This window comes from Eumetopias jubatus, unplaced genomic scaffold (genome assembly GCF_037043125.1).
Source record: "Eumetopias jubatus isolate StellerSeaLion01/CBP00866 unplaced genomic scaffold, mEumJub1_p1.0 scaffold_1, whole genome shotgun sequence".
Lineage (NCBI taxonomy): Eukaryota > Metazoa > Chordata > Mammalia > Carnivora > Otariidae > Eumetopias > Eumetopias jubatus.
In genome coordinates, this window is record NW_028274807.1 from 87,110,523 (window position 1) to 87,182,611 (window position 72,089).

The window sequence follows — 72,089 nt, forward strand, 5'->3', positions numbered from 1 at the left end:
ACATTGGGCTCCTTGCTCTGCCGGTAGCCTGCTTCTCCCTCTCCTTCTGCCTGCCACTCCCCCTGCTCTTTCTCTCTGTCAAATAAATAAAATCTTTGAAAAAAAATTCAATGTTATCATTGTATTTAGAAGTGATCTGGCTCAGGGGAACCAACTCTCACTAATCAAACCATTAAAAGCCAGAAAGTGAATTATCAATCTACAAAGAGAAAAATGTCTACCAAGGAGACAGGAAAGTTTACAACAGTTAGTCAGACATTCTTCTCCTGTAAGACAATACTCAGGGGAAGCTGATTTATAATCAGTAACTCGCTTCAGGTAGATGATCTCGATGTGTGTCATTAAACTATGAAGGCCAGATGCGTTTCTCCACGCTCTAGAATTTGCCTGCCAAATCTGCAGGAATTTGTCAGGGGAATCTGCAGCACTAGCAAGAACACTCTTTCCCTCTAGGGAAATGTATGGAGCTATTCTGACAAATCTTACTTCTTGACACTTCTTTTTAATTATTCCAGGTTAACCATCTCTCTTCTTTCAATACTGTCTTTCAATAAAAATGTATCAAAAAACTGGTTAGATTCAGATTACTCTATCACCATCATATTCTAGTTCTGATTCTCTAATAAGTCTCCTTGATTGGAGTTTTAGGTGCTATCAAGTATTTCCAGTCCTACATTTACAGATGTCTCTTGGTTTAGTTATAGAGAGTGCTAATCAAATATGTTATGTATGGATTTGATCAAGCTAATGCATTGAAGGTGATATGATGCTATTTCCACCTTTTCAGTGGACACCTTACTGCTGCATTCTGTACTGATTGCATAAGGCTCCACATACTCTCTTTAGTGATAGAAGTATTGAGCCCCTTTCTAAATAATTTAGGATATGTCTAAACATGTTTTCCATGGGGAATTTTGACCTACATGACTCAGTCGCTTCCAAGAATACCATACCATCTTCTAAAAATTCCAGATCTAGACAACTGGAAAACCTTTGGAAGGGCAAATGCTTCTCTATTTTAATTCCTTCCCAGCCTCCCAAGGCAAATGGGTCTCTTACACTATTTTCTCAAGCCAAGTAAACATTATTAAGTGGGCCTTTGGCAAAGCTTGGATTCATTAAGTGATGTTTCCATTTGAAATCACAAATATAAAGCAATCCTTATGTTCCATTTGCCTCCACCCTGAGGATAGATCTGTTCACTTCAAATTTTAGTGTAGACTCTGGATTGTGTCTACATTATGCTATAGAGACATCCTGGCTAAGATGCCTATGTAATTTCTATGGGCAGTTTAGAACAAATTTCTCTAAAACCAAGTCACTACACAATATTAAGAGTGTTCAATTCTTTCTTTAACTATGGTTTTAAGGAAGAGTACATATTATAATTTTTATAAACATTCCATTTCTTAGATCCCTGAGGATCTCTCTCACATCTAACAGGTGCTATCTTTTTCCCCTCACAGTCCATAATTTACAATCAGTACAGTTTTTATAGTACATTACAATTTTAATAAAAGAAAATAATATACAAAAATCCTAACTAAGCTGGAGGCAAAAGAAGAAGAAAAGTACTGCTTCTTCATACTACCAACCTCCTGATTTGGGGAATCTCTTTTCATTTGCTCATGATGGCTGAATTTCCAAGGAAGATTCCAGAACTGAACCTACCACCTCCCATCTTCCATCAAGTTATAAACCAAAAGCAAGTGATGTCCAGAGGCAGGTGTGGTGGTAGAAGTGAGGCTGTGGGAGTTTGTGATAGGTCAGCACAGGGACTCTCCTTGCCTTTGAACTTTCTAGAAGTCCAAAGTAAGTTGTAGTTGGAAACATGAGAAAAATTTCAAAAGCACATGAAATCAGCTGCATATATACATTGTGAAACATTATCCCTATTAGTCTTGAGTAATTATTTTAAAACACACAAGTTTTTTTATTGACATAGAAAAAGAAACAACAAAAACTACGAGCATATTGGCACAAGGCATCTGATTCTGTCCCCTTACCACCACCACAAATGTGACTGTTTATATTCATACATTCCTATCTTTGCATCACTTGCAGAACACATCTCATAATTTTCATCATAATCTTGGGTAATTGGTTGGAAAAATTTCACCTTTATAACTCTGATTTTTGGAAAATGATGTCAAAACCAACATATTAAACAACAACAACATATTTTTCTCCTGCTCCAACAGTCTCGATCCATTGTTCATTTCTCTCCTATGCATATCTGCCGTTCCAGCTCTCACGCTTCTGCACCTTCCCTCGGCAAGCTCAGAATTTCTACAAGAGGCTGGCAAAGATTAGCTACGTCCAGTGTAAGAAACAACCCCACCGTGATGAGGGACAGATCCAGGCTATGGCGAGTGATAAATTTACTTGCTGCAGCCCCACCCAATTTAATGGATGATCCTGTGATCTCTGTGTGACTTTTTATGCCCTAGTACATGACCCCTATTAGTGATGCTCTCTGACTTAGTCCTCAACTTGGCAACATGCCTCTGTGAAGGCACTGCAGCCCCGTTACAACAGCTCTGCATCTGGCTCTGTACCACGAGTTACAGCAGTTATGTTAAGCAAACTAGCATGAGCTTTTAAGACCTCAAAAGGTACCCTGGCAGTCCACAAAGTGAAAGAGGGGAGGTATTTTTGACCCCCTAACTAGTATATTAAAACATGGCATTTCACATACTCACACTGCATGCGTGATTTGGCTTTCTTTTTCTCAGCCCCAGCAACAGCTAGGAATACTTTGTTGACAGTTTTTACCTCATAAATTTGGTTCCCTGATTCAATTTTTCTTCACAAGGAAAAAAAAAAAAGGAGGGAGAAAAAAACTTAAAAGATCTTCTCTCAAATGAGATTCTCTTTCCCTCTGGGTTTTCATTGATTTATAATTGCGTCGATATTTCACATTTCTATTAAAACACCATGTTCTAATGCTCAGTCTGGTAGAGGCTTTCCTTTGCATTTGACAGGATGTCCACCAGGTCTTCCTATTATGGAGAGAGCTTGGGGTTCTGGGAAAATCAATATGTATTTAGCTACCAGGGAGCCAGAGAGATGGAGAAATGTAAAAGGGTGGCCACTAGCGACCGACCACAGGGATAGGAATGTATCTAAAGACTGAAATGAGGCCACCAGTCCGCAAGTTGTGGAATTTAAGCAGTTATGTAACCATCTTTTTGGGTTAACCATTCAGTGTGTCTCTTCTTCCCCATATTCCCTTTAGGTGAGCTGCTCCCTGGAGTGAGGCCCTATCACTTGTGAATTGCCGCTTCGTTGACCCTTGTTTTTGTCTGAAAGGGAATGGCCTTTCAGAGAAACCGTTATTTGTTGAAATTTCTAAGTAAGAAGTCCTTGGCCTCTGTGATTCACGTTGCTTTGCCATCGTTCAATTATACACTGAGGCAAAGACAGGTCCTCTTTTTCAGATATGCTCTGTCAAAAGCCTGCCTCCCCACTCTTTGTGGAGGGTGTTCCATTGTAATGATTCTGCTAGCTGCCTTTTCCCTCAACTCTGCCTGAAAATCAAATCATCTGCTCAAAAGTCAATGAAAGGTCCCAAGCTGCTAAGGCAGCTAAACAAATCTGCTAACAATGATAGCCGTACTGAGGAGAAATGTAGAAGAAATTAACTGTATTCCTCAGAAAGCATTCTGGGAAACAGCATGCCACAGCAAAGCCCAGCTCTAAAATGCGATCTATCGTGGGGTTGGACGGGTCATGCTTTGTGACTAGAGTTGAAGGCTCACATGTAAACAGATGGCATTCTCCCCGCCAACACTCCACCCCACAGATCCTGAGAGTGAGATCCTGAAATTAGCTGCTTCAGAGTGGTGGGGACAATTGTCTAACAAGTTTCCATTCATCCGGAAGGCAAGGACCTGAGCTGCACTTGGAAAATGTTGTGACCAAAGCTTTCAAGCAGCACACCTACCATCAAAGAGAAAGAACAGCCTCCTGTGGGAAATAGCCAAACCTAAAATAAAATTGACCAGGCAGAAAGTTATAAATAATATTATTTTAATAGGGTTTTGAGGTACAGCCAAATATTTTGGAATGTTCTCAGTGCAAACAAAGCCAGCATAGTTCTCATTTTTTCGAACCTCATGACTGAGAAAAGGGATAAATGGAAAGGAAAAAAGCCTGCAGTTGAGAAACATAAATTTAAAAGAAAAATCAATCTGGACAGCCATAAAAACCAGGTGGTCGGCAAAAATTGGACTCATTTATGAAGAAATGCACAACATCCTCTAACAGGCAATAATTAAGGTACAGGGAAAAGAGCAAAGAATTTGGAGGCAGAAAGAAGTTCAGATCCTAAGTCCATGACTCACAAAATGTGTGCATCTGGGTAAATTTCTTAGTCACTCTGGGCCTCACAATCATCATCTGGAAAATGGAGACAACAGCACTGATCTCAACAGTTGTTACAAGGACTTAAAAGAGATCAAGAATGAAAGCGCCTGGCCCAGCACTCAACACATACAGAGACCTCAGGCCTCCACAGTCTTCCCCTGCTTCCCAGGTCCCTCCACCTCCCCACACACAGGCAGATCTGAAGATTTGCCTTGGAGAGACATGTATTAAGCAGTTTGGGTTTTGCTTGTTATTAAGAGTGATCATGGCAGGGGTGCCTGGGTGGTTCAGTCAGTTAAACGTCTGCCTTCAGCTCAGGTCATGATCCCAGAGTCCTGGTTTGGAACCCCCCCCAATCGGGTTCCCTGATGCTCAGCGGGAAGCCTGCTTCTTCTCCCACTGCCATTTCCCCAGCTTGTGCTCTCCTCTCTCTCAAATAAATAAATAAATAAATCTTAAAAAAAAAAAAAGAGTGATCATGGCATCCTCAAAATATATAATTGGACTAGAAATCTGGCAAAATGAGTCAGTTACTGATTCTGCAACTAGACAAGAGGTGGCTTCGCCTCTCTGGGCCGCAGGTTCTCGTCTTTAAAGTGAGGCCACTGGAGTACAATAACCTATAGGGAAACTTCCAGTTTGGGCCTCTTCAAGGACTTGCTGTGATCTATGCCTATTCAAACCAAGAGTTCTGCTTTGTTTTTTTTTCCCCCTTTCTTGATATGTTATTTCAAAATGAGTTTTGATATAACTAGTGTTGGGATTTTTCTTTTATATGGGGAGATCAAGAAAGTGGTGAAGGTAAAGAGAGCCTTGTTTTCAGAAGATGTTCAATACATGTTCGTGGAATGAATACATTACACTAATTAAGATGAAATATAATGCTGCCCTTAATATAAAACTTGGATCTGATCCCAAAGCATTGTTCCTCCTCACTCAGAGCTCTCCTGCCCATGACCCCCATTTCTGTGGAAACATCACACAGAGCACTGCCCCTTGCTACTGTCAAATGAAATTAAGTTGCAGGTGCTTAAAAAACTTCTGCTTCTGAACCATATTTATCTGTACTTCTTGAATCCTTTACTATTGTTATGATGCTCAAGAGGTTTGGGGAAAAAATCATCTCTCCCAAATAAATAACAAAACAATTGTAAGCCATCTGTTCCAAATAAATCCCAGAGGGGGGGGAACCTGAAACTTATGGGCTCTGCCTTAAATGCCTTGTGTGAAGCCCACCACAAACTGTAGCAACACCTCTCTTAGACCCAAACAAGCAGCAGCACAGAGAGAAATTCCCTCCCTGCCTCCGGTGCTTGGACATCGGGCATGGAAAACACCACTTTCTGGCCCTGTAAGGCATCTGTCAGGTGTATGTCAGGTCTATAGAACATGAAAATGTCCGGATTCATCAATGAATCAAAGCACTTTTGTGTCAGGTTGGGAATTTTTTACTCGGTGGAAAGGAACATCTAAAATTCATGCTTGCCCATGTAAGAAGAATCCTTCTACTGTCAACTTTTTTTTTTTTTTAATTGGGAGAGATGTTCTCTCCACCTCACCCGGACCTGGACCATTTGTTGGTCAAGGTTGGAATTTAAATAGCTATAAAGAAAAAGCAGCATTGGCTGGAACGTCCTGCCCTCTGGCTGTAAGGTTCCTGCAGGCATGTGTTGTTGCTGGCAGTGGCCTTGCATTTGGCACCTTATAATTTTCCATTTTTGTGGATGTATTTTGAATTTCCTTAGGAGTCAGTTCTTCTATTGAGGGGATGCAGAAAATCCAGAAAGGAGCTTTTGCCAAACCGAAAACATTTTAAAAACCATAGTGTCTTACCATGGGATTTCAGACATGCCTGTTTGGCTTTCAAGCTGACACAAAAATATAACCATTGACTAGACTACATCTGATGAGCTGTCGGTTTTAAATAGATTCTCAGCTTCTTGAATATGTTCCAATCATGATTCTCTGCATTTAATTATTCATTTTCTTTCCTGCTGTCAGAAACTTAAGGAATTTTGTGGATGTGTACAATCTGAGTGAGTACGTAAAAACAACAAAGTTTGCCCCCAAACTCCTCTGCAATATGAAGATGTCATAAGTTTGTAAAAAGAAAGAACATTGCAAAAAAATTGGCTTTCTTTTATGTTTAGAAGTATTTGTTTCCAGTAATATCTGAATTCTCTTAAAAAGCACTGAAAAATTTATTCTGAATTTGCTAGACCACATTAAAAAGAAAAAAAATTCATAATCCTATAAATTCAACTATATTACTTGTCAACCAAATTTCAATAGCTAGGCCACTTGCACTCTAAATTTTACTTAAAGCACTGTCACAGACAAGTATCCATCATATTGATACACAAGGGCTTTCAAGACCCTTCACAATCTACTAGACAATATTCATGGCCTTAGTTCCCACTACTCTCTAACCTACTATCTTATTCCATGTGGTCTGAGTGGTGCACAGGGATTTCCACCTCTACACCTTTATCTACATCTGGAACTTCCTACCCTTTTCTCTTTCTATGTTAGCAAATATCTACTTTTTCAAAATGTAAGTACAAGTCTTATATTTCTTTACATCCTCAATAACTAAACTAGTCCAGGACCTAGAGGATATTCACCAAATGTACATGGCTGGCAGTTAGAACTCTTTCTTTTTACCAGTGTGTGACTATGTGGCAGTCCATTCACATTTTTCTTTCTCTGTTTTTAAAGTTTGAATAGATTATCTCTAGTCTGCCATGCATACTATCCTGGAATATGTACTACCGTTTAAGATTGGGCTCTAAATGTCATGCTGAAAGACTTAGTGAACATTCCAAACTGTCTGATTTCTACCCAGAAGTGGTTAATGTACATAGGATCTGCAATATGATACTGAAGATTTTAAAAACTAAAATTTACAGCACTTTGAAATTCATTGTGCTCTTTCATTACATTCTATCAAAGTACATGAACGTGGGCAAGACACAGACAGAAGACCTGTATTCAATATTTCTGACACCAAATCCAGGAATTTCTTGACTACATCACAGGTGTTGAAGTCCCCATAATGAGATGGACAGACTCTGAATGGGACGAAGAAAAAACTCAAAAGGAATATCAGAAACACCACTCCCAAATAATGAAATTGAACCACTGAGCACCAAGTCACTCAACAATGAGAACTAAGAGAAAAGGAGATGATACATTTAATTTTGGAAAATCATTACACATACCTCAAGCCATCTAGGGCAATGCAACATATTAATATTTTCCATTTAAAAAAGGCAAAGTTAAAGGTTTTATATTCACACCTGAGATGGTATGAACATCCCTTTAATGGTTCACTCTATTGTAGCCATGCTGGGAAATACTTTCCTATAAAGCAATTACTGTCACTTCCCAAATGACACAGGCTTGTTCACCACCACCACTACAATCTCAACAAGAACAAAGGCAACTCTATTTTGAATATTTGTATTGATTTTTTACTATTAAGGGAGTTTAATATTTATCACTTCATTTAATCCTAAAGCACCTGTGAGGGAGAGAGAATTGAAGAAAAAAACTGAAGAGGCCCAAAGGACTGAGGTATCAAGTCCCAAATCATTGACAAGATTGTGTAAAGATAACGTATTTGCGAGAGTTTGATTCCCAAACATGGGCATTGCCCGTCAAGTTTCCTCCTCTAACACATTCTTATGGCTAGGGTTTCTATCTCCCTGATATTCTGAGACCTCCTGGAAAAGGAAATTAGAAAGCAATTTAAAATATTAGTCAATCACTCAATTAAAAGCAAAATAAAGGAAATTAAAAATAAAACATCTTGCCAAAAGCAGGAATTAACTGCCTTGGGCGGGGGGGAACAAGGCAAGGACCTTAGTCTTGCAAGCAAAGAGCCCATGAGTTTTAATAATCCTTATCAATTTCCTCAAGAAAGTAATAAGGACAAAAATCTTATCAAATATTTGGAAGAAATTGGTTAGACATAGTTAAATATCTCTTTATTTCAAGACCTCAATATACCAATCAATAATGTGAATTTGCTAGAAAGAATATAATTTGCAAGAAAGAACATAATTTGCAATTTTTCTCAATTAAATTATTTGACTGTGGAACCCCTTCTCCCACTCTTTTTTTCCCTATGGAGCATCTTAAGAGATGGACACACCTTTTTTTTTTTTTTCCTGGACACAATTTTAAGGGAAAATGCTCTATCCATGCCTCTGCAATTTAGCAATCCACTATATAAAACCTGAGGAATACAATCAAGTGGCTGAATGTTTTCAACTCCATATGTTTGTAGCGTTAGAGAAGTCTAAATTTGTATTACTGCCTTTTCATGTATGTTAATTGCATAACAAATCATGGGAGTATATTTGTGGAAACATTAAGGGCAAGCACAATCCTTAAGCTTAGTGATTTGTAATCATTTCATGTTGTTTTGATTTCTGTTATTTAATTTAACCTGCGGAGTTTGAAGAAGAAAAAAGAATTTCTGTTTGGCCTTGACCATGTGAGAAGTTAAGTTTCTAAATATGATCAGCCCTGTGAACAAGGAAGTCAGAGAGTATTGTATATTGTAGGAAGTGATACCATTACAGGAAGTGATAAGAGCTTATGGAGCACCTGCGTGAAGAAGGTTATATTTTAAGACCCTTCTTAGGTATATGAGTGCATTTAATGCCAACAAAGACCCTAAAAAGTAGATACTATTATTTTCTCCTTTTCAAACAAAGAAATATGGAAAAGTTAAGTAATTTGTCCAAAGTCACCCAACTCATAGATTGGTGCAGCAGAACTTGAGCTTGTGCAGTCATTTCCCAAGTTTGTGCATCTAACCATCACATGTAACTACCTTGCAAGCATTAGCAATAGAAATGCAATCTTTTTGGAATTTCTATTCTTGCTACTTAAAAATAGACATAATAACTCAAGTATGTAAGCCTTTTCCATAACTACAGATTGAAAGAAATGCATTTGTTCTCACCTCGAAAGTAGAAAAATAGTCCAACACTAAAGTTTACATGACTTTTCTCCTTATATCTAAATCAACTTCTTTGACATCCAGCCCTTGTTCAACCAGTGACAAATCACAGAGGAGAAAAGCAGGAGGTACCAATTTGATTTTATAATAGATTTAATAGAAATGAAAACAGTTTAAGGAAAAGATATGTTGCTGGGATTTCTCCCTTTGTTCAGCACTACAGATCTATACTAAAGGAAAGTTTTCACTGAGCATATTAATATGTGGCTTAAAAATCACAGTTCTACAAACTAAAAAGGAAAACAAATCTTTGGGAAAAAAATGACAGTTAACCTGAAAATTACTGGCTTCTAAGATGTATCTTTTAATCATTTCTGAGAGGGTAATTTGAAATGAGGAACATTTATTAGTGAATTATATTTAGCTTTGAACTGATCCCTAATGGCTTTCAGAAAGTCCTGGTTTAACCTTGGGATATATTTCATTATTGTGTCTATGGACAGAGCTCTTTCACAGTGCAGTTTTAAAAAGAGATGTGCTCTATTTAATTAGACCAATCTCGCATATATTTTTAATTTCAAATTTTGGTGACTCTTTATGAAGTCTTAGCAATAAGAATAATACTAAGGGTACATAATCCAAGTTTAATAATACTCCAAACTTACAAGTTCTTTCCCAAATAGATGCAAAGACATTATCTAATATTCTTCTTCTTGACAATATCCTTGAAATCCAGGCAAGTGACAGGTCTTATTCTCCATATTTTATAGGGAAAAGATCTGAGTCAGAACAAAATGCAATGACTTATTTAAGGTCAGGCTGATGGTTTATGTTGATATCCTATATAGCAGGGTTTTTTTCTTTAAACTCTATTTCTTCAAGTGACAAATGAAGAGATAAATGTGAAAGTATTTTGTGTGGTTCTTTTCTTATAATTTAACAATGATTTATTTATGTGTCCACCTACTTGTTTGCTTATGCTCCTCTGCCTTCGATAAAGAAATTGAGGATGTTATTGCAACAATAATGCCTCTTCTGCAGTCACATAATGAGGTTATAAAAATACTAAGTGCTGTCATTTCTCTAAAGGAAATCATTTGCATTACGTTGTTTACTTCAACCATGATGACAAACCCTGATGCTTGTGTATTAGGTCTAAAAAAAATAGCTAGAATCGATCTAAGGAGAATTTCTTTGACATCTTTATTTGTTTTAGAGTGTCCTTAATAATCTGGTGGAACTGTCAGTCACCCCCGTAGTGGAAACCCAAACTATTCCTGGTGTTATAAGCAGGAAGTTATCCAATTCAGGGAGTTAGGTGTTTATAAAATTATTAGAGGGATAGAAGAATAAATTATAGGCTAAGCCTCCAGAACTTACCCCCAGAACAACACAAAACTTACCTACCAGGGGATCTCTGATCCCACCACTACAACTAGTGAGTCAGAGAGCACACTGCAGAATAGTAATTCAGAGACCAAGAAGCTGGAATCAGAAATCCACTGAAGCTTCTCCTGCTGCTTCATAGTTGCCTCTGGCAACCAGGAAGCTGGGAAAAGTCCACTGGAATGTTCTTGCAGAGGAACATGTTGTCCTCAAGACCCTGTTTGCCAGGAAGCACACAAGCAAAGGGAACAAGAAGACACCCTTTGTCTCATTTTTACCTTCCAAGTTTTGTGTGCCCATCTACTTAGCAATACCCAATTCTCAGCCCAAATTCTAGCATATTATATTGAAGCCTGGGCAATTTTTAAATATTTCAGCTTATGCAGTACCGAGAAGCACAGCAAAAGGAGGATGGGATGAGACTGAACCAGATCCTATGTCGTATCTTCCAAATGTGAATTAAAAGTTTTAGCTATGGTTCACTTTAAATTACGTTTCATCCATTCTAAGGCACCACCGGTTGCATGATATACCACTCTTTCAGATAGTTATAAAAAAGAAAAAATACTGTCCATTAGATCATGAAACAGCACTAAGATGCTTGTAATTGTAATATGCAGCCAAGTTCAGAGATATTATCAGGTAAAAGAGATAGGCATGTTAGAATCAATGAAATATGGTCTACACATCATGATAGATTGTAATGGTTAGACCTTGTTATGGTGGTATGCGTGGATATACAGAGTGGATTATTGTGTTTGGAGAAATGTTCAAAGGTTCAAATAAATTAACGTTTCCATTTTAAGTGACATGCTAATGTGTAGAGAGAAAAGAACCAAAGGATAATAGGATGGTAAAAGACTGGAAGAGATCATTTATAACTCACCAATACAGGGACAATTTACCAAATTAAAAGAATGAAAGCTATTTATACCACTTTAGGTCAAAAATGGATTAAATTACAAATTTCTCTATTAAGAAGTTCTGACCTTGTTGAAAAATGGAAAAAGGTACTTTGTGAGTGATGTTAAAATACATTAAATCAAGCCACCCAGAATGACTATATTCTGTCAATCTCAACCAAACACAATTGTTATAGAAAGGGTCATCTTCTTCCTGGGTAGAGCTCCCAGGTGAGGGTAGAGAGCAGTGGAGAGATAGGAATCTGTACAGAACTGTAACTTCTCAGTATGTGAGCCTACTGGAAGCCCTATGAGACAACCAAGATCCTGGGCTAAGTCTCCATCCAGATGGATACAGAAGGGCCTGTACATGGTGTAAGACCCTGAAGGTCAAGGGCAGTTGCAAGGGGAGAGGCAATCAGTCATTAATGCTGAGGAAACAGAAGGTAAATGGTGTAAGATTGGAGCTTGAGCGAGATGTTTGTTGAGTACTTACTATGTGTCAGGCACTGTTCCAGGTGCTGTTAGCAGAAGGAGGGCGGGGATCAGAAGGTATCAACTTGTAAGTAAGTCCTGGGGATGTAATGTACAGCATGGTGATTATAATTAATTATACTGTGTTGCATATTTGCAAGCTGCTGAAAGAGTAGACCGTAAAAGTTCTCATAAGAAAAAAAAATTGTAGGGGCACCTGGGTGGCTCAGTCGTTAAGCATCTGCTTTCGGCTCAGGTCATGATCCCAGGCTCCTGGGATCGAGCCCTGCATTGGGCTTCCTGCTCAGCGGGAAGCCTGCTTCTCCCTCTCCCACTCCTCCTGCTTGTGTTCCCTCTCTCACTGTGTCTCTCTCTGTCAAATAAATAAATAAATAATCTTTGAAAAAAAAAAAGAAAAGAAAAAAAATTGTAACATTTGTAACTGTGTGGTAATGGATGGCAACTTGACTTATTGTGGTGATCATTTTGCAATATATACAAATATCAAATCATTGTGTTGCAATCTGAAACTAATATTATATATCAACTATATCTCAATAAAAATGTTTTTAAAAATTTAAAAAGAAAAGAAAAAAGGAATCAAGGTCACATAAGATAAGCAGTATTCAGGGACTAGAGTTCTCAGCACAAGGTATTTTAGCTGATCCTGACAAAATTATTTCAGTGAAGTCTCCATTATCCCACTTTTGTCTTAAATTGTCAAATGAACGTGCTAACCTGAAGTCAGAACTTAAAGAGCTGTCCCCTGAGCTGCTGAGAGGTCTGGGCATGTTCAGCCATCACCAGCAGCAACCATAGTAACAACCTGTTCCTGGGTACCAGCACCAAAATGTCTAGAAAATAGAAGTTGGCCTGTTATATTTATGGTGCATAATATATTTTGCTGTCAGCTCAAAGACTGCAGATGTCATTTGCCAACAACTTGCTTATTTGATTTATGGAATAATTAATTGTATGTAAGATAAGCCGAGCACTAAAAACTAGCAGCTATAATTAATCGACCCTCGTAGCAAAGAGATCTTTATGCAATTGTGAATTGCAAGTTCAGAGACTACAAAATGAGTGTCTCTCAAATTGCTTTACTCTTTCTCAATATCTCAATCTCTAGGTGTGGGCCAAGGGCTGTATAACCCTTTAGATTCATTTGGTGCTTTGTAATTTACAAAGTGATTTCCGACGGGTGCTGTTTAGGTGGGTCATCACAACACCCTACAACGATCATGGAAAAGGCATTGTTACTTATGCTGAGGGCAGAGAAAACAAACTCCCAAGAGGTGAAGGGACTTGCCCAGTGCCACACAGTACCTGAGGGAAACCCAAGCACGGTGACTCCCAAGTCACTGTGGGTAACACCACCTGGTGTGGGATGTCAAGAAAAGCCCTGGCTTCAAAGTGCATGTATTTGAATCCTGCTTCTGTCATGCATGGCTTGTACAAACCAATCAATCTCCCAGGGACAGTTCCCTCACATATAAAAGGGACGGGACAATTTCCATCGCAAGCTTCTGGTGGAGGATTAAATGAAATGAAATAAAGCACAGGATAGTGCTTCTCTCTTGGTGCCCAGCACGTAGGAGGCACCTACAACTTTAGCTTCTGGCTGCTTCACATACTCCAGTCTCCGTGCCCCGCCCGACCCTCCATTCTTTTCTATTCCCTCAGCTGCCTGACTTAGCCAGGTGTTCAGTTCATCAAAGGCTCCCCATAATTCTGAATGTCAAGGGAAGATCAGACAGCCTTAAAGGATCCTTTTCAATACCTCAGTAAAACCTTTGTGAAATAGATCCACTCCAAAAGAGATTGTGCTTCAAATAAAACAATATTGGAGCCAGGTTCATATTTTTTAAGATAACAAATGTACCAGTCTAGACAAAGCCACTTGCATGGGGCACAGAATTTTGACCAGTGTCAGTGCAGCAGCTATACTTTCATGTTTGCCTTCAAGGAACCTAGAGCCAAAAGGGAAGGGCTTACCAAGAGAGAGGACACATAGCATAAGAAACGTGAATCCTTAGTTATCTTTTTCGTTAACTAAATATGAGAGCGTATCTTCTTCACCCATCAGCCATAACTCACTGCTAAGAATTACAGTTTTATTTCCTTACAAATGAGGCAACTGTTCTAATTATAATGATACCTTGTGTTCAAAATAGCAACAGTGCTTTTCTTATTAATTAGTGGTAGACTCACCCAATCAAACAGCAACAGTTCTTTCCCTGGCATCATTTCTGACTGCAAGTTGCAGAATTTTTGTTAAAATAAAATTTCCATGGGGCACCTGAGTGGCTCAGTCGGTTGAGCGTCTGCCTTCGGCTCAGGTCATGATCCCAGGGTCCTGGAATCAAGTCCCTCATTGGGCTCCCTGCTCCGCGGGGAGCCTGCTTCTCCCTCTGTCTCTTCCCCCTCCCCCTACTCATGCTGTCTCCCTTTCAAATAAAATCTTTAGGAAAAATAAAATAATAAAGTAAAATAAAATCTGTGTTCTGACTGTACGCATCTCTCCTGGCTGGATTATTTCCTACCCAAATCTTGCTGAAGTGTGTGCGTGTGTGTGTGTGTGTGTGTGTGTGTGTGTGTGTGTGTACCCATACATGGGCATATGTGTATCATGGAGAATGAGAAAGATGGTGAACGCATTGAAGAATTTACTGTAGAAACCTAACATGGAGTACAGTTCATGAAATGGGTCAAATAGCCCCTGATTTATTGCTCTCTCTTAGTACATTTTCATCACCATCAATAATACTTCTTGGAGCACCGTCTCCCAAGTATGTGATTTCCTCTCCAGTCTGTGGACTGTGACTGCAGACTCAGCTACAGAACAATTTTCCAAAACATTTTTAAGGTACCTCCAGATCATATACTGAAGAGGTTAGTCTATATTTTGTCAGAGACCCACAAGCACCAATTTTTCTGATCATGCCTCGATGGAGCATGGTCTATGCTGATCGATTTAATCGAAAGTAACACCTAAAATGAATAGATCAGAATGGTTCTGCTACTGAGCTTAGTAATATCCGCCATATAAGAGAAAATGAGAAAAATCACCTAAACAGTGAGTTGTTTGTGGTCTTGTGCCCTGTGTAAACATGCTGAATCTATTCTCCTTGGATGGTATTGTTTACACACCCACACACACTGATTTCTTTTGATTTGGCAGAAAAGGGGTAGTTCAAAAGAGAAATGATACGGGGGGGGGTGTTGTATAAAATATGCAAATATGCGAGTTATTTTTAGGCAATTAGAATGGATCTTATTTTAACAAACACATAATCAGCACCACCCCAGTTAATGGTCTTGCATGAGGGAATGTTGATAGAAAGATTAAAAAGGCATAGTAAATAGCCCTCGGAGAGCTCACTGTCTAGCCAGGGAGGCAGGTACTGTGCTAGACAGTGTGGGGGGGTGAGAGCTGAGGGAGGAACCACAGGAGGCTGTGGACACATGTTGGAGGGCAACGGGGTATCTCTGAAGAGGTGATGGATAGACTGAGACTGAGTAGTTGACTGGGAACAGCGTGGGAGCAAGGGGAGAGGGAAAGAACATTTGGGAGAGGACATAAAAGCCAAAGAGAGCACCACAGGCGAAGGGCACAGCACTCAGTCCTGCAGGACCATGCGCTGATGGTAGGGCAGCAAGAGGGGAAATGGTGAGCACCAAGGCAGTCAGACCCTCACAGGCTTTGTATGGCCTGCTAAGGAGAAAGCTCAGAAGGATTCCAACAGATGACATGATTCAATTTACTTTTGGAGGCATCTGTGGCAGCAGTGTGGAGGGCGAACTAAGGAGGGAGAGCGGGTAGGCGGGGTTGCATCCAGAGGCCTTGGTAGTCATTGTCACCATTCAAGGGCTTGAATCAAGCAATCAGAGGAGTGCTGGTGAGCAGGAGGGAATAGAGTATAAAAGCATATGTAGGCTACTCCACTGGTATTTAAAAAGTGAAATCACCTTATAAATTCAATCATGGTATAGGGAGAATGCTTCATTCTCTCCTGGTCTCATTTGGCAGCTTAAAATGTGGTGTATGCATGAGGAACTTTTAGTTTTTATGGTGACTCAGTACGCCATTTGTTTTGGTTTTTGTCACAAGGAAATCAATAACAAAAAGCTGGAAAGGAGAATCTTTGACTTACTTGGGATAATTTAAAGGAATCCCTCGAGGTCTTTCATTATTTTCTACAGAAGATAGTAGAAATGGCATTTTCAGGTGTTAATCTCACACATCAAAACAACCTAATGTTTATGAGGATGATCATTATAAGTAGCAAAACCAGTAGTGATGATGCTGGCTATCAAGGGGAAGCTTACAGATGAGCCATGCCACCCAACCAGTGGAGTGTTTCTGAATTAAGCACAGGCAGTTACAGCAAGTGTCATTACAGACTAGCCGCCTGCAAAGGAAGAACAAAATACTCTGTCCAACATAAAACACTTATTTGTTATTTTGTGACTAAAAGTTGCTCCTTGGATCCAACTCAAAAATGTGTCACAAAAGACAGATTGTTTTTCCGGCTTACTCTTTTAGTCCAGATGTCACTAAATGTTCAAATGTTCATAGTTTTACTGTGTACAGAACAGAAGCTGTTCAGGCTTTCTCTCTCTCTCTCTCTCTCTCTCTCTCTCTCTCTCTCTCTCAGTATTCCCAGATTACTTTTTATTCCATATTATTTTCTTTAAAGATTTTACTTATTTATTTGAGAGAGATTGAGAGAGAGCATGAACGGGGGAGAGGGAAAGCAGACTCTCCTGCTGAGCAAGGAGCCCAAAGCAGGGCTTGATCCCAGAACCCTGGGATCATGACCTGAGCCAAAGGCAGACGCTTAACCGACTGATCCACCAGGCGCCCTTATTTTATATACTACCAGGTATAGCTGGAATGCATTTTTTTCCTTCTTAAATATATAATCACGTATTTTTAAATTTTCTCTGCACGAAGTTTTGTACCATAGTAAGTGGATTATAACTGTTTGCTATGCAGAAATGTTAATGATTATTTTCTTCCTTACAAAAGACTACTTGCATCTAAATGACGTTAGTTTTTTCGCCCACCTTAGAATAATCATAGTGAATTTAATCCTCCTTATCTTTCATGTAGAGCAAAAGTCCTACCTATACCCATGTGTATATGTGAGTATGTATACGGGTGTGGGAAGGTGATGGCTGGTGCAAGGGAAAAATAAAGAGTTTAGAGGTCAAAATTATAAGGATAAAAGCCCTCTACATGGGTAGGTAATTCCTGTCCTCCCCCATCAGGCCTCTTTTTTGATACTGCAGATACAAGAGAAAGCATGTCATTCCTCTCATCCCTAAATCTTCACTGCACTTTCATGAAACGTGTCCCAAATACGTGTGATACACCTACAGTGTTCAGTTTACGGTGCTAGAGGAATCAGTCAGGAGACAGTGTAGGATGGCTATAGATACTTAGTTTTTTTTTTTTTTTAAGATTTTATTTCTTTATTTGACACAGAGAGAGCGCGCGCGCATGTGCACGCGTGTGCGCGCGCGCACACACACACACACGCACAAGCAGGGGGAGCAGCAAGCAGAAGGAGAGGGGGAAGTAGCAGAGAAGCCCAATGAAGAACTCGATCCCAGGACCCTGGGATCATGACCTGAGCCGAAGGCAGATGCTTAACTGACTGAGCCACCCAGGCGCCCTGGTTATAGATATTTATAAAGCAAACTAGATTGAGAGAAGTAGAAGAAATACAAAGACAGATCAATGAAGCAATTGGAGAAAGAGAGGAATTGTGTTCACTTGCAGGAATTGAGGAATGTTTCTTGAAAGAGCTTTTGAACCCCTGAGGATGGGTAAGTGTTCTTGGCGGGAATACAGATGGTTCATAAGAAAGAAGTAGCGAGGACAAAGCCAAGATGACAGGAAAGTGTGCTATAGGGAAAGTGCACAGAGTAGACCCATTTGGCTGAACATCCTGTATTAGAAGTGAGTGGCATAAGAGTCAGGAAGGAAAAATTGGGTGAGGGCATGAGGCTCCCACAAACACCCAAGTCAGAAGGCCATATCTGAGTCAGAAGTAGAAAGTCACAGAGAAGCTTTGAGTAGGAAAATGACTATCACAATCTTATTTAAGAAAAATTTGTCTGGCACTTACATTTTTTAAAGAGATGGAGAGGGAAGACATGATAAATTAGGAAACAGGGAAATTAGAAAGCTATCTTTTTAACAAAGGAGGTATTGAGTAGAGCCTGAAAAGAAATAATGAGAATAGAAAAAAGAAGCTAGATGCACATTCATTCCTTGTCATGGTTAGTACATCATTTTCTTGTGGTTGGAAAAGCACTTCTCTATGTGTAGAAATAAGATGGTGTCCATGAGTGAGGGTCCATCATGGAATGTTGCAGAGGTAGATCAATTAGTTGATATTGATGTATTTCCTGCCAAGTCCAGCTTACTCATTAGCGTTCGTGTATTTATTGCAAAAAAAAAAAACATAGATGTAACTACGTCTGTCTCTCTCTCTCTCTTTTTTTTTTTTTTTAGGAACCAGAATGAAGTGGGAGGATATTATGGAATGTGGAAAGACAGAGCATTAATGAAAATTAAACATTCAAAATGTTTGACCTTTAATGAGTTGCTACAGATCTAAGGAAACAAGATCCCAGGGCCTCGACGTCAATGTGTTATTCAGAGGTCACATATTGGAAAGACATGCCAGAAAGGGAAAAAGATAGGAACTACGGCCTAGAAAACATGTAGGATAATTTATTCAATGAACATTTAATAAATCTATATCCAGTGCTGTGCTTGGTACTGAGAATAAAACAAGGATGGCCATCTAGACCCTTACAGAGTTCATAGTTGAGAGTGATGAATAGTAACCATGGTGGAAAATAGGGAGAACAGGGCATGAGTGAATGGATTTGAAGCATGTTGTACTAGAATAGCCAAAAAGGTAAGAAATACTGGCTCAGAAGTATTTATCTTTCAAGAGAAGAAGATTCTCTTGGAAGCACTTTTATTCATCCAACTTTTGCATGGGGAGGTTTCATTTTGTTTCCTGAAGAAGACCATCATCTGACAGAATGTGGGAGCTATTGTCAGGCAGACTTGAAAGGACGTGCCCGGCGAGGAGGCAGGAATCATTTGTGATGCCAGGAAGCCTGGAGCTTAGGAGAGTGAAGGGGTGAGGGAGGAAAGCAACGCCTGTCCTTCCCCTCCACCTACACGGAAAGAAGCCTGCCCCCTCAATGGACTCACTTCCCCTTTGTGTGTACCCTATCCCACACATACATTTGGTAGTTGGTGGAAAGAAAGGGGGAAAAGAAGTAGTTTTAGGTCAAGTTTCTATACTTTCAGAATCCAGACTGAATACAGCCATTAGAATAACACAAAGTACTGACTCCTCTTTTCTTTTTCTTTTTCCTTTTTTGCATTTTTTAAAATTTATGTTATGTTAATCAACATACATTTCATCATTAAGTTTTGGATGTAGTGTTCCATGATTCATTGTTTGCGTATAACACCCAGTGCTCCATGCAGAACGTGCCCTCCTTAATACCCATCACCAGGCTAACCCATTCCCCCACCCCCTCCCCTCTAGAACCCTCAGTTTGTTTCTCAGAGTCCATCGTCTCTCATGGTTCGTCTCCCCCTCCGATTTCCCCCCCCCTTCATTTTTCCCTTCCTACTGTCTTCTACTTCTTCTTCTTTTTTTTTTTTTAACATATAATGTATTATTTGTTTCAGAGGTACAGGTCTGTGATTCATCAGTCTTACACAATTCACAGCACTCACTATAGCACATACCCTCCCCAGTGTCTATCACCAGCCACCCATCCCTCCCACCCCCCACCGCTCCAGCAACCCTCCGTTTCTTGAGATTAAGAACTCCTCTTAATATCCCTTTGCTTCTTGAATCCAACTCCCCTCTCTTTTACCTCAAACCCTGTCCTTTCTCACAGTGAGTTCTGGAGACTGGTCATGTTTCTATCGTCCTGAGTCTCCTATGACTATCTCATTTTTTTTCATTTGTCAACGTAAATTAGAATTCCTCACCCTTAACTTTTTTTCACAGACTTAATAGGTATATTCCTTTAAATGTTCTGTGCTCCTTTGTAAGAATTGCAGCACGAAGATAATGCTGCCCAAGAAAAATACGTTTTCTTTTCTTTTTTTTTTTTTTTTTCCTCTGCTTCACGGTACCATGCTAAATATATTACTCCACAGCAGAGTTCTCAACCTTGGCTGCACATTAGAATAATTGGGGACCTTTTAAAAATCCCAATGTATAAGCTATACCAAAGGATCTGTGGGGTGAAACTCAGGCACCAGTATTTCTAAAGCTCCCCAGGTCATTCCAATGTGCAGCCAGGATTAAGAAGCACTGATCAACAGCAACACCTAATTACCTTCCAGTTTCTGCGATTCTTGTATCCACACTATTTTCTTGGTATCAAATGCCTTTCCTTATTTACCTCCTAAAACAAAACCAAACCAAACCTGCATAGCCATCAAAACCCAGGTCAAATGCCCCCTCCCCTACAAAGTCCTCTCTTCTTCCCCATCACCAGTCTGACCTTAATTGTTCTTTCCCTTCACTGCCTCTAAGCAACTTGTATCCGTTCTAACACACTGGCCAGGGGGCTTTGGACTCTAGATACTTGTGGACATGGCTTTTTCCCAAATAAATTTCCAGCCACTGAAGATTAAGGATTTGGGCCTATTCACTTGCACATAGTAAATATTCAGTAAGTATTTTGAAATCAAATTAAAATCACCAAAAATAAATAATATAAATAAATCTATACTTTTCTCGTATATCGTGTGGGTGATGACTTGTGTCTTCTATTAAAAATGAGTTCTTTGGAAAAGCCACAATATCATTCCTTCTAAAACGTGAGATCTGATTTACTATTCCTGGCAACAGCTGCTGCTTCTCAATGATAACTTCGAAGTCAGTGATAACATAGGTCAGCAGACATGGTGATTCTCAATCTACACGTGACACCGTATGTATGGGCTTCAATATAGAATTACTTCCTGCTCCTATAAATAACACGCCAGGTTTTGTTTTGTAAATCTTGACTTGGATTAAATGAGCATGGGCCAAAGCATCTAAATCCTCCGAGGGTAATGGCTACAGACTGAGGAAGAGGCAAGGGGTGGGGAGGTGGGGTGGGAGTGGGGGGAGGGGTAAGGAGGGGGAGAGGGAGGGTGTTGTGAGTGTAACAGATGCACAAAACCCATTCCTGGAAGAGACAATTTAGGCATGACCAAGACATCTTCCCTGTGTTCCAAACATCCCTGTCTTTCCTCTCTGCTCCCATTTAAAACCTGGATTTAGTTCTACCTTAGTGTTCTGACTGCCTCCATGATCAAATGGGGACCGACTTGAAAGCAAAGACCATGTTTTACTCATTTTTTCCTACATAGCACTTGGCTATCACAGTTCCTATCACACAACGGGAGTCAAAAAATATTTCTTGAGTCGGCAATCAAACCAAAGGTAGAGCTTTGAGTTGATAAAAGTAGGTATTTGTATGAGAAGTTCTGTCTCAAAAATGTTCCTGTCTGTTGCCTGCAGAAAGCCAGCACCAATTCCTGCCACACCCACAGGTACAGCAACTTAAACAAGTACTTGATTAGATAGGAACACCTAAGGGAAAAATAATTAAATACATAAGTGATAGATCGAGCAAATATTATTTGATTAAGTGATATGAGTTAAAAATTTCACTTGCCCGCTCAAAAATCTTAAGAATTTACAGTTAACTTAAGGGTCCAGAACAATAATGAGGCAAGTGAGGAACCTACTTTGGATGGGGAAATTTAAGGGAATGCAAAAACCTTGATAATCGAGATAGATAATACTTAATACAATATTTTCAAAAATCAAAAACAATGAAAAAATCCATTGTGAACAATTATAAGGACACAATCCATACAGGGTAGATGGGTAACATATTATATTGGCATTATTACATCATTAACAATATCATATCAAAATAGTATATGAGCATTATTACATAATGCTATTAATAAAACCCCTGGCATGACAATAACAGAGCACAGGTTTTGGCGCACATAGCTTTGAAACTGTAACCAGCTCTACATGGGCATGGCGCGCTTTATAAAAGGAAATAGTTTAACACCAAAGCTTGTGGTGTGTGAGTTTCCATAAGAAGCAGCAAATAATTTTTCATGTTTGGGTTTAAATTAGTGGGCAAAGTGTGTAACGTGTTAGATAAGAAATTGATACTGCCCTTACCGTAAAGCTCTAACAAGTATTTATATATTGAAAGACTTGGGCTTTCACTTCACCATTCACTCTAGCATTTCTTGAGTGTCTAGCTCTGTGCTCAGCACTGAGGCTAAGGCACAGGCCAGCCAGGGGCAGACATCCTTGTCAGCAAACACCAGTAATAGAATACTGAGAATGATTCAAGAGAAAGCAGTGAGGTTACCATGGAGACAGGAACAACTTCTCCCTAGGGAAAGGATACAGGGACAAACTGAAGAAAAAAATTCAGGTCAGGGTGATACATCTAATTAGTTAACACTACTTTTCTGAACTGCAATTTCTTCCATCAGGTAGTTGGTGATATGTATTAAACGCCTTAAAATTTGGAGTAGTTTTGATGATTTCCATTTCAAGGAAATTATTTCAAAGAAATCCTAATGAACGTGTGTTAAGATTTCTCTCCATGGAAGTTCATCATAATACCTTCTATAATATAATAAAAATAAATGAATAAACCTAACTGCCACTGATATGGCATTATTGAGTTACATACATTGTCTACAGAATACTCGCAGTGCTTAAAAATACGTTGGTAAGAAATCAGTAATGACACAGAATGGTACACACACCCACTACTTTTCAAAGTGTGATCCGTAGACTAGCAGCATTCTCCAGGAGCTTGTGAGACATACGGATTCTCAGGTCCCAGCCCAGACCTACTGAACCAAAATCTTCATTTTAACAAGACCTCAATTGATTCCTATGTGCATTCAAGCTTGAGAAGCACTGGTATGTGCCATATTTTTTAAGCAAAAGAAAAATATATACATTATGATTCCACTTTTGATTCCCCAAAGTTGGACTTGATGAATAGAAAAAAGAGTGAATAGATATACATCAAATGTACACAGTGATCATCTCTGGGGAATGGGCTTTTTCTCTCTTTTTTTACCTTTTCTAAATATTCAACTACAAATATGTATCACATTTGTTATAAGAAAAAAAGTAATGTTTATAAATGTTTTCTCTCTGTTGCTTTTAAGGTGATTGTTCATGGTGAGTGATTTTTTTCCTATAAGATAAAAATGCAGGCCAGTTACACATTGAGGTCTGTCAAATTGAAAGTATAATTTCACATCAATAAGTTCTGGGACCATACATCTAGTATTGTGATTTTAACCATTTCTTTGCATTGTTTCCATAAGAATATTTGTCTCTTTATATTCATGTTTCTTGCTTTCCTGCCTGTTAAAGTTATGACTACATTTGTAAATCATCGCATCTATCACCAGTTTATGTAATCCCTCAGACAGTACTTGAACCTCTCCCCTGATGTCATCCTAAAACTACTAGGATATGAAAAGTTTCTACTTTTCCCTTTCTTTTTATTCTAGGACTTGAAAAGCCTCCTTTCAAAAGACAAGTGTAATTAGCATACCCAGCTGTTACTAGTATGAAAACCCTCTTTGGGCTATTTTTAATCCCATCCTCTTCTTAGAGGATTCTGAGGTTAGAGGACACAGGAGGTATCATATTTGAAGCCAAGGCACGAAGGAGGAAAGGTCTGCACCTGGAGAGCTGCTCAGGTGGGTCCGGTAGGCATAGAGAGGACTGAAGACAAAGAGATCAGAGCTATCAGAAGAAAATTAAAAGGGCCTACTTCCAAAGCTTGCCTTTAACAGTCCCCGCTCATTTCAAGACATTTCGGAAATACAAGCAAAATCTCATTTCAGTGCAGACCTTTGCAATGTAACATTTTGTTAACGAATCAGCGCACATGTCCTCTGAGAAGGGACATAGTAATTGTGCTTTGCTCATCTCATTCCACGGTTCTTATAGAACAAGCAACAAGGCCCATCAATGTAGCAGCCTGATTAGTATAAGCCTTGCCCTACTGGGCATCTGTGCTCTTTTCTGTAGCAGGAAATTTAAGCAATAGCAATGGGAAGATAAATGAGACCAACAGGATGCCCTTCAGAGAAGTCTCAGGTGGAGGAGATGAGAAAGATTATTGAAAAAAATGTTAGAAGAAATGGAGAGCAAGTAACATTTATGGAAGATCGAAAGGGCAGACTTTTGCATATATCATCTCACTTAATCTTCATAACAGATTGTACTGTACATAAGCTGGTTCAGATTCAGCAGGTTCATAGCTGTCTCCTAGACCCATCTAATGAATGGTGGAATAAGAAATCAATTTAGCCTTAGCTAATTCCAAAGCCCATGTTCTTTCCACAATGACACACAGCCTCAAGAAGCAATTCTTCTGATTATGAGTCATTTACTGTATCCCAAAAAGCTTCAAACTTCAAAAAATTTCCCAAAGCAAGGTTTCTCCCATCCGTGATTCGCAGACTATCTTCCATCAGAATACCCCATCATGTTAAAATGCAGATTCCTGATTCCATTCTCTTAGAGTCAGTAGGTCTAAGTGGGGCATAAGAATCTGTATTTTAAATGTGTCCCAGCCGGTTCTATGCACAGACCACACACAGTCATGCCTAGGAAGGACATAATCTACATATCATTGAAAGGAGACCCTTTGTCACGGCTGGAGCAAAGCCCGTCTTTGCCCATCGACATTAACATGTCTGCTAACTCTGCTCCCTCCTCTTGGTCTGCATTCTGTATTTCACTGCCTGCTTCAAGGCTCTCTGAGATAGAGGATGAGGATCTGAAGTGAGAAGAATAGAGGCTGAGTCTTAAATCTCGCCATTAACAAGTGCCGCTAGGTAAAAAGTAATAACTTCTCTGAACCTTAGCTTACTTTTCTTTAAAATGGAGAAAATATTTCCTGCCTCAGCCTCCTCACATGAGGAGCATGAGGAACTAGGAAGAGGACTTACCTAAAATGGACTCATAGACTATTACTAATTTTCCATACAGATGTTAGGAATTGGGTGAACAGTAGGGGCTGTGGAAAATAAAAAGAGCCCTGGACTTGAAGTCAGACATGAGTCAGAACTCTGGCTCTTCCTCTCAGGAGCTCTCACTTTGAACATGTAACCTCCTGGAGCCTCTTTCCTTTTGTGTAAAAAGAGAATAACAAACATGTATGCCCAGTAGCAGGGATGGAGGTAACCTAAACATCCATCAACAGGAGACTAGCTAAATTAAGGATGCTTTGTCCATGCTGTCAGAGAGGAGCACCTTCTCCCCATTTCTGGTTTCTGTGGAGAGGGATTTTGTAAGCATCCCCATGGCCTCCCTCTGACTTTTGAGTCACTCTCCCCAGGCATAATTTATCTGCATGGCAGATCTTGGCGTGGCTTTATCCTTTGCATTTTGGGAATGGAGCTAAGCTACATAGATTGGTTCTGCCTACCTAGGCTCAGTATTAATAAGCCTGCTTGACCAGTCACATAACCCCAGCCTCTATCTGCAATAAAATTACATCTGTGGCCTCCATTTGTTTCCTTCTCTAATTGTTCAGAACCCCAGGGACAGAGCAAGAGGGATGCTACTTATTGGATCCTCTAAAAACTCCAACACATATATTGAAAGCTATGTTGTATTAAAAAAAAAAAAAAAAAGAGGTAAAGCCCTATGTACCTACTGTCATGGAAATTATCTTGGGATATTTTAAGTGAAAACTTTCAGGTCCAGAATAGGTTATTTAGTGTGCTCCCATTTGTATAAAAATATAGGATGCATTTACAGAGAAGTGTAAACATGTTTAATTAGAAAATTAATAGAAAAAATATAGAAGAAACTATTTACTCTGGTTTCTCTTGGGGATGGAAACTGAGAATGTGAGGTGAGATATATATGCTCTAACAGGACTTTAACTTTTAGTTACACTTACATTATTTTTTAAATTGAAACATATGTAAAAAATTCACATCCATCACACTCTTGTGGGGAAGAATAAACAATATTGCATAGGTAAATAAAACCTGCATCAAGAGTCAATAAGTTCAGCTTCTTTATTTTTCTACCAGGAAGTCAGTCCCCCCTCACCGCCCCCCCCCCCCCCCGGGCCCTTGCAAACATTATCCCTCTGGAGTTGTTGTAGGTCACTTTCTTAGAGCACCGCACTCTGAGTTCTCAACCTTAGCTGTGCCCCTGGTCATCTGAGGGTCTCCCCTACCAGAAAGTAAGCTACAGGACAGCAAGAGGCTGAGAACCATAGCTCTTCTAGCACCCAGCCCAGCCTCTGACCAGAGAGGAGAGCCAACACGTGTTTGTAACACTGAATAGCACGCAAGACTCTTAGTGCCTAAGCCAACCATCTACTCTAATTGTCATGGAGCTGGAGTTGGGATAAAGAAAGCCTCCTCATGCCTCCACTGGGCAGGAAGCACTGCTTCAAAGAGCAGCCAAAGCTCCCCCCAGAACACGAACTCAGCATGTGACATTAGGCGCAAAATCACCACATGTACGCTGCTCTGAACCGCTGTCATCTCCTCACGTGGAAATTTTAAATGGAAACACATGGTTAGCACAAAATGAATCTTTTTTTCCCTCTGCGTGTTTGTTGATTATTTATCAGAATTTGAGAAAGTGTAAAATAAAAATTACCAAAGGAATGGAAAATAAGCAGCAAGCTCATTTGGAGGTTTGTTTGTTTGTTTGTTTGTTTACCTTGGATGTGGTTTATGAAGTTACACATCGGTGCTGAGAAGCTTGGCTAAAGTCCATCTTCGGTAACTGTGGATTCTGGTTGAAGGATCATAGGCGAGGAAGTCATACAGAATGGGTCCAAGTCGTGATTCCGATCCCCCCAGGGTCTGTGGCACATGCTCTCCAAGCCTTCATTTTCACTGCTCTGAAATGAGAGTAATACTTGCCTTGAGGATATAGTACCTATAAAGTATCAGAGAGATGCCTTATATATGGTAATAATTATTAACACAGAAATTAACTCCTACAAAATAATAGAATTGACTATGATTAATCATCCATTCAGTTATTCATCTTGCTTCCCTCCCCTGCCCCACTGCTCTGTGATCTCTTAGAGGGTGGAAATTTCTTTTGCTCATTTTTATGACCCTAGCACTGAACACACTGTCTTATTTATAGCTCACTTCCCAAAAAAGGAGAGATAGAATTGGAAATCACTTCAAACCATGCTAACCAATGTCATTTCTAATCATACTCAACATGAACCCATGGATCAGAGCATTAGGTCCCTTCCCTCTTCCTTTTCACATAACACACGCAATGCTAAGAAAGGGAAAAACATCAGGCCAATTGCACCATAACTCCTGTATGATTTCCAAGAATTAGCTAGAAGCACAATCCTTGAGTTGAGAAACCAAATAATTACCAAATTATTTTTACTTAGCAATACACAATTTAAATCCTGCTTTAAACCTGGGTCTGCTAATGGGTGCCTGGGTGGCTCAGATGGTTAAGCATCTGCCTTCGGCTCAGGTCATGATCCCAGGGTCCTGGGATTGAGTCCTGCATCGGGCTCCTTGCCCAGCAGGGAGTGTGCTTCTCCCTCTCCCTTTGCCTCTCCTCCTGCTTGTTATCTCTCTGCCTCTCTCGCAAATGAATAAATAAAATCTTTAAAAAAAATAAACCTGGGTCTGCTTTTGGGAGGTCACGTTATGTTTTATTTTTTTTTAAAGATTTATTTATTTATTTATTTGACAGAGAGAGAGACAGCGAGAGCAGGAACACAAGCAGGGGGAGTGGGAGAGGGAGTAGGCTTCCCGCCGAGAAGGGAGCCCGATGTGGGGCTCGATCCCAGGACCCTGGGGTCATGACCTGAGCTGAAGGCTTAATGATGGAGCCACACAGGCGCCCTCGAGTTATGTTTTAAATAACTTACTCTGGAGCACTAAAACAGAAAGTTGCAAAAATAATTACAGTATAAAATTTGGTCTTGTTAAACAGTGTTTACAACAGAAAGCTGGTCATGTCAATTCCCCAAATATATATACTATATATTAATATATACTAAATACATATATACTAAACTTCAGTGTGCCAGGCAATATGAGACACAGAAAAGCCTCAACATGAGTAAGACATGCTGCTATTCCAAAATATTATGCTTGCCACCTAATAAAATGACCCTACAGTTTCTTTCTCTATTTTTGTTTCTCTAGATTTGTAAAGGCTTTTTAAAAAACTGCTATCTATCCCTGCTGCCTCACTAATCCACATATGTAATAGAATTCTACATGACACAAAATGATTTTTTAAAATTCCTTATAAATCACTGAGTATTCATTTTGCAACTACAATACTCTGAGCCTGGCTTTGTTTAAACATAGATGCACAGTTTACATGTGCCTGGAATTCCTACAACACAGGTAGGTGTTAACCTATATAACTTAAATTATATACCTAAAAGCAAGACAGTATTTATCTTAAAACATAATAAAATACAATGTGATATCTATGTATTTAAGTTTAAATGGACTTTTTGTTGAGATATAATTTACATAGGGTGTACAATTTGATAAATTTGACAAATGCATATACCTGTGGAAATGCCACATTCCTAACAAGTGAGAAATCTATCACCCCAGGAAGTTCCCTCCTGCCGTATCTCAATCAATCCCTACCCTCACACTCTTCAGAGGCAATCACTATTCTAATTTCTGTTACTCTGTATTAGATTTACTTGTTCTGGAACATCATATAATCATATAGTATATACTCTTTTGTGTTAGGCTTTCTTCGCTCAACATTATGGCTTTGAAATTTATCCATGTTTTTGTAGTTCTTTTTCATTGTTGAGTAATACTCCATTGTAGGGACATACTACAATTTTTATCCATTCTCCTGTTGGTGGATATCTGGGTTATTTCTTGTCGTGAGCTATTATGAATGAAGAAGTTACAAATATCCTTTTGAAAATCTTTGTGTATATATGTTTTACTTCTCTTGGATAAATACCCTAGAGGAAAATCCTTGTGATGCAATGTAGGTTATGCTTAACTTTATGAACAATTGCCAAGGAGTTTTGAACTTCTACAGGCAATGTTTAAGAATTCTGTTTATGGGGGCACCTGGGTGGCTCAGTCATTAAGCTTCTGTCTTCAGCTCAGGTCATGATCCCAGGGTCCTGGGATCGAGCCTCATGTCTGGCTTCCAGCTCAGCGAGGAGCCTGCTTTTCCCTCTCCCTCTGACTGCCACTCCCCCTGCTGTGCTCTCTCTCTTTCTCTGAGTGTCAAATAAATAAATGAAATCTTTAAAAAACAAAAACAAAAAAATTCTGTTTATGTCCTACACTTGTCAAAATTTGATTTGTCAACCTTTTTAGTCTTCCCTGAAAAACAATGATGTTGAACACTTGTTCACATGCTTACAGACCATTTGTATATATTTCCTTTTTGAAGTGTTGGTTCATGCCTTTTGCCCACTTTAATTGGATTTTTTGTCTGTTAATTCTGTTGTTGAAATTCTTCATATGTCTTTTGTTAGCTATAGGATTGTAAATATTTTCTCCTAGGCTGTAGCTTATCTATTCATTTTCAAAAACATGTCTTTTGATGAGAAGAGTTTTCAATTTTGATGAAATGCAATTTACCAGCTTTTCTTCTATTGATAATATTTTCTATGAACCATCAAAAAATGTGTACCTACTCCAAGGTCATGAATATGTTTTCTCCTATAATTTCTTCTAGAGGCTTTATTTGTTTTAACTTTTATATTTTCATTGGGTGTGATGGTTAATTTTATGAGTCAACCTGACTGGGCTACAAGGTGCCCAGGTAGCCGGTAAAATATTTCTGGGTATGTCTGTGAGGCAGTTTGTGGAACAGATTAGCATTTGAATTGATAGACTGAGTGAAGAAGGTCACATTCATTAATGTAGGTAGCCATCATCCAATTCATCAAGGGCCTTCACAGAACAAAAAGGAAAAAGAGTGAATTTGTTCTCTTTTCTTGAGCTGGGACATCTATCTTTTCCTGCTCTTGGATATCAGTGCTTCTGATTCTCAGATCTTTGGACTGGACCAAAATTTATACTATCTGCCTCCCAGATTTACAGATTCCATGCCTTGGGGATGTTAATAAATATAGATTCATTCTCTTTGATACATGTAGATCAATTCAGATTTTCTCATTTTTCTTGTACCAGTATTGGCAATTTACATCTTTTGAGGAATTTGTCCTTGCCATCTAAATTGTAGTATTATAAAAAATTGTAATGTTATTCTCTTAATGTCAACAGGATAGGAGACATGTCTCCTATTATGGACATTTGCAATTTGTGTTTTCTTTTTTTTCTTAGACAGTCTAGCTAGTGGTGTATCAATTTTATTGATCTTTTCTTGGAATCAGTGTTTTGTTTCATTGATTTTCTCTATTGTTTGTTTCTTGCCACTTCCTTGATTTCTACTCTTATCTTTATATTTCCTTCCTTCTACTTATTTTATATTTAATTTGCTCTTCTTTTTCTAGCTTCTTAAGGTAGAAATCTAGAGCACAGATTATAAATCATTGCTGTGTTCTAATCTAAGCATTTAAAGCTATAAATTTTCTGCTAAGCACTATTTTTATGGCATCCCACAAATTTTAATGTTGTGCTTATATTCTCATTTATTTTAAAACATTTTAAATATTAATTTTAATTTAATTTATTTGATGGGGCATTTAGATGTTTCTTCATTTATAAATGTTTGGAAACATTTTTGCTGTTGATTTCTAATTCAGTTTCACTGTAGGGAGATAAGATACTTTTAAATTTATGGCTTGCTTTATGACAGCACATGTTTATCTTGGTGAATGTTCTAGGTTTTCTGGAAAAGAGTATAAATTTTCTTATAAATGTAAGTATATTTCTTATAAGTATCAGTTGTGTTAATTCAATCAATAGTATTGTTTAACTCTTCTATATCCTCACTGATTATTTTGGTATAGTTGTTCTAACAGTTACTGAAAAAGTATTAAAATTTTGAAGTCCGTGTGTGGATTTGTCTATTTCTCCATTTTATTCTGCCCATTTTTACCTCATATATTTTGAAGTTCTGTTACTAGTTCCATAAACATTTAGGATTGTTATATTTTATTATGCCTTCTTGGTGATTGTCCCTCTCTATTTCCCTCCTTATTTCTGGTCATATTTTTTGTCCTGATAGCTATTTTGTTTAATATCAATATAGTCATTCCAGCTTTCTTGTGATTAGTTTTTTCATGCTATGTTACTTTACTCTTAACCTATCTAAGTCTTTGTAGTGCATGAAGTTATTCTTAATCTTCATGATCTTTTAACTAGTCTGACAAACTTTGCCATTTAGTTATCGAGTTTACTCCAATTACATTTAATACAAATACGAATATGGTTTTGTGTCTTTTTTTCATACTATTTGTTTCCTGTTTGTCCCACTTGTACTAGTTTTTTTTTTCCCTGCCTTCTGTTGGATGTATTAAATATTTTGTAGCCCCATTTAAAAAATATTTATTTACTTATTTATTTATTTGAGAGTGAGAGAGAGAGAGAGAGCATGAGAAGGGGGAGGGTCTGAGGGAGAAGCAGACTCCCCACTGAGCAGGGAGCCTGATGCGGGACTCGATCCTGGGACTCCAGGATCATGACCTGAGCCAAAGGCAGTCACCTAGCCAACTGAGCCACCCGGGCACCCTTTGTAGCCCTATTTATCTCTTTTAATTTATTTAAGATTTTAATAGTTTATTTTATTTATTTTTTCCTAATTTTTATTTAAATTCTATTTAGTTAACATACAGTGCAATGTTGGTTTCAGGAGTAGAATCCAATGATTCATCACCTACATACAATACCCAGTGCTCATCATATCAAGTGCCCTCCTTAATACCCCATCACCCATCTAGCCCATCCCCCACCCACCCACCTCCCTCCATCACCCCTTGGTTTGTTTTCTGTCTTTAAGTGTCTCTTATGGTTTGTTTCCCTCTCTCTTTTTTCTTGTCCCCCCCCTCATATGTTCATCTGTTTTGTTTCTTAAATTCCACATATGAGTGAAATCATACAGTATTTGTCTTTCTCTGACTGGCTTATTTCCCTTAGCATAATATACTCTAGCTCCATCCACATCATTGCAAATGGCAAGATTTCATTCTTTTTGATGACTGAGTAATATTCTATTGCATATATATACCACCTCTTCTTTATCCATTCATCAGTCGATGGACATTTGGGCTCTCTCCATAGTTTGGCTATTGTTGATAATGCTGCTATAAACATCAGGATGCATGTACCCCTTCAAATCTGTATTCTGTACCCTTTGGCTAAATACCTAGTAGTGCAAGTGCTGGATCATAGGGTAGTTCTGTTTTCAACTTTCTGAGGAACCTCCATAGTGTCCTCCAGAGTGGCTGCACCACTTTGCATTCCCACCAATAGTGCAAGAGGGTTCCCCTTTCTCTGCATCATCAACACCTGTTGTTTCTCATGTTGTTAATTTTAGCCCTCCTGACAGGTGTGAGTTAGTATCTCATTGTGGTTTTGATTTGTATTTCCCTGATGATGAGTGATGTTCAGCATCTTTTCATTTGTCAGCCATCTGGATGTCTTCTTTGGAAAAATGTCTATTCACGTCTTCTGCCCCTTTCTTAACTGGATTATTTGTTTTTTGGATGTTGAGTTTGATAAGTTCTTTATAGATTTTGGATACTAACCCTTTTTCAGATATGCCATTTGCAAATATCTTCTCCCATTCTGTAAGCTGCCTTTTAGTGTTGTTGATGGTTTCCTTCACTGTGCATAAGCTTTTTATCTTGATGAAGTCCCAATAGATCATTTTTGCTTTTGTTTCCCTTGCCTCTGGCAATGTGTCTAGTAAGAAGTTGCTACGGCTAAGGTCAAAGATGTTGCTGCCTGTGTTTTCCTCTAGGATTTTGATGGTTTCCTGTCTCACATTTAGGTCTTTCACCATATTGAGTCTATTTTTTTGTATAGTGTAAAAAAATGGTTCAGTTTCATTCTTCTGCTTGTTGCTGTCCAGTTTTCCCAACACCATTTGTTGAAAAGACTATCTTTTTTCCATGGAATATTCTTTCCTGCTTTGTCAAATATTAGTTGGCCATATGGTTGTGGGTCCATTTCTGGGTTCTCTATTCTGTTCCATCAATCTATGGGTCTGTTTTTGTGCCAGTACCATACTGTCTTGTTGACTATAGCTTTGTAATATTGCTTGAAATCTGGCATTCTGATGCCTCCAGCTTTGTTCTTTTTTTCTCAGGATTGCTTTGGCTATTTGGGATCTTTTGTGGCTCCATACAAATTTTAGGATTGTTTGTTCTAGCTCTGTGAAAAATGCTGGTGGTAATTTAATAGGGATTTCTAGGATTTTAATAGTTTCTGTATGGATTACAATGCGCATCTTCAACTTAATCTATCTTGAACATAATACCTCTTCACATATGAGAACCTTACAACAGTATGCCTCCATTTCCTTTCTTCCATTCTTTGCAGCAGCTGTTCCCATATATTTCATTCCTACCTATGTTATAAAGCCCATGTTACATTATGTTTGGATTTTCCTGTTTGTTTTAAATAGTAACTGTCATTTAAAATAATTTAAAACGAAAATTAATTTTTTTATTTTCTAGATATTTATCACTTCATGTGCTCTTTATTCATTTGTATGATCTGAATTCTTTACCTTTCAGTCTGAAGTCTTTAATATTTTTTTTTATTGTACAGAACTGCTTTGGTAAATTCTCTCAGCCTTTTTTTTTTTTTTGATTGTGTCTTTATGTCACCTTTCAATTCAAAGAATATTTTACTGCAACTACCATTCTAGACAGATGGAGTTCTTTTCTTTCAGTACATTAGAGATGCTGCTTCACCAACTCCTGGCTTGCTTCCTTTTTAATAAGAAGCTCATGCTCATTTTTACCTTTGATCTCCAGAAGATAATCTCTTTTTCTTTTCTGTATGCATTTAAGATTTTTCTCTTTATATTTGGTTTTCATGGATTTAACTGTGAATGGCTTAGGTGTGACTGCTTTTCTCCTGATTACAGGTCACATTCTCCTGATTCTTCACACGTCTAGCAATTTTGTTGAGATTCTGAATTTTTATCGTCTTCTTTAAATAGTTTTAAGTTTTGTGTTGCTATCAAATTAATTTACTGGTAGACTGTCTTGATCCCGTTGAGGATTTTTTAGGTTGGGTCTAGAGTGTTTCTTACTATCCCTAAGGCAAGTCCTTTCTGCAGTCGCAGGTGAATTCCCAAGTTGCAACCTGGCTACTAGGACTCCAAGCTCTCCTACCACAGCTAAACCTTTAGGATCACACTGTCCCTCTCACCCCAATAGCCATTCTTTCCCAGACCTTACAGAGTCATGCCTTATATGCACACCTCTTAGTACTCAGCCAAAGACTCAAAAGAACCCCTAATGCAGTGTTCTGAAGCTCTTTCTCTAGAATATTCCTTCTCTCCATAACCCTGCCCCACAAATTCCAACTATCTCAGCAGCCCTAAATTATGGTCTCTATTTTCTACATCTCATAAGACCACTTCTCTGTCTTTGGCCTCTACAACCTGGAGCTGTAATTTTGAAAGTGTCCCCCGGAAAAAAGTCTGGGTAAATATGGAGCTCACTCATGTGTAGCCCTTTTGCCGGTGATCCTAATCCTGTGCTATATGTTGTCCAGGTATATGGAAATATTTACTTCATATAGGCTTTTTAGTCTAATAATCTTAGGAGGGTAAGTCTGATACATATTAGTCTACCATGGTTAGAATTGGAAGCCTAAATCTAAACTATATAGTTATGACTAAAGGTGAAAGAAGAACTTGGAGCAATAAGAGATCTTTAATTAAAATAGTTACAAGTATTATGTTAAGGAACGACAAAATTCTATGAAATGCTGTTATTCCAAAAATGAGGAAACAGACTGAGAGAGGTTGACTGAGGTCAGTTGGTAAATGGCAAAGCCAGGATTTACTTCACAGAATTTACTTATATTTTTCCTACTAACGGCAATGCTTAAAGAAGTCAAAGCAGGTTTCTAACAGAAATGGAGGCTTGAACTGGGCTTTGCAGAATTGCTGGGCTTCAGGTTGGTGAACAGTTTAGTGGGAGCAGAATCACATCCCAGGTAAAGGGAACAGAATATGGTGGGAAGGAGATGAGAGCCAGAGAGAGAGGCAAGATTTTGTGTGGACATATTAGAGACAAAGTTGAATAGTTTGTGTGAGGTCAGTTTATAGAGGATAATATAATTTGGTCAAAAAAGAAAAAAAGAAGGGAGAAAGGAAGGAAGAGAAGAAGAGAGGGAAATACAAAGAGAAAAATAGTACTACCTTATCAAGATGTTTTGGGTTATAGTTTATTATATTTTAGTCACAGATTTTTTTTTTGCTTTCACTGGTCACTACATAATTATACACACTTTTTCTGATACACACTCTTATATTATAGAATTTTTCCTTTCTATGTTTATAGCTTCATGAACACTGAAGTCTCTGCCAGTCATATTTACACAGATGATTAAAGAAGTTGAAAAGAGAAGGCGAAAAGGGAAAAGGTGAATTTTACCTTTATTTTTTTCTATTCATGTCTGGTTGGTTTTCATAGTAATGTAAAGAATGTCTCTAAGCCTCCTCAAATATCAAAAAGACTAGAGTCGCTGAAATTCCCTTTCTGAGATCACAAGAGATATCTTGCCTCTTCTCATTTAGCTAAAATATTATCTACAAAGTCTTTCTTTCAGCTCATGACCTCCTCATCCACAAGGATCACAATCTATTTACAACTATTATTGGAGCCATCTCTCTGCTGGAGGCAGGGTCACAAACCTGCCTTCCCAATCCTAACTTGTGAAGAGAATTCCCATTCTTCAGCTGTACAGAATTGCTTTCTTTGTATGGAAACTAACTTTAAAGACGACTATCTGTTTGGTATTGAAGATCTGAAATTTCTTAAAAGATTTACAGGATGGCTTTGATCTTTCTAAATGATATTTAGGATTTGACTGCTTTAGCACCATTCTCCTCAGTGTCAGCTAAGATACACTGAGCACTTTCTATGTACCAGGAACTATGATCTCTACAAGAATTATCTTATTGAATCCTCACAACAGTACTAGGAAGTAATCATCCCCATTTCACAAATGAAGAAACTGAAGTTTGGAATACTTGAGTAACTTGTTCAAGAATACACAGCAGTAAATTGCTACATTAAGAGTTGAACTCAGAATTTCAAACACTTGAGGAAGATAAAACCCAATCCCTAAGCATATATAAAGGCAGTAAAAGTATTCTCTGTAAGGACTTCACATACAGCAAAGATGTTTAGTATCAGACATACATAAATTCAAATTATGGCTCTCCTACTTTCCAGGTAGGGGACTTTGGGAAAATTACTTTTTCTATGTTATCCCATTTGTTTATCTCCACAATTTCATGAGATTAATACCTCTTCATAAATTCATGATGATTAAATAAGATAGTATCTGTAAAGTACCTGGTACATAAGGGGGGAATAATAGTAACTACCATTATTATTCCAATGCACTTCCCATCCTGAGTCAAATTTAAGATTCAGATTTCCCTAAAATGCTGTTCCCCCACTTTCTAGTTCCATGACCCTAGGTCTGTTAAATTTTCTAGGTTTCAATTTCTTCATCTGAAAAGGTAAGGATGATAATAATAATTACCTATTTGTGAAGTCGTAAGAAGTAGATAAGCTAGGGACACCTGGTTGGCTCATTTGGTTGGGCATCCAACTCTTGATTTTGGCTTGGGTCATGACCTCAGGGTTGTGGGATTGAGCCCTGCATTGGTAGGGAGCCCTGTATTGTGCTCAGTAGGGAGTCTGCTTGAGATTTTCTCTCTCCTCTCCCTCCTCCTCCCTGCATGTGCTCTCTCTCTCTCAAATAAATAAATGAATTTAAAAAAAAAAAAGTAGGTAAGCTATATAGCAGTCCCTGACATACCATAAATGTTCAGTGTGTTATCTATTATGATGATCATGATGATGGCTGAACAAAGTGGGTTTGTTTAAACGTCAATACATTTGAGGACCAATATGCATGAGTACATTTTTTAGAAGAAATTCACAATCTTGAAGAGGTTTGTTACTTGGGTTTGTGTCCTGGCCCTGCCCTCATCAGACTCCTATCTTCATTCCATATTGAGCAGTAAAGTCCCATGGCCTTCCCTATCAAGGCCACTGTGGATGTCCACTTACAGAAAATAATCTAATGGGAAAAGAGCCATCCTTCTCCCTACACTTTGTCATTGAATAGCAAAGACCCTGGGCACAGTGCTGGCTCAGTGCCTCTATAATGGAATTTGGTAGAACAGTGGAGGCACCCACAGTACCCAGGAGCACAGCAGCAGACAAGAATGGTGAAAGATACTATAGCCCTTAAAGAATCATTAATAGCAGAGTAGCAGCAGGATATAGCAAGGGCAAGTTTGTAGGTGATCGCATCTAGGGACTTGCAGAAATAACTGAGGAAGACTTTTCAGAGAACTCCATTATACAGGTAGAGGCAATGAGCCAGAGTAATTTGAATAACGACTAATAAGGTGACCTCATTTATAGCCATAGACTGGTGAGATCTAGAGAAATTCAGGTTACATTATAATAAAAACAAGTAATTATTATTATTATTGTGGTGTAATTGCATTTGAAGCACAGATTTTGCTCATAGCTGCTTGCTTGACACTTTGAATTGCACCAATTTTCGAGTGGCACAGACCCAATTTTCTAGTGGTTGGAGTTTTGACTTTCTCTTGACATTGCTTAGTGGGTCAACATGAGTAAACTTTTAAGAAATTGTGTATTTGTTCCTTAAGTACATTTCCCTTTTTAAAATGCTGACGTGTTTTTCCATATGCCTAATTAAAGTTTGCATAAAACTTCATGTTTGTGCTTTCCCTTGTATCCTATGAAAATAGTTTTTTTAACGGACTTAATTAACAAAGAAACAATTAGAAATAGGAGCCCCCGCATTAGTAAATTATTATTAATTGAAACCTAAAAAATACTCTTCTTGAGTGTTGATTCAAGAGGCTACCATCTCAAATATTTGTGTGACAGACTTATCCAGTCTCATCCGTACTGCAAACTCATCAGAGAGATTAGGAGTAGGGTAAACTTTGTTTTTTATATATTTGTTTTGTTTTGTTTAGTTTTCTTGATGTTTAAGAAAGCCACAACGCTACAAGTACCCTATTTTGTCTCATAAATATAATAATTAGGGACAAGAGGTTAGTTTTCATCGAAAGACCAATTTATAAATCTAGTACTGCTGAGGTAGAATTTTTTGCTTTAGCTAATTTTGCCATAAAATAAATCTCTTTCCCCCCCAAAAAACTCCCCCAAAAGGTAAATAATCTGTGAACTGAAAGTGAAGTTGCTCAAGGAAATGAAGCATATGTTTTCAGTAGAAGACAACAAAATATGTGTCTTTTAAAATTTGACCTCAAAAAAAGTTATGTTTATTTCGCAAACTATCTAAAGATTTAAGCTGCTTCATATAGGAAGAGTAAGGTCTATTTACTATGAAACTTATCTTCAGCCAATCCTGCATTTTAGACATTGATGAGAATGTTATCAGTTGCCCAGGTGGTTAAAAATGGACTTCCCCAAATATTTCTTGTGATAACTAATCTTCCCAATACTTACACATGGAAAGTATGCTAACAATAGCCGCTAATCAAAAGATAGCTGCCGATTATTTCTGATTCACATTCAGCCTTAAGGAACATAAATCCTTTGAAGAAAAACTTTTAATACATCAACAAATATTTCGAAGCAGAGTCAATACCATTATTAAGAATAACTATCAAACACTTAGAGCCACTGTCTTTATGTAGATCCTATTATTTGTTTAATCACAATAATATGGGGACGATTATTATCCCTCTTTTACAGAGATAAAAAATGAGGCTTGGAGAAGTTAACTCACCTAAGATCACACAATAAAGTTTAAGAGGCACAAGTCTAACTCATGGAATTTTTACCTGCAAGCTTGCTCTTACCCGCCATATTATGTGCAAGGCATTATGATCAAAGCTAAGAGAAAGACAAAAGATCTCTAAGTCTAACAACCTGCCTCAAGTTTATAATCTCATATCTAGTAGAAGGTAATGCTACAAGATAGAACCACCCCAGGAGTTTGTCCCAAGGCTCTGTCACCCATTCCAAGGCCAGGTGCCTGGACACTTGGGGAAGGGAAGCCTGGAGGCGCTCAATTGTCTTACCCTCAAAATAGGCCATGTTGAAAAGTAAAATTTGCCAGGACCGGCATCACAAAATTTTACATATCTAGAAACCACCTAGTACTAAATCTTGAGATTCAGAAGAATACAATGAGGGTTTTGGAGGAAAAAAGAAGAGACGCTTGCCACAAAGGAGGTCAACTGGCAGCAGGGAATTAGCTTAACATGGGAAAGGTAGCAGAATGTGTTTACTTGACAACTCAAATTCCTATGGTCCTAGTAGTGTCACTGTGGCTGTATGACCTGGTTAGAGGAAAGCTAGCAATTTTTTATTTGCTGTTAGTGACACTTGGCTTTGACAAAAAGCTTCATAAAGCAGAAATCAGTTTGTTCCATGGGTCTTCCTATTTGCATGATGTTTTTTCAAGGTGAGTAAGAGATTAATTCTCCAGCTTCTGAAGAAAATTTTTCTCAGTTTATTTTCACTACCCTTGTGTAGAAGTGACCTGAATTAAAATTACCTAGTCTATTACTGATTTTTTCCCTCTAAAATTGCAGTTGTGCTATAATGTGCAAATTTTCATTGCTTTTCAACATGAAATTAAAATTACATAGTTCTAAAAAGAAGAACTTCAATTTACAATTTTTGAAAAGAAGTCTTGGACTTCAAAGTATAATTACCTAGAGCTCATTAAAATGCAGGATTATTAACCCAAGAGCTGAAGTTTCTAGTAATAGTAGATCTTTTATAAGAGTAATTATAAGAGTCATAAATATTAAGCATGAAAGTAACACTCTGCATTTAAAGGGAAAGTGTGTGCTCCCATCTTTGCCAAACTTAATGTGAAAAAGAAGACAATGAAGAAGGCGCCAGGTTGTTAAAGAGTCAAGTTCAAGTCCTAAATGGGGACTCCTTATTAATGAAAGGCACTATAATAAAAAGTTCCAAAGAGTTCTATGAATGAAAAGTCAATGGGTAAAATATATTAATTAGTAGAAATGGTATCTAGTAGCATGTTAAATAGGCTTTTTCCTAAACTGTTCTGGGGAGAAAAAAGCAAGTAGAAATAGTATATTGAATATGATCTGATAAGAATTTTGTAAAAATGTGAAGAGAAAATGACTGGAATGAAATATGCTTAAACATTAACAGCAGTAATATCTGCATGGTAGAGTTACAGTTTTTATTTCCAAGATTTCTAGTTCTGTTTTATAATGGTTTATTTTTATTTTATATTAAAATGTTATCCTTTATATCTCTCTGGATATATATAAATTGTTGTATTTTGTGGCTGCCTGTCTTTTAAATTATCTTTTACATCTATTCACCCAGATTATCTAAAGGGAGAGGTTGGAGTTGCTGCAAGCTTGCCTAGGTGTGTCTTCTATTATGTGTTGGTGCAGGTCGGGGGTGGGGGGCAGAAGGTTGATGTGCCACTGGGCTCTGTACCTCTATGATTGGTATTTTAGAATGAAGGTTCTTTTCCCTTCCAGGTTCTCACCAGTCACTAGGAGCAATGCCCTGTCTCCACACCCAAACATTGGTATGCTAATATTTCTTCAAGGTCTCCATTCTTTTGAATAAATACCCAGGAGTGGGATTGCTCAATCATATGGTAGTTCTATTTTTAGTATTTTGAGGAACCACTATACTGTTTTCCATAGCAGCTGCACCATTTTATATTCCCACCAACAGTGTACAAGGGTCCCAATTTCTCCACATCCTCACCAACACTGTCTCTTGTTCTTTTGACAATAGACATCTTAATAGGTATGAGGTAATATCTCACTGTGGTTTTGATTTACAGTTCCCTGATGATTAGTGACAACAAATATCATACCTGTTGTTCATGTGTTCATATACCTGCTGGCTATTTGTATGTCTGTACAATACTGTACTATGAATGCACTTAAGAAATTATTAAGAGGGTAGACCTCATATTAAGTATCCTTAACATTATAAAATAAAATTTTAAAGGTAAAAAATAAGATGGAAAACTAAATTAATTGATACGTAAGGCATCCAGTTCAGAAGATATGACAAAGGTAGTACCATTAGCTTGTCCTGGGTTTTGTTTTTAATACTGTTTTGGTGGTATGATTTTTTTTGCTCTCAGAATTCCCCTTTCTCTCCTTTTGGTAAATAAGTGAAGATTCCTCAATTAAAGATTGGCTCTTCAAGCATAAATTTATTAAGGAGTAGCAATACCATAGTGAAATAGTCAAGCCATAATTAAAGTTAAAAATATAAAACTATTAAGAAATCTAATTGTGTATTAGGCTTGCTGATAACTTGAAGCAATGCAACTTAAGAAAACTTGCTTATTCATCACGCCTATCTGGGGATATGTCATAAAGTCTAGATCACCCAAAGATTGTCACTTTATACTAAAAGAAAATGTCAGCCAGTGTTTTTGAACAGTTCCCTTGAAAATGCTATGAACAATATAGTATCACTGCAATTCTCTCAGAAGCCTCTTGAAAAATTGGAATTTAATCAGAACAGTGTGAGTCAATCTTTGTTGATCAATACATTTTCTATAGAACTTTACTATTTTTTAAATAAAGATTGAGAATCAAATGAAAATAATAACCAGAAAAAGAGAACTTAGCTCATGAGTTTGAAATTTTCAGGTTGAATTTTATCCTCTTGAGGTCAAGTTCTATTCACAGCCAACAAAATGAGATTTCCTAGTTGTGTAAAAAAGACAAAGCCCCAAATTCTTGTGAATATCAAGCATGGCTTAATAAAATGCATTTGATGACTTAAGGGTAAAGGAATCAGAACCAAGTAGATTGGATTTCTTTTTAAATACATAGGGGTTAGAAAATGAAGGGGGAGAGGCTTGACATAGAGTATCTTTGGCTTTGCCCAAGCCTGAAACATTTAAGGGGAAAAAAAAGTTGAAATTATTTTCCAAGCTCCAAATATGGTTTGCTTCTTCAGTAAGTAAAAGTTATGGTATTAACTTTTCCTGAAATAAACTCTAGTTGTTAACCAGAGGACAATTACAATGGAGAAATTTTCAAATGGAAAAAAAGAAGTATTAGAATGGCAGTATATTGCTGCAGACTAATTGTTGGCTGGGCCTAACTCAAAGGTCCTGTCTTCTTGAACTTCTGAACTCAGATGTGGGGAAGAATATTAGCAGAGAATTTATCTCGCTCTTTTATACACTGTGTAGGTGATGGGTTTGATAAACAGCAAATTTATGAAGAGAGGCCTGCCCAAAGCTAATCACCTTCACTGGCAATACAACAATAAAGACAGTGAATCTGATCCTGGTATTTTTATCCATGGAAGCCAACCCCAAGTCGGGCTGCACTGACAGAGGACAGGAGGGTAGAAAGTGCTCTGTGGTTGGTCTTAAATACCACAGCTGGGTCATAGCTAAGAAGCAAAAGAAATCATCTACAAATGGCCAATAAATGTGAAAAGATACTCAACTACATTATTAATCATAAAAAATACTAAAGTGATATAATAAAACTGTTTATTCACCAATCATTTTCACCCATCAGATTGACAGAGATTACAAAGCTTGACAGAAAATGGTTTGGGAATGGTATAAAGAGAGAGCATTTTCTTCTAATAATTTCATTTTTTAAAAATATTTTTATTTAAATTCAATTAGCCAACATAGAGTACATCATTAGTTTCAGATGTAGAGTTCAATAATTCATCAGTTGCATATAATACCCAGTGCCCTCCTTTCTTGTTATCTTTCCTACAGAAAGAAATTTGACAAAATTCAACAACAGATCCAATGATTCCACTCTAGAAATTTACCCTAAAGAAATGAAGACATATTATATATATATGTGCATAGGAATATTCATCAAATATGTTATAATATGGGAAAATTATAAGCAACTCAAAAGTCAGACAATAGGGGATTTGTTGCGTGTTTTATAATACATTCATAAAATAGCCATTAAAAGTGGTATTATGTCAACTCTTTGTTAGGGAAATAAACTAACTTATTTTAAAAGGTTATATTGTAGAATATACACTAAAATGGGAAAATGTTCATGATATAATTGCTAAGTGAAACAGAGCAAGCTAAAACACCATGTAAGAAGGTTATTACGTTAAAATATTTATAGATGAAGAAATTCCCTTTGCCCCTTTGCTCTTTCTGTTGTAGGGCTCAAGGACTCAATAAGTCAATACTCCCTCTGTACCAGCTCATGGTGATCTCAACCAGACTCATGGCCTTAACTACCACATTTAAGCTAACAACTAGCAAATGAATACCCCAGGCCCAATCTCTTCCTATACTCCAAACACATATATCCAAATCTCCATTTGCATGGAAAAAGTCTCAAACTGAACACGTCCAAAACCAGACTCCTGAGGTCTTGGTCCCTGTAAAATCTTCTTTCCGAGTCTACCTCATCTTAACTAATGCCAGCTTCATCCTCGGAGACACCCACAAAACCCTGCAGGCCTCCTGTCTCCACACTAGTTTGGACATCCCACATTCAATCCACTGGCAAGCACTGGCAGGTCTCCTTCACAATCTGCCCAGAATCTGACCACTTCTCTGCACCTCCACTGTTATCATCCTGGTCCAAGTGAACACTGTGGCTCATCTGGGTTATTAAAATAGCCTAATATTCCCATTTTAACTCTCTCTCCATATTGTCTGTTCTCCCTCTTTTAACCACTTCCACATACTATCTGTTCTCTAAAGAGCAACCAGAGTGATCCTATTAAAACCTAAGCCCAAACACATGTCTCTTCTGCACAAAATTCTCCAATGACTTCCAATCTCACTCCAAAAAGAAACAAACACCAGCCATCCCCATGGCCTACAGGGTCCTGCCTGACATGGCTAATCTTTATGATGACCACCTTCTGCCAGGCTTTCCCCTGCTCCCTCTCCTGAAGCTACACTTGCCTCCTTGTTGTTCCTTAAGCCCCATAACCATTGTTCACTGTTCCTTCTGCCCCAAATGCCCTACGTGATATATCTACATGGCTCATTTTCTCACCTTCAGGTTTTTCCTCAAATATCAAAAATGGGGACTTCCCAAAATGATCTATTTAAAATAGGAGCACCTCTCCTATTGCTTTCTCTTCACCTATGTCCTCCTTACTCCCCTTTCCTTGCTGTGTCCCTTCACAGCATTTTATTAACATCTAAAATACTATATCATTTATTCATTCGCTTTATTTATTTTCTGAGTCTTCTTCTGTCCCAGGTGGAATATAAGGTCCACTGGATAAGGGTTTTTGTCTGTTAGAATCACTGCTGTAGCCACGATGCCTAGAATGATACCTGATACATAGTAGGTGCTTCCCGATAATCACTGAGTAAATGATAAAGGTGTATGTCAAAGTGAGCAGGACTTATTGCTGGACGGTAGAATTGAGATGTTTTTCATTTCTTCTTTTGTGCATATATATATATTTTTTAAATAGACAATTTTTAGAGCAGTTTTAGGGTAACAACAAAATTGAGCAGAAAGGGCATCAAGGAGGGCACATGATGTGATGAGCCCTGGGTGTTACATGCAACTAATGAATCATTGAACAAAAAAAAAGAAAAGAAAAAAAGAAAGTACATATAAACTTCCCATATGCTCTCTGCCCCCACACACTCACAGCCTCCCCTGTCAACATTCTCCATCAGAGTAGCACATTTTTTTAGTAATCAATAAATCTACATTATACATGATTATCACCCCAAGTCTATAGTTTACATTATGGTTCATTCTTGGTGTTGTACATTCTGTGAGTTTGGACTAACATATGATAACCGTTAATGAACGACCTAATGTATCCACCATTATAGTCTCATACAGAATAGTTTCATTGCCCTAAAGATCCTCTATGCTCTACCAATTCACCCCTCCTTCCCTACTAACCCCTGGTAATCACTGATCTTTTTACTGTCTCCATAGTTTTGCCTTTCCCAGAATGTCATCTCATTGGGATCATAATACATATATTCTTTCCATGTTGGTTTCTTTCACTTAGCCTCATGTATTTAAAGTTCTTCCAAGTCTCTCCATGCCTTAATAGTTCATATCTTTTTAGCACTAAATAATATTCCACTGTCTCAATGTACCACAGTTTATCCATTCACCTGCTGAAGGACATCCTAGTATTTATAAATAAAGATACTATAAACATTTATGTGCAGATTTTTGTGTGGACACCAGTTTTCAACTCATTTGGGCAACTACAAAGGAGCATAATTGCTAGATCTATGGCGACAGTACACTTAGTTTTGTAAGAAACCTCCAAACTGTCTTCTAAACTCTACCATTTTGCATTCATGCCAGCAATAAATGCAAGTTCCTGATGCTCCACATCCTCACCAGTATTCAGTGTTGTCAGTGGTTTGGATTTGGACCATTTTAATAGGTGGTGGTGGTATCTCATTGTTGTTTTAATTTGTATTTCCATAATGACTTATGATGTGGAACATCTTTTTATATGTTTATTAGCCAGCTGTATATCTTTGGTGAGATGTCTGATTACATCTTTTGCCCAGTTTTTAGTCAGATTTTCATTTTCTTACTACTGAGTTTTAAGAATTCTTATATTTTGGAGAACAGATCTTTATCAGATAAGTCCACTGCAAATATTTTCTCCCAGTCTGTAGCATATCTTCTCATTTTGAGATTATTTTTATAATTGAATATTCCACATTTTAAAATATGTGTGATCTGTCATATGCCAAATGAGTATTAAATCATTTTTAACTGATGGCTGTGTACATACCAGCTTTGTTATATTGGTTATACCATAAATAATGCACATGAATCAATATGGCCTGAATCTATATAACTGATAACCTCTCTATATATTTACTTTTTAAAATATACACTTCAAAATAAAAGTGGCTATTGCTGGGATTCCTCATTCCATGTAGCCCATATCCCATCTCAGTTTTTGTAGGCACAGAAAGGCAAATGCTCAATAAATGCATCTAAAGCAATGCTCTATTCCTACACAAAGCATCTGTCCTGAGTCCTAGATTTCCTAATGAACTAAGCAGCACTCTCTCTCTCTTTGCCTTGAGCAGAAAGCGCCCCAAATACATGCTCCAGCTTACCTTGCTTTTGGATCTTTTCTGGTCTGCAGTACCAAGTAGGACTACCTTGCCAGAAGTTTCCCTAGCCCCAGAGAAATCAATCACCTCCACTGAAATTTGTTAAAAAAAGTTTATACCCCCAGAAGCCTCAAACCTTCCAATCCATCTGTGATCAAAATGCCATGAGGCCAAAAATTCCCAAAAGCCAAAAGTCTATCCTCCCTCTCAGATTTTCCAACCCCTTCAAAATGTTCAGTTGCATAATCTTTTCCTTGCCTCTACTAAGGCCTGCCAGAGAGGTAGGAGGGCAATATATGTCATCTGCACCACTCTCTAGCCAAGAGACTCCTTCTACCCATCCTTGTCTGCTTCTAATGGAAAAAGAGCCCTCCTGATTATTACTGATGGTCCTTAAGTACATTTCCTAATCTGTCTGAACCTCAGCCTCTATGTCTGTCACATGAAGATAATATTGTCTTCCTTTCAGGGCTATTATGAAAACTAGAAATGATGTGTATAAAGCACATTACACATCTCAACCACTCAAGAAACCTGCTGCTGTTGTCCTGTCATTTATTCTGCTGACATTTCTCAATTAACTCCATGTCCTTCTATCCATACCTTTCTGGACTCTCAAGTCCATGCAGCATTCCAAGGCTCTTCCTTGAGAAGGAACATATGAGAGGGCAGAATATTCATTCTATATATTTGGGTTTTGCACGTAACATATCTTATGGAATTAGCTGTTTCACTTCTAATTCCCAGTTAAGTGAATGGGGAAATAAGGCCTAGATGTGGTGTCACACATTGAGCATATTCAGCAGGGTGGCTGGGTCTTAAATTCATTCTGGGGACAGATTTCTATTCTACCTTTAAGATCACTAGGAAACATTTTACTGCTATAGTCATAGACTATTAGAGATGTAAGGGAACTGAAGCTCGGAGAGGCCTCTGACCTCTGGGCCATAGCAATTTTCCCTACACACTAGCTCCTCTCGCTGTCCTGTACTTACTCCATTGCTCTGATCATACTAGCATAATGAAAGTCCTACTTTTCCAGCCACTTACTTAAGAGGTATAGCTAGGTGGTCCAGATCTAGCCATGGAGTGACTGGGAAGGAACAATCTGGAGAGCAGGGGCTGTAGGGTCTGAAGATGACAAAAAGGCCCTGTATGTTCCCTGCCTTCTCTTAATGCCCTGGGTATTGCCGCCAGTATGGACGCTGAGATCTCCTCATCATAGTTTTGACAACTGCTAATGTTAACCTATTTCCTTGTTTTGTTTTGTTTAATTGTTGAAGGGTACCACCTTAAGAGAATTTCCTTGATCCCCTCTTCGCTATATTTCTGATGTATCCCCATTTCTAATTTTCTGATATATTCATTTATAATCAAAGGAAATATTTAAAGATTGGTTAGCAATTTTTCCCTCAACCCCATGCAGCATGAATGACCCTGAATCTCTGCAACAGAGAACCATACTGTGTGGTAGAAGGAGCAATCTCCAGAACCAAGACGAGGCCTAGAGACTCAGCTCTGAAATTAGGTATTTCTGTTTATCTATATTTGTGTGACAGGCCATAAACTGAGGTTTAGGTTCTCATCTATAAATGGGGATAAGATCAACTTACAGGATTATTGATATTGCAACCCTTTGCAAATGATTATCCCTATAAATCACAAATGTCCTATGTGATTTTAGTTTTACTTAGTTCTGACTGAATAAATGAAGATAATAGACACACTATTTGGTAGACAAGGCTGGACACCACCAGCAGAAAGCCAACATGGCTTTAAGAACAGCTTTGACACCTCAAATGCACCGTCCAGTTGAATGTTGCCCTGTGAGGATGGAAGAACCATTACATTCCTAGCAAAACTGCAGTGATACTGTAAAGATTGTGGTCATTACTAGTGAAATGTTTGCAAAGGGTAAACATCTTCCAGATGTTAGCAAATCAAATACCAGCATGGCAGAAGGTCACCTAGTATTTAAAAGACAAACATGGTGGTAATTACAAGGAAACCAATTAGAAGATTAACAAATCCAAAACGGTTTAATGTCATCTAAGTTACTATTTAAAAGTCAGAATTTTAAACTGAGAAGATAAGAATCTTGGAAATCCTCTAGCCAAATCTTCCCTGGGGCCCAGAACTATAAAGTGATTTGCCCAAGGTCACACAAAAACTTTGAGAGTTTCTAGACAGTTCCAGGTGATATTTGAGCTCTTATATTTTTAAACAGTTTAACCAAAATGAATTTTTAGGTTGTTATATTCATTGTTCCATGCTTATTAAGAGCAATGCATTTTTTTACATTTTTTGTAAAGACTATTTATTTTAGAGAGAGAGAGCACACACACAAGTTGGGGGAGGGGCAGAGGAAGAAAATCCTCAAGCAGACTCCCCGCTCAGTGTGGAGCCCAACACCGGGCTCAATCTCAGGACCCTGAGATCATGACCTGAGCCAGAACGAAGAGTCAGATGATGCTGAACCAACTGCATCAGCCAGGCATTCCAAGAGAAGTGCATTTTAAAGAGCATTTTACGTATCCCATCTCATTATTTCCTGTCAACAACCCAATGAGGTTGGAACTACTATGTTCCCATTTAGGAGGTGAGAAAAGTGAGGCTCTGAGAGCTCAGTAAATTTGGTTCAAAGCAACAGAACTGTGGCAGAGTCGGGCTTCAAATCCAGTCTGACACCACAGCTGGTGTTCTGTGTGTGATCTTTTCTTTCATTCTCAACCTTTGCAAAGATCAGTTATTAAAGATACAAGAGTAACTAACCATTCTGGTATATCACAAGAAAACTTAGGGTGGTCCTGGGTGGAACCTTCCTGACACATTATCACTGAGCCCAAAATGCAACTCTCAGAAAGGTTGATGGGCACTCTTCCCATGTTGACTCAAGTTCTGAGCTACTGGTTTCCACAGAGCTTCAGTAAAGCCATTTGAAAACATATCAGGGCTCCAGAACAAAGACACTGCCCTCCCCAGGCATATGATGATACATCATGTTTCTACAAACATTGTTAGAAAGGAAACTCAGGACAATGAGCACCTGCGGTGGAGTAAAATTTGTCCCAGGATTAAAATCAGAAGGTCTGAGTCCATAGAGAACACAGTGCTAGACTCCTAACCTCACCTGTAAAGTAAGACAAGGCTTTCAAAGGATAAAATGAAATCATTTGGATAGACTTTGAAAAGTTATTAAAATAAATCATAAACAAATATTTATAGACTACATTACCCTATTAAAAATAATATAGAATAGAAGAACCTACTGTGTGCAAAGTTTAAAAGATAATCCCTGCCTTTAAGGTGTTGATAAGCTCAGTGGTAAAACAAATGTGAGTAGATAGAGAAAGAAAATTGGACATCTGGCTTTCTTTCCCTATTATCATCAGGTTACAAGTACTGTTGGTGTATTTGTGATAATGTATGTATTTTGCCTTTTGAAATTTTTTCTTAGGATAAAGTTCTTAATTTAAAATTACATCAGGTATTTCACTAGTTTAAGGTATGGGTCTGGCTATCTACTGCTGTAACATTAAATCATCCCAAAACTAAGTGGCTTAAATTTATAACAACCACTTTTTCATTAGTTTTCACAGTTCTGGGAGTTGACTGGGCTCTGCCAGCCAGTTCTGCCTCTGGGTCTCTCTTGTGTCTGGTGCTGGAATCATTTCAAAATCTTCATCACTCACAAGCCTGATGAATCCACAGTTGATGCTGACTATGACCTCAGACCTCCGCTAGAACTCTTGTCCACGACACATCGCCTCTCCATATGGCTTCCCATGGGAGCTCCCTGCTTCCTCATGGCATGGTGCCTGGATTCCAAGAGCAAGCACCCCAAGAAGTACCTGCAGGAGCCCTATCACTTTGTATGGCCTAGCATCAGAGTTCTCATAGAATGACTTTGGTTGTAGTCACAGCTCCCCAGATGCAAGGGTAGTAAACATCATCCCTTCTTCCTAATAGGAGGAGTGTCAATGCCATATTGAAAGAAGAATGTGCTAATGGGAGAGCACATTGCAGCCATCTTAGAAAATACAATCTGCCACAGGGCACAGTAAGCAGAGTTCAAAAGTCTATTACACCATGATGAAAATTTGTTAGATACATGTGCATAGGAGCAAAAGGAATATACAAAAAAGGAAATCACTATCAGATTAGGGTATTGGGGTAAAAGAATCATCTCATTCTTCCAAATGTATGTGTCTGCTACACTTTTTTTCTTTCAAAATGCTCACTCATGATACCAGATCATCTGTGTTCTACAGCATAGCCAGGCCAAAGAACACAGGGGAGGTAAAAGGGGACATAAACTCTCAAGGTGGTTTAGGGCCTTTGGAAGGTGGAAGATTAAAGGGTTGAGCTTTTGTTCTTTAGGTGATGGAAGGCCAAATACATAACTGAAAAGGTTAGTCTGTGTAAGGAAGTGTTTTTAGGAGGACACTTCTTCAACTGCCTGGGGAACCAACAAAGACAGTGGCTCAGACTCCAGTGTGACGGAGCAGTTGTGGAGTGTGAGGGCCTCCAGAAGGGTGGAGGCAAGAGGAAAGGAAAGGAAGTAGAAGAGTCAAAGATGGTCCACAGAAAGAAGGAATGGAATTTGGAAACTGGAGAATTGTGTAAAGAGATGGAGATGAGGACAATGCAGAGTTTGCGTCGGAGTAACAGGGAGATTCTAGGAGTCACTCACAGAAATGGGAAGGTTGGGGAGGGGGCAGGAAGCAGGTTTCAAGAGAAAAGATGGGAAATTTGGCTTTTTCATTGTTGTTGTTTTTCAATACAGCCCTTTACTCATGATTTTGGAGGAAACAGGCGTAGATATATGTTTACTAACCCACATTCATCTTGCTCAAGACATCAGCTCTTCATTTTCAAGGCTGTCATGCCCCCACCACCTCCGTGCCTTCCTCTCTCGCCCAACATTTTCTTATATATTCTCTGTTGAATACTTTCTACTTGTTTTTCATGTCTCAGCTTAAAAATCCTTTTCTTGGGGAAGTCTTCCTTTGCTCTGAGGCTAAGTTAGATTCTCCTGCTCCACACACGCACAGCATGCTGCAGGGCTCCTTCATACTTAGCAAACCTGTGATTATTGAAGTATTTGTAAAAAGAATGCTTGTGCCAGTATTCCTCACTAGAATGTGAGCTCCCCTGGGGAGAAGCTGCATCCAGCATATCTCGCTTGGGATCCCTAGTGCCACCCACTTCACCGGGCACACGGTTGGCACTCAGTAGCTGTTACCTGAGGCCAGAAGGCCAGCTCTGCCTTCTGAATTCCTTGGGCTAGCTCTTACCAACTTCAATACCTTCAGGGAAAGGAGGTCAAAGTAAAGGGGGCCAAGTGGGGACGACTGTGGTAAATTACACTGTGAGCCCAGTGAAAGAATTAAAATTCCCCCTTAAAAACAACACAGCAACAAAACAAAAAATAACACCATGTTCTGAATAAACTGTCTCTTCAGTTGCCTCCAGCACACTGGCAATCCTCCAATGCGGATACAATTTGTGTGCTTCCAGATAGAATTGCCCCCTATAGTAGGAAAGAGTCCATTGCAAAACATTCACAACCAACAGGTAATCTTCCAGAGGGTGCTCACACCTTCATTACCACTGTCCTAATATGAATTCTGAACATCAGCAAGGATGCTATTTAAATCCTGTTCCCACATATCATCTACCACCACTCTCTACAAGCCTCCCCCATCTGTGGACCATAGGACCTACAGAGAAATTTAGGCATCATCCATTCCAATCCAATCATTTTACAAATGGGGCAAATGACTTATCTGACAGGTCATACAATCAGTTATTAGAGCTATGCAGATACAGGATAAGAACCCTAACTCATCTAAGTGCTATTCCATGTTTCTTCCCCGTCACCACAGACATCTGACACAAAGCTCAAGGTGACTTTTAGAACCAAAACAGTGTGAAAATATTAGACACAGAAATAATTTCCACCATGTATCTATTTTAATAAAAAATATGAATATGAATAAACATTCTCACACATTGCTTTTCTTTAATTCTGGGCATGACCCAGACTGGGATCTGAAATTGATCCCTTGCTAATGAGAGACAACTAAAAGGCAAAGATTTAATGATAGAAATTGTTTATAGTTGGCCATAAATAATGCAGTAATGGAATATTTATTGATCCCAAGTTCAGTAGCTCAAATGAATGATAGGCTAGGAAATGCCTGCCACTTTCTGAAGTCTGACACACAAGCACCATCCACCCTATTAACAGAATGTGCTAAAGCACAGAGCCAAAAATTGACTGAGCTATCTGGACACTCCAGGCTGACTCATTTGCAAGATGGTTCTTTTCTTAGATTCCCAGGATAGAAAAGACATAATATTAGTTTTTGTACATTGAAAAAAAAAATGATGTAACTTTGTTTCCTGTTAGTGCTGTCAAGCTGAGGAAAACAGAGAGGTGTCAGAATGTCCTGAAGTTCAAGTTCATTTCATGGCCCATCTCTCCCCCCGAGCACTAGGACTCCTCCTCTGAAGACCCTCAGAATCCCAGTGCTTTGTTTGCATTTTAATTTCCTCAGAGCTCTAGAAAAGACCTAGAACTATAGCTGTGAAACCTTATGCCTCCCCCACATCTCTCTTGCATAAGTGCCAAACAGAAACCACCTTGCTGCCTCCATTTAATCACAGGATGACAATATTTCAACACAACAGAGGGGCTCTTTGTGCTTTCTCTTTTACTGCACTTTTATGGGGAGCAATATATTTTCTTCCTTTCCTCCCCTGATACTGTAACAATCTTTCCTAAATTAAATATGTAACAAATTTCTCATACAACTTTATTCCCAGGCGCTTTTTAAACCATCATTAAATATCTTCATGCTGTTTGACAGTTAGTCCTCATCACTGTATTACCACAGAGACTTCCTGGTATAAACGGAGGTTGACAGTGTACAGAGAAAAAGCACACAGGAGCCACGGGGTTGGCGAGATGCTCCCATGGTAGACAGGGACAGGCAGAGTCTGGTGGGTATGGGGTGACAGCTAGGGACTCAGAGAGGCACACACTTGAGAAGAAGAGTTCATCCTATTTACCTTTGCATATTCAGTATGCAGTATGTGTTGTTCCAGGCACAGCAAGGTTCTGTGGAGATATTTGGTGGAAACAAAAGGCGAAGAGAAAGGATGTAGGAGAGAGGGTAGAAGAGAAAAGCGGAGGGGAGGGGAAGAGGCTAAAGACTGTGAGATGCTTGGTGCAGAAAGAAGACAGGAGGAATGCATCACACCAGAGGGAGACATAGAGAGGTCTTCATTGATTTGATCCAAGCCAAGATGTGCATAATGATGGCAGTGTTTCCTCAAGGACTATGCCTCCAGAAGAGAATGACAGTCTGCACAGCCCAGTTAGCTGTGGCCCCAGGAGCATTGTGACAGGCAGAAAGGGGGGCTCCAGGGGCAGTGCACAGGGCTTAACCACACTGCCAAAGAAAAGGGGCTCACTGGACTGGGGGAATAGGTACTGTAGGGAAGACCAGACCAAAAGTCAGGCTACCCTGGAAGAACTTACATAGGTCAAGAAAGAAAAAAAAAAAAATCCCGCTTAACTTTTCTAATAGTTGCAATTATCTAGATTTATTGATCACATCACTGAGCTTACCTGAAAGAAAAGGAAATAAACTGGGATTAGATGCTGGCTATAGTCACAGCTGCTGGGAGTCAGCTTTAATTTGCAACCATTTTCTCTGACACATATTCTTTGTGGTGTTAAGCAAAAACTGGTAAGACTCCTAAGTGCCTAATTCACGTGACTTTTGCAGATACGTGAACCTCACCTAATGCAATGTTAAAAAAAAATTACCTGAACACTTATGCTATACTTAGGTCCCTTAGGTAACAAAACTGTGTAGGGTAGTGCTGTTCTGGCACTTTTCCCTTTCGGTGTCAATACAAATATGCAGGTAGATGCAAAAGCAATCACAGAAAATGGAAGGAATGTTTTGATGAATTTTTAGTGAATAATCTAATGCAGCCAATACTTCTTAGCAATCATGTATACTGCCACCACAGGCTTATTTCCTGTGTTAGACTTCCCAACAGGTTCTGAAATCATACACTGTAAATGGTAACCGTCTGTTTGTAATAGAATGAACCATCACCTGTGGAGTGCTCTCAGCTATTTGTGGGGTTTAAGGAAGCAGCTCAGAATGGAGAAAATATCTTACTAGAAGTCAAAAGAGCTGGTTCTGCTTCAAGCTTTCCCATTAACTAGGAACAATGATCTTGGACGAATCCTTTCATCTGGCCAGGCCTTGGTTTTCTTATCTGTGAAATGAAAGAGCTGGACCAGATCTTCAAGAATTCTTCCAAATCCGGCATCCTTAGATCCAGACACAAAATAAGGAGTGACATTAAAACCCACAACCAAAATCCCAAGAAATACAGAAAAGGGATCATCTCTGTAAGGTCTCTATCCCTCTGCCTTGGTATTCATGACATTGACCAAAATGATGATAGTAATCATGGGTTCTGATAATTATGTAACATAGGTGCTAAGGCAGACAGCCTTTGACATGGAAAAACAGAGAGCAGAATGGTAATGCATGTGAACAAGAGACTGACAATACTCTGATCTTTACCCATTCTGTTCTGCCTGAACCATATTCACTGGGGTGAGGAAGCAGAAGGGTGAAAGGGACATGAAAAACACAGACAACAAAAAGTAGAGCAGAGCCAAGGCTTGATTTTTCTGCTTTAGCTTCAGCTGTCATTTTTAAAATAATTTTAGACTTCCAGTAGAGTTGCAAAATGAGTACAGAGTTCCCTTGAACCCTTCACCCAGCTTTCCCTGATGTTAAGATCTTGCATAACTATAGTATAACTCTGAAAACTAAGACATTGACATCGGTACAATAATATTTACTAACCCATAAATTGTACTCATACTCTAGCTTTTTGACTAATGTTCTTTCTGTTCCAAGATTCAAACCAAAGGCCTGAGTTTAACTGGGGCAATTTAAGACTGTCTTTGCATGTAACAGAGCAAATGGAGTTCTTACGTCTTGGGATCCTCTATAAATTAAGCTCCTGACAGCCCAAGAAAAGACTTTGTCAGTCTTATTTATCTCTGTAGTCTCAAGCCTGAGAATTGTACCTGAGACATAGAAGCTCAAACATGTGTTGAATGAATGGATGGATGGATGGCTAAGAGGTCAGCTAGATCACCTCACCTTCATTTTTCTAGAACAAAAGCCTATGTGACCAGGCTCAAAGGATTCTTCTAAATATTTCATTTTCCTTAGTTCTTGAATTCTCTTGGTTAATCTAAGATTTTCATATGGTACAATTTACTGGAATTAGATTTGAGCTATTAAGAACTATTAAGGATTCTAGAGACACAGATGACAATTCCACTACCTCCTGCCTCAACCCACAGTTAGGCTATATAAACTCATCTGTGTTCCCTTGAGCATGTTTCCTCACTATATGTACTATACCATCCTGCAGTCTAGAATAAACTTCTGAGGATTTTTTTCATCTCATTACACCAAGTCCTTGACAGATGTTAGGTACTTAGTAAACACTTATTGAATAAATGCCTGGTAACCCTTCTTAAGTATGCCAAGATTACCTATATACCAACATGAAACACATAAAATTCTTTAAATTAGCATTGTTGATGCTTAATAATTAACAAACTAAGCAAAACTGTTTGGCAAAATATATTGTCGAATTCCCATTCTCTGCCTGAAAAGAAAACTGAATTTCAGGCCCACGTACTCCAGCAAAACCTTAAGAGAAAGTTCATTCTATAACCAACTACCAGATCTCTGACCTTCCTTTTCCCTTCAAGGCATATTTTTGACTTACAACAAGTACATTTCTGTTCTTTGCATGTTTGGTAGATCTGTCCACCAAACAGAGCCAGAGCTGGTTTATTTCAACTGTGGCCTCAGCGTACTCAAACCCCTGCCACACTCTATATGCTACTCAATAAAAAACTGTCCTTGGTGTAATCAAAAAAGAGCAGAGACTATGAAAGTCATTCACTGCATGCTTCCAGTGCTTTATGACTACCTCTTCAAACCATCATTCACTCTTGCACACAGTGACTCATGCAAACTCACATCCTTCTCTATGACAGGTACCAACATCCTTTTGACTTGACCCCCTGGGAGGCAGGGCCTCATTGTGGGAATGAAGGTGTTCAAAGTGTTTTAGATCAGGCAACTGGTGGACAGGCCAGAGCTCTGAGCAATCAAAGATAATTCACTCACACATACAAGTATATTCATACTATAAGCAAATCTGTCTACAAACTAAAAACAAACCACATCATTACAGAGGAACAGAGCTAAGAAGACCCTTGGAAAAGATAAGATGGTGTCCTCGAGAGGTATAGTGGTTCACCTAAGACTACACTATTCGAAGCCCAGTTGGCAGTTTAAATATTTCAGGATGTAACTTGTTGGATTGATTCTTCTAAAATCACCGTTTCAAAACTAGATGCCAAAGGTAGCAACAGCAGGTGTCGCAAATCAGCCCATATTGTTCCCTTGCTTGAAACTTTTAATGGATTGTGATTATGCTCAGGGCCAAGCCATGGGCATGACTGGCAAGGGCTGTGGTGCTCTGGACCCTGCTCGAGCTCCTGCCTCATCTCTCAACTCCCTCGTACCACGCAGGCTCCCGCCCCACTACCCTGCTTGCAGTGGTTCTGTAATATCTAGTCCATATCCCACGTTACCTTTGGCGCCTGCCCTCTGTACTCGCATCTTACGCTAAGATTCCTTGTATTAGACTGCTTAGCTCAGGGTTGAAATTAGCCTGTTTACTCCACAAAATAATAAATAACTTGAGAGCAACAATCATGTCTCTATCATACCTTTTGTTATTCCCAAGACCTTGTACAGTGCCTGGTGCATTACAAGCAGTAAAGAAATATTTATTCAATGAACGAACACATCTAAAGAAGGACATTGACATTCTTGTTAGTTCTATGCAAATAATAACTAAATATCTCATTATTTCCATTTTCCCCCAGGAAAATAATACTATATAAGTCTAAAACCAAACCATATGATATTTTATAAGGATGGGTTTGCTATAAATAGAAGATCAGTTATTATCATTATAATTATTCCCAAGCACCATGCTATATTTGTGCCCTTTAATCAATTAGGTTATAAAAAACTTTATCTACCCACTCTATTCCCTGTGAAATGATATTCAGATGCAATTTCAACACGCTGGGTCCTTAGAGCTCTGATCCACTAATTCTGGATTTGCAGTCATTTCCATTATAGTTAAAGGATGAGGGATTTCAGTTCCTAGCCCCTGGGCGCTGGTGCCCAGACATTGTGCCATTGGAGCCCATAAACCTTTTTGCTAACTCTCAGCATAAGCAGCCTGTGCTGCCCAGTACATGCATTCTTTCTGGCATAAAGTCTCCCATATAAAATGCTTTATAGAGCAGTGGCATTTTAAACATATAAAAGAGTTAAACTTTTATTCTCATAATATTCCAGAGATTTTCTGAGGGGACCCCGTGACAATAAAGCTGTCTTTCCTACAAGTATTTACATTTCCTGTCTTCTTTTGCAAATGAATAAAGGATTGCATTTGGATCCCTGCCAAAATAAGCCTTAATTGATTTTTTCAGGTGTTTCCTACTGCCATGGTAACCATAATCAAATATCTCTTCATGAATAGCCTTGTCAATTGCAATATAATATTCTTGCTGAATACGGTCTCCAGTTCTCTTTCTGCCAAGCTCTCTGGAGCTTTCTCTTTCTTGACCTAACATTTTCTTCAGGTTCCTAGGCCCCATGGAAATAATATATTTAAATAGCATGCATGTTTTTTAAAAATGAGAATCTCCTATGAGTTCCATCATTAATGACACATACACAAAAGATAACAACAGATCATGCTTTCAAGGGTAATAGATATTTTAATACTGGCATGATTTGTCAAATATCTATAATCCCTCTTAAATCACCTTTGAAGGTATTGTTTCATTTTTTTTCTTTTTCTTGCCCAAGAAAAATGATTATTCATCTTAAGAGAGAACATCTTGTCAAGTGTTGCAGTTCAACAAAATAAGGAAAACATCTCTGCCAAAATGCAGCAAATGTGATTACACAAGGCCAAGGAGAAGCCCATAATTAGATCATTACCATGGAAACAACCTAATTACATGTGTAAAGCAGTGAGGGCTGAGTTGCAGATCTGAATATGTTAATACCATTGTCTATGTTATAATATTTCTGCTACTTAGCCTTCCCCAAATATAATCATATAAGCCATATAGATAAATCCCAACTCAATTTAAATCAATGAAAAAATACTGTGCAGTTATGTGAATGAAGTTCAGGGATACTCACTCTCTTTATTATAAACATACACCTATACTCTTAAATGAGAAAAAGTGTTGTGTGTATTCATAATAAATATACATTAGCAAGTAAATAGCTGAATGGCCATAAATATACAATCTGGAATTTCACACTGTACAAAAATTATCTATAAGGGCAAAAGTTAGGGCAAGGTCATTAATTTTTTTTAACAATATATTGTTTATTTATACTAAGGGATAATTTTATATAGTCTATTCTTAGTTATTTAGAGGCCAGTTGTCTTTTAAGGTCTCATTGGATCGCTGATGTCCAAAATGTGAGTGTCCGTGTATTGTTCACCACAGTCAAAGACATAAGCCACAAGCCGGGGTGGGGGGCGGGGGGGGAGTGGAGGGACTACCTGGAACAACTGTGTTACTTTCAGGGCCTGTTCACTTTTTTTAAAATTACCAAATCTAAATACCTGTTCCTAACGGCTTTTAACACTATTTGCAAAACGTTCTTGTGTTTGAATTTCTTCAACATCTCCCATTTTCTCTCCTTGCTTTTCCCAACTGGCTCCTTCTCTTTCAGTCATCTCAGACTCAGACTCTGGCTGTCACTCCCACTGTGGAATTACAAGCAGGGCTTTGGTGAAGTGATTCTCACCCTCCCATGCTCTGCCATTTGAAAAACACTTTCCCCAGCAGCCCCAGATATCAGCTAGGCCCTGACCTCCCTACTTCTCCTGGCAAGACATGGCTTCCAGAGGTGAGGATGGCCAGAGAGGAGATACTGTTATGTGCCTCACACCCTGCGCCGTCCACCCCCCACACCTGGGAACTGAGTGGGAGAAGTGGCCGGTCCGTGAGCAGGTCAAGGATCCTGGCCCCAAATAACAATGTTTTTCTTTGACAGAGAGGCCAAGACACATGAGCAGATAACTCTCTGGAGACAGAGAACAGAGGCCCACCATCACAAATATAGGATCTGAAGGAGAAAGAGATCCTGTTGGAGGAAAAATAGCTGTGCTTCAAAAGTTGGGCCTTCGTTCTACCTTTGGATTGCCACCTTGTATGAATCACCTTCCTGCTGGGCCCTCTACTTTCTCCTCTCTGCAAAGAAATAAGCTGGGCTAGATGAGGCTGAGGTCTTCTACAAGCTCCAACATTCTGATTCTATGGCTGTAACATAGGCTTCCCACCTTCCCTTCTATATCCAGCCTGGGTGGTCCCACTGAGAGGATGCTGGGCTCACCCAGGCTCTTCTCCCCTTGACTAACCAGCCATCCAGCCTACAGAAGACACACACTGCTGGAAGAGAGAGAAGGGGCCTGAAATGCAGTTACGATTACCATATTTGGGCTCAAGCCAATCATATAACCTCTTTAGGCCTTAATTTTCTTTTCTGTTGAATGATGGCAGTAGGAATCTGGAGACTGTAGTGAGTGAAGGGATCTCTCCAATCCTTTCTAGCCCCGGCATATCATGAGGAAAACTAATTTTTTATATACTTCTTTCATCAGCTTCCTCCCGTACTCAAAACCCTCCACTGACTCCTCATTTTCATACATTCGAAATATAAAAGCCACTGCCTTTCTGACCACGTTTAATCCAACTACAGGTATCCTGCCCAGGCTTATTTCCTTCTAGACTCTTTTTTCCACAGTCTCCCAGCCCCAACTCTCTGGTCTTACCGGGTTTTCTCAGAGATCCACACATCCTTGACCCCAATTCTCTCTTGACCCTGATGCTGTCTTCTCATTCACAACCCTGACCCATGGCAGGCGCTCACTAAATGTGGTAGCTGGACTGTTGAACCACCATCCAAATCCTATCCCAGTTTTCAAGGAACAGATTAGGGCTTACTCTATCTGGGAGGCCTGCCCTGGTCCCTCTAAAGTACATAATCACGCGCTCCTCTAATCCACAGAATTTATGTTGTAACACACCGTTGAAGACCTACAGACATGACCTCTTAATCACTGTTAAAAGTGTGTGGAAAATTTAATCTACTCATTACAAGTAGACATTCTGAAGACTAATAGCAAGTCTTCCATTTCTTCATAATTACCATACCACCTAACCCCACACTGAATCCTTGATAGGTACTTAGGAAATATTAAATTGATAGGCTGGGAGGTGCTCCAAGAATATGTCCTCTAGCGGGGATGAATATCGTCCCAATCATACAATCTCTACTCAGCAAAATGCTCATCTTTCCAGAAGAATCTCAAATGCCCGGTAAACACGGCCTTTTCTCCAAACTGCTAGGCAGAGCTTGTCTTTTCTCTTCTTGTATATGTCTATTGGCATCTGTCATGTTGCTATCATTTGTTTATACACCTGTCTCCCCGCCTAATCAACGAATTCTTTTCCTTCAGAAAAAGAACCAAATTTCACTTCTTTTGTAATTCCATGCCCAGTATTCCTCCCATAATATAACAGATGTCCAATAGAGGGAATTTTTGCTTTGCTCTCTCTGAAAATTGTAGAACCAATTTTTGACAATTTGAGATGATGGACTAATGTGAGCCTTGATATGCAGTTTATAAATTCATGATCTAAACTGTATACAGGAACAGGGGATAGAATAATTCACAGGTTTCTGGTATCTATGCCAAGTCCTTCCCCCAGTTACCTTTAATAGTTCTGAATTGGCTATGCATTATACTGCATTCTGTGGCTTTTAAAATCCACATTCAAGAATCATTAAGTATTTAAAAACCACCATAGAAACTAGCATAGTTAATAGAAAGTACAAAGAACATACTCGTTACAGTATCTTCTCCTGGGGTGGTCCATAGATTTGTATGAGACTTAAATTGCTTCTTTTAACACCACTCATTTCTCTCTCATTATAACTATCTACCTTGAACTTAGTTTATTAATGTATTACTTATACTTTCTATCAGATGCATATTCTCTGAGAGCAGGGATGGTTTTAGATATCTGTAGCACCTAACACAATAATTTCTATGCGGCAAGGGCAGAGTAAACAGTTACTCTATGACTCTATTAATCACTATATTCCAAATTTAGGACAAATATTAAAACCAAGCAACATGGCGAAATCACTCTTACCCCAGTATCAGTAGTGATTGTTTTTTTGCTGAGCAACTAGCTTGTTTTATATCATTGATTGTATGGCATTGTATTATAGCTTTCATTTCTTCTCTTGAAGTTGTTCAGTAGACACCTTAGAATCAATTTGGTGGGCCACTCCTAGGAAGTGCATGGGACTTCAAGGTACAATTTCATGTACAAGTCTGTCTCCTTTTCCTACCTTTCTTTTCCCTTTGGCTAATTTTTTCTACTAATTTCTACTAATTTCAATTTAATATTGTCTTGTTACTTGATATGCAATTTTGTAAGCTGTCAAATTATTTTCAGGCCAAAAAGATATTCATGAACATAGATAAACAGATACATACATACTATAAATAAAAATGAATAAATACCAAATTGGAGATTTTCCGATTAGAATTAATTCTTGATTAAATAGCACTCCTAGCTTTGCTGTTGATAAATCTCCTGAAGTTGCTACTCACAAATCACCATTCTAACCACCTTACAGATTATTCGTAATTTTGTTCATGCTTGAGAAATACCCTTTATTTTCTCTGTAATCATCTGGCCTCATTGCTGCCCACTTCCAACTTAGCTAGTGGCTTTATGGGGGGGGGGAAAGGATGAGGAGGTGGATAATAACTGCCTTCAAGATTATTTCCGTACTTCATGAGCTGGGATGCAACCACAGCTATCACTTACAGCACTTACATGGGCTAGCATCGCACTGAGAACCTACTCTCAGCCAGTCCTCACCATTGCCCTGAGAGATGATCCTATTATTCTCATCCACTGAGACAGAGGCACTCAGAACTGCGGTAACTTGCCCAAGATCACACCTGGAGTACATGACAGAACAGGGATTGAAGCCCAGTCTGTCAAAACCCACTCTGTTCCCCAAGATGACACTCTTCCAGACACTGCCCTTCTCAGCCAAACAAAGCATTAGTACATAGTGCTTCAATATAAACTTTGTGGATTTTTTTAAATTTTATTTTATTTAAATTCAATTAACATATACTATATTATTAGTTTCAGAGGTAGACTTCAGTGATTCATCAGTTTCATATAACACCCAGTGTGTTCATTACATCACGTGCCCTCCTTAATGCCCATCCCCCAGTTACCCCATCCCCCACCCACCCCCTCCCCTCCAGCAACCCTCAGTTTGTTTCCTATGATTAAGAGTCTCTTATGGTTTGTCTCCCTTTCTGATTTCATCTTGTTTTATTTTTCCCTCCCTGCCCCTATGATCCTCTGTTTTGTTTCTTAAATTCCACATGAGTGAAATCATATAATTGTCTTTCTCTGATTGACCGATTTCACTTCGCATAATACCCTCTAGTTCCATCCACATCCTTGCAAATGGTAAGATTTCATAAACTTTGTGGACTTTTTTAAAAAAATCCAAATGCTATTTAAGTGAAAGGGATTGAGACAAGGAGGGGATTTTCTTTTACTCTTGGTCACAAAATTATTCATTGCTTCCTGCTATTATAAGTCATTTGTTGTTTCAGTCAATATTGCCTGGGGCAGGCCTGGGCATTATTTGCCATCTCTGTGTTTGAGCCCTGAAATGAGATTATTGATTTATGATCAGTGTAACTCCTGGCTGAGCCCTGGATGTTATGATATTCTAATAGAGAGTCTTGAGGAAATCAACTGCTACCCCTCCAGGCAGGATCTACATCTTGTTCATTTTTTTGTGTCACTCCAGCATCTAGCACATAATAAACACTCAATAAATATATGCTGGCTGAGTGACTGGATTCATAAATTATTCTTTGGGTATAGATTTTAAGTTTCTCATGGATGAAAACTCTGTTTAGCACCTTTTTATAGTGCTAACATTGAATAATATAGAAATGATCAAGTGAATGCACCATCCATGGTTTTAAGGTAAATGGTAAAGATCGTTCCTGCGTTGCTAAAGTCATGGGCTAGAAGACACACAAAAGTAAAACATTGCCGATAATGAAAATTTAAACCCCACGAATCCTTTTCATAAGGAACCAACTTTTGAACTTAATCACTAGTGATTTGGCTTTTTTTTTTTTTAAACTTCCTCAGCAACATAAAAGAATATTAGGCTCTCACATACTCCCCATTTTAAACCTTTTCACCTGAAACATAAAGTGAATCCTAAGCATATAGGGTCTTAAAAAAAATAAAAGACATGGTATATTTCTCCAGGACATTAGTTAAAAGATTTCTATTATTTTATGTAATTGCAAAGAGCCTGTCAGGATGCCATCCAGAGGAGGTTTCCTAACAAGAAGTATGAATGGGGTAGACAAGTCAGTCCTAGTTAGGCTGGAACTAAGATCCAGGTATATGTGGCATTTAGGTTTAGAAGAAACTCCTGTCCACTGAACTGTTCCTATCCATCTGGTGATTTATATGATGGATGAGGAATCTCCTGAACATGTCAAACTGTATGCCCAACTGCAGATCAAATGTATACAGATAGGCAGGGGGAGCTAAGGGTGGTAGAAAGCAAAGGAAGCCACAGTGTCAGGAGGATCTTATACAATTTGTGAAGGAAAATGTTTGAGAGGACTGAGAGAGGCATGACTAGCCTGCCTCAGCCATGGGCCAGAGACTGAGGAGTGAGAGGCCATCCAGATACCACACCAGTCCTAGCACTACTTGCAACAGCCCGCCCTCAGCGTTAGACCAAACTCAGCCAATGCTCCCGTGCACCCAAGAGAGGGGCCCATTGACTTGGGTGTAACAGCGAAACCAGGAAGCTATTCCCCTCTCACTTCCCAGAAGACCACCACCTTGTGGCCATGAGGATGGAGGACTTTGGGGCCAGGCAGCTGGGCAAGGATCCACTCTTCAGATGGGTAGAGGCTGGTGGAAAGAGCAGCAGGGTTTTGTGGTGAGTGGAACTTTGGACTGGATGTGTGATGCCACCTAAGTTAGTTTGTGGCCCACAGAAATACCTGGGGTGGACGTCTCAGGAATGACATGCATGTCAGAGTGAGTAGACTGGCCACTACAAAATTCTTTATCCATGTCTTTATTCACTACAAAATTCAAGGTTTTTTTTTTAAGATTTTATTTATTTATTTGAGAGAGAGAGAGAATGAGAGATAGAAAGCACGAGAGGGAAGAGGGTCAGAGGGAGAAGCAGACTCCCCACCGAGCAGGGAGCCCGATGAGGGACTCGATCCCGGCACTCCAGGATCATGACCTGAGCCGAAGGCAGTCGCTTAACCAACTGAGCCACCTAGGCGCCCTACAAAATTCAAGTTTAACTCAAAATGAGAAATCACCTATACCTGTATGCTGGAGAAACCTAAGAACATTCAGTTTACAAGTTCTTCTATAAGATAAAATAGAAACAAAATTATAAATTGCTATATATTCTTGATTGGCATCCTGCTTTATGGTTTCGCAAACCATGTCTCATTTCTTTCTTTGAACAACTCTGTGAGGAACACAGAACAGGCATCATCGCTACCTAACAGATGAGGAAAATGGCGCAGAGAAGCTAAAGGATTTGACTGTGATCACACAGCTCATGTAATTCCCAACGGCCATGGAGTTGCACCCGTCAGCAATCTCCGTGTACCGTTCATCCGCTGACCCGCAAGGTACGCGTCACTTGTTCTAGGAGTTCGTGAGTACTGATAAGTCATGATTTTAAAGTCCGGAGACCAGTCAGAGGGAAGTCAAGCCTGCCACGCCAACAGAGGTATGCAGAGACTAACTTGTCCCCACACATAGGACTCTCCCAAAGCAGTCTCTGCTGCCGTCTTTTCCTTTGCTTCCCTGATCTTCTGACTCTACTTCTCCTCCTTCTCTCTCCAGACGGGTACCAAGGCTGTCATATGGTGGCTGTGCTGGGAATGCAGTGGTTGCTGGGAGGAGAGGCACACAGAGCGGGAAGGACATGAGACAAGGCAGAGAGCAGGGTGGAAGTGGCAGAAATCCTACCTACCTCTCCTCACTCCGCGCTCTTTAAAAACATTCCCACAGTTGTTCCCTTTTTAAAATCTCATTGAACCAGAATGTGTAAATACAATTAACCAAGTGCAGTCACGTACTCACTAGATAAAGAAAACCATAGCAGCATTTTTTTTTTTTTTTAAGTCCAGAGATAATGCAACCTCTCTGCAAGGCCAGCCAAAACAAAAACCAGGGGGTGTAAGACTCCTTAAACGTCTCAGTGTGAAGTCAGTTTTTAGCATTTTCTTTTCCTTCTTCCCCATTTTCAGAACCGATTGCCCTTTCTTACATCTTCTCTGTTTCTGTGGAAGGCAGCCCACCAAAAGAAAAAAAAAAAAATACACAGGCCAGGCAGGGAGTTGTGCAGGCAGTAAGGGTCGCCGGGCCTCTGGGGCATCCCTCACAATTCGCTCTGCCACCACGGAGAGAAACACCTTCCACTTAGGCTTTTCTGTTTTAGAAAAGCAGAGGAAATGAAGGTTGCCAGGGGTAGCTAGATAGGCTTGGACAGTTTGGCTCCTAAACATGGCAGTGAGATGTTTATCGGGGTCAGGCAGAGCGCTCCTTCATTTCTAAACCAAAGGAAAAGTCCCCATCCTGGCACTCACGAGCAGGTGGAGACCGCCTGTGCCTGCTCCCATAGCGCAGGGGATGGCACCCACCAAGCGATCAAGGTCAAAGGGGCTGCTTGCCTAAGCCTGATTAAAGAGTCTGGACAAGCACGGTGAGCTTTGATTCCCAGTGAGTGAATCAGAGCCAGCCCTCACCATAGCTGTTCGACAAATTCCGTTCCTCAGAGATTTATGGAGTGCCTGCCACACGCAAGGCACTGTACCGTGAATTAAAATTTTAAAGGAATTCTCACAACCTCTATTACCTTTGATCGATAACCCCTGGGCAGGTAGAGTTACTCTTGTTATCAAATGATGAGCTGAGGCCCAAAGAGGTTCTGTGCCAGTTATGAGGTAGAGGAGTCACTGAGCCTGGCTGCCAATCACCCACTTAGGAGGTGGGCAAGTCTTTCAACCACTTGGGCTTCAGTTCTCTAACTATAAAGGGGAGGGTTGATGGGTTGGTCTCTGTCAAAGACTCCTTATAGTTTGTTTTTATCCTTTGTAGCTAACATTTGTTGAGTAGCTGTTAACATGAAGTGGGTACCCATTTTACACACAGGGATATTCTTAACATTCTGTGATTTGTTAAGGTCTCATTACTATCAAAGTAATACCATACACATATTTAATTAGATTTATATGTACATTAAATTTTACATTTAACAGATTTATATTGATTTATGCACGTAGAAGAAATAAGGGAAAAGTAATATATTCTTTCCTCCCTTCAGCTGGCATCTCTTGAAGGCAAAACTGGGTCTCATTTCACTCCTTGCTTTTAGTTTCATAGGAAGTGTGGAGTCTGAGTCAGAGTATTAAGATTTGCAGAGTCGATCTTTATTGTTGTTGTGAAGTAAAGTTAGTAGAGTAAGTTTGTTGTGCTTGGTTTTGGTTTTAATGTAAAAATTATTTGCAGAGAGAAAATACTTTTTAGTCCATCCTCAGGGTGCCTCAGAAGGTTATGCAAGCTTTCCACAACTAGGAACCTAAAAGTGTCCTTTTAAAAACCCATTGTAAACAAGTCTCATGATCTATGTATTGTTCTCAGCTGTTACTCTACATGTCTACTGTGGTTTGCATTTGTAAAGGATTTTATGATTATTTAGCTGACTCTGGTGATAACCTTCTAAATTAAAACTCAGCCTCAGTAATGGATGTTTTGACTCCAAGTCCACTAGCAGGAAATGAGTGAAGCCCTCTGGTTGGGAAAGAACATTTCTGTGTGTTTCTAGCAAGTAAACTGTCATCACATTTAATTGAGATTTGAGAAATGGGTAGCAAAACAGCAGTGAATGATGGTATTTGCAAATTAGTTGAAGCCAAGTGAATTTTTGCCTGGAGTGTTCCAACTGAAAAAATAAATATAAGGAAAATCAATGTTAGTGGAGAGAATCTTTCTCGTTTCCCTGATTTTCCATGAATTAAAATGCACGTATTTGATTTGGCTTGGAAGTCCTTGTCTTTTTTGACCCTTTAAGAGAATTTGTCAAATTGGAAATAAGATGTCGATGTAAGATAAGGAGTCGTAGAAATAACCTTTGAACTTATTGTACTGATCAAAGGAATGGCTCAACCTCTATCTTCCCCTACTCAGCCCCCAATATAGATTTTGTTCTTTTCCAGGGAATTATTTCAAATGCTTCCAAAGGGGAAGAAAAAGAGCTTTTCAGTTTTCTTCACTTTCAACTATGATATGGGCAAAATCATCAATACCCATTCGGGCCAGTAATGCACACTTATGGTTATCAATGAGCCTACCCGGAGCTCTGTTCTCAGTTCATTCTTGTGCTCTTATAAAATTTAAGTGTGTGACGTCAGTGCAAAAGTAACAAGTTTTGAGAGAATGTTAGGTAACAAAGGCTTTATTTTACACAGAATCATCTTTAATGTATACATCTAAACAATCTTAATTATAGAACAGTTCTATCTCGAGTATAACATATGTTTAAGGTAGATTTTTAGAAATGTCATGTCTCTTTTTGAGAAAACATTTCACATTTCCCAGATAACATAATAGTCTGGTTTAATAATTACTTAAAAATCAGCCAAACTCGATTTCTGTATGGCAATATGATTAAAAATCTGTCATTTCATATTTGCAAATATAGAGAGGATATACACACTTATAACACACACACACACACACACGTATATAAAGGTTAAAGTTTTCTCTGATCGTTCTATACTTCGGTAACTTTTAGTAAATACTAAGCTTCAAAAATTAGTGGGATTTTTTTCCTATGCCTAATTTGTTGACTTGAATGGTAAATAAGGAGGAAAAGAGAAGATAAGCCTTGTCATAAGTGACAACTGATCTAACATTTTTTCTTTCTTTCTTTGTTTCTAAGGTCTGTGGCTGGATTCTAGAAAGATCTACATAGTTTTATAATAAAAATTTTCACTGTGATTCTATTCAACCCTTTTCAGCTTTTACATGGGGTTTGTGTCCTTTTAAAATCAAAATATACTATCATTCAAAATTAGATTTACTTCCAATGCTGATATAAAAAGACCTCAAAATATTTAATTCAATTTTCAGCAGTGGACCTTCAAGAAACACTCCTAAGCTCATGTACCATACAGGTATGTGGACTTGTCATTTTCCCTACCTTCAGTAGAAACAGAGAAAGGAAAAAAAGGGTTTCAGGGGGAAAAATATGAAACAGAAGTCTCAATTTTACAGATCAATAATAATTATAGGCCCCTGAAAGTACTTTGTTAATGATTTAGGCTTTAAATTACCATAATTCTAACCCACTCACATGTAAGAAAAGAGAAGCAAAAGGGAAAGGAATCATAAAGATCTCTGCTTGGTATAGTCTTACTTTAAGTATTACCTCAGTTGTTTCCAATTCCTGCATGACTTCCCAGCACTTCTGCCATTACTCTTACCCTTATTCCTCCCTAATATGTTTCACATTGATTTTTTTTCTATTCTCTGCTGACTGCACAGTCTGAAAATGCTTTGACCTTAAAGTCAAGGTCAAGTTTGCATTCCTGGAGTAAACAAGAAAGAAAGATGGAGGAGAACTTGAAAGAAAACCATCTAGCCAAGAAAAACTATGGAGCAAAAATATGTCTCCTAAAAACAAAACAAAACAATACAAAACAAAAAAGCAAAACAAAAGTAAAAGAAGACAATGTCTGTCTTTTGGGATTTCTTATTCTTCGAAATTTGGCATTCAAGGTGAGGTACATTAATATGAGCTGCCAATAAAAAGAGTGAAAATTTTCCCCAAGTATTATTTGTGAAGGAACTAATCTGGAATTAACTATTCCTATCACTCTGTAGAATAGTAGATCTTGGGGCGCCTGGGTGGCTCAGTTGTTAGGCGTCTGCCTTCGGCTCAGGTCATGGTCCCAGGATCCTGGGATCGAGCCCCGCATCGGGCTCCCTGCTCGGCGGGAGGCCTGCTTCTCCCTCTCCAACTCCCCCTGCTTGTGTTCCCTCTCTCGCTGTGTCTCTCTATGTCAAACAAATAAATAAAATCTTTAAAAAAAATAGTAGATCTGATAGAAGGAAATTTCCAACCATACTATTATGCTCAGGTACTATACCGGAAAAACAAGAACTACACATTATGGCTCCAAGAAAAGTTTAAATGAGTGCTGGGGAAAAAAATATGCTTAAAAAAGCCATAAGTTTGAATAATCTTCTGGAATTGTTGCAGGTTTTATAAAAACTTCATCTCTGTCTCAAGATTTAACTACGGTAATTTGACAGTTAACTGCTTAAAAAGATAGTATTTCTTGAAACGTTCATAACTTTCCATTTATAACAAAGGCAGAAAAACAACCATACTCATAAAAACATATTTCTTCTTTTCCTATTCTAGTCTAAAGCAAAGGTTTCACACAAGTAAAGAAGGGCATTTTATTTTATTTTAATAATTTTTTATTGTTATGTTAATCACCAGTAAAGAAGGGCATTTTAAAACTTAAGTATGATGCATCTAATGTGGACATGGTGATCTAATCCAAGTTTAACTCAGTCGGGTATCTGGAAGATGTGCTTTTTTTATAAAGGTCCTCCACTGAAATACAGTATCTCCCTGGAGAGGTCTTTTAATTTAAAGTCAGTTCTACACATAAGCCTTTTCATAATCTTGTGTGTTAATTATGATGTGACATGATATGATGTCATTCAGAAAACAGTTTCAGTAATTGGTTTGCATTCACAGGGACTGCCCCATTCAGCTTAGACATATATATTCCATCATCTAGTGTGTCTTGGATCTTTGGCCATTAAAAACACGCTTTCCTGAAGATTAGAAACCTATGTGTCTTTGGTGAACAGTACTGGTGCCTATCCAGCATCCATTTCTTCTTCTTCCTTTTTTTTTTTAGCAGAAACTAATTTTGTCCAAATAACTCTCTTCCCTCTTTATAAGAGGAATTTATAAGTATCGAACCCAACTCCAGCATCAGCCCCAAAGAAATATGACTAATTCTATTTTCTTTGCCGAAAATAGACTCAGTAACAGGAATAGAAGCCAACTCTGGACAGGGAGATGTGAGGGGGGGTTTCTAGATGTGGGGTTTTCTAGAAAAGAGAAGAAGCATGAGAAGAGACTCTTTTCTTCCTCACCTAGGTAGTAGTGCCCATAAATAGATTGCTTAGAACTGACTCAGCCTTCTCAATACCAATCTGAACATGACACCAACTCAAGGAACAGCAGAGTGGAGAAAAGATAAAAACAACAAACTTAGTATCACTGAGGCACAGTGTCAACCAACTCTGAGGCCTGCCCTACGTAGGACTCAGTTACATGAGTTGATATTATTACTGTCATTTAAGAGCTTTGGCATCTGGGTTTCTATCATTTGCAGCCAATAACACACTAACCAATTTCTTTTGACTCCCTTCAATTGTCTCTACCTTCTGAGTTTAGGCATTTCAGAAGATTCCAAAGCTAACTGTTTACGTTAAAAGTTTCTGCCACAAAGATAGGGAATAAGATAATTTAACAAGACTGAAACAGTACTTTCTGGAATGTATCTTGCAGGTGTTGCTTGGCATTTCCTGGCGATGTTTCCAGCCAGTGTCAGCCTGCTGACTAAAGATGCGAAGGACAGAGCATTCAAGTGATTGCCATTTATGCACCATGAGCTCACACAGATTATAACCAGTTTGTTAAATCAGATTGATATGATGAGGAACAAACAAAATTTGAATCTGTCTTCACAACCTTTCTCAAACCTGCTGTCAAGGATTTCTTCCTCACCCCTCAGTTACACCTTGGGTAGATCCCACAAGTTTTGGCTTACTTTTGGGCACTATAGAACTTTTCAAGAACCAAAAAAGTCCACTCCAATCAAATGCCAAAACTTCAATTTCTCTTTCAATTCAAAGTTCCTCTCCTTCCCAACTCAGGTCTTTTTACAGACCTCTCTTTGTCATCAAATGGCCCTGTGTAAGAGAAGATGTTCAAAATATCAGGGGCTCACACAGCATTTCCTGATGCTTGTAAAAATTCTTTAGCCTCTCCTTTGCAAGATCCTCGATTCCTAATCCTGGAAATTTCTTAGGATCCCTTGACCTAAGCAAGCATCCTTCTCACGCAAGGTCCTGTCGAGACAACTTGTGCCATCTTGCACAGCCTCCGCCTGTCCACAAGAAAACAAACACCTCCTTCCCTGCCATGTTTTCAGACTGGAGGCACAGCTG